We start from the raw sequence: 68,208 nt of genomic DNA, 5'->3' as shown, positions 1-68,208 counted from the left end.
GCACGATTACAAATAAAAGGAGGGAATGAGAAATCTAAACGACTTAGTAGAGCTAGAGTATACAATTGACAGAAAACACTTACATAGACCATACACTGACGAGGGACTTGTCTAGGGCGTCTTGATGGAATAGAAACAAAAAATGGTCAAAATCAATCCTAATGTCATTCATTCCCCGATAGAAATGGGTATGTTTAATTCGATCAACTAGCATTATATACCCCTCTGCACATGCTTTCAAGTACCACCGATGTAACTCACGCATTCTTGTTGGTAGGGTGTCAATCAACTTTGGCCACATCAGAGGTTCCCCCAGTACAAATGGCTTTCTTCCTGCCCCTTGGTGAATCGGGATTTTTTTCCTGACCTAGGAGCTGAGCTTTTGTGAGGTTCATTTCCTTGACAAACTCAGCAGTAGTTTCATCCTCTTTTGAAAGCACTACTAGAGGGGGTACGCTTTGTTTGGGTTGTTCGCCGAGCTGTGGGACTTGGTTGTACCTTCGATTACTCTTCTTCTCCCATGATTTTGTAATCGAGCGGTCGTAGTCCAACATCAGAGCAGGCTTTGGTTGGCACATCATGGATAGATAGAATTTCTTCGCTGCCGGATCCACTGGTTCCTTTGGCGGAGGCTTCTTTGGCTTCAACTGCTTGCGCACATCTTCTTGCACCCAAGCATCCAATTCCTCTGGAGTCATTTCGTAACCTAACTTCTCTGGCGCGGGCTTCTCTTTCTTCTTTCGTTCTTGGGTCTTCTTATATCTTGGAGGTGGCGGTGGCGGCACCCAAGCAGATTTCTTCTTCTTTGCGGGGCGAGGAGATGGCGGAGGCGGACTAACACTAGGCTCCCCGGAAGCGGCCGGTGATGGCGATGGACTAATGTTGGGGTCCTGGGCTGCGGGCGGTGACGGTGGATCCACACTGGGCCTCGGAGACCCTTGAGCAGCTGGCGGTGACCTCGGAGACGGGCTAGGATCCCTTCCTGGAATTTTTATGTACTGTTTTTCCAACAGATCCAAGTGTGGAGGGCCTGTCCTAGTTCCTCTTCTCCATCGCCTCCAGGGATCTTGGGGTCGAGGTCTTCCCATCCTTTCTCGACACGGTCAACCATGACTCTAGCATATCCTTCTGGAATCGTCATGCCATGGATTGTCCCGCCTTGAACAGGGACTTCAGCAACCCCGTGAGCGACTACTTTCAGTTTTTTCCTTAGCGGAAATAGAAGCTCACAGGGGGTCCTCACGGCGATGTCGTCCATGGGGTAATGTTCCATAACCGTTTCCTCTCGATCTGTGGCTGGGTGTTCCGTTGAAGCGACGCTGCTATGACGCTGCGAGCCGACGGGGCTAGTCTCCAGCTGAGCTGTTGATCTGGCTTCTGGTGGCTGCTGTTGGCTAGCTATAAGTGCACCTTCGATCGAAGCAACCCGTTCTTCTAGGGCACGCACCTTCTCTGCTACTTCAGCCTTTCTTCTCTGTCGGCTTCGATACATCTCTATGTCGCCACTGAAGCCATGCTTCCATAGAACTACGCCCATGCCTCGCACACGTCCTGTGTGTTCTGGTGTGCCAAGAGCGTACGTCAGCTCATCTTTCTCTCTGTCTGACTTGAAGCTGCCTTCGGACACGGCTTTTAGTGCCACATCGAGCCTGTCGGCCGCTTCCCTTATGGCATCGCTAGTGACGAACGACCCATCTTCCATATTCAATGAGCCTCCATGAGCGTAGAAGTAATGTTTTGCTCGCAACGGCCAGTTGAAAGTCGCCGGTACGATTCCTCTGGCAACGAGATCATCTTCCATCTTCTGCCATTTCGGAATCGCTGACGCATATCCTCCTTGCCCAAGATGATGGAAGTGCTTCTTTTTGCTCGCATTCTCCTTGGCTTGGGCTGTCTTCTTCTTGCTATCCTCGGACGACTTGTACTGCATGAATGCCTCCCAATAAGGACGTTGATTCTTGAAGTTTTTCTCGAAGTCCGGCGTGAGTCCCTTTTTAACATAATCTTTGTTCAATTTTTTCTTGAATGACTAAAAAGCAATAGCCATCTTCTTCATGACCCAATCCTTAAACAATTGTTCTTTGTCCTCCGGAAAGGTGAAGTGCCGTTTGACATCTGCCCATAACATTTCTTTCTCGGTCTCGGGAACGACGTCAGCATCGATATCTGTGGCTTTACTTTTCTTCCATAGCTTGAAGCTAATGGGAATGTGGTCCCTGACATAACATCCACATTGATTCACCACCGTCGTCTTCACACCCTTCGGAGACTTTGGTTCACCGTCAGGATGCAATGAAGTGATAATAGTGTGCCCCCCGGTTATATAGAAGAGGCAGTTTAGTACCGGGTCATGGCTGCGCCCGGTACTAAACTGTCTACTGCGACGTTTAGAACCGGCTGGTGGCACCAGCCGGTACTAAACTGACCCGTTTAGTACCGGGCCGTGGCACCAGCCGATACTAAACGTCCCCAACAGGCGGGAAAATTTTGGGCGGCAGTTTAGTACCGGCTACAACCATGGCCCGGTACTAAACTCCCAAAATGATTCTGTCTTTTCCACTTTTGTAATTGTTTTGTAATTATTTTGTAATTCTTCATAATATGGTTTATGTGCAATAAAATTTAATAAACGATTAAAATAGATATATGTACTATTTTCACCATGCAAAATTATATTATTATTGTTAAACATACGTTAATCCTAATAGTATTAGTCTTTGCACTAAATTCAAAGTATTGACACTAAATTTCAAATTTCAATTCGTTTAAATATGTTTTATGTGCAATAAATTCAATAAATGATTAAAAATTTAGTATCGGTCAAGGGCATCGCCCGGTACTAACCTGCCCCATCTGGCGGGAAAATTTTCACGTAGCTCTTTAGTACCTTGGCTAAGATTGCCTTCTGCGAAATTTCATTAAGAAAGGCACATAGCTTCACCACTGCTAATCTTACATTTTCTGGTAGAATACCCCTCAACGCGACTGGAAGCAATTGGGTCATCAAAACGTGGTAATCATGAGACTTTAGGTTTGTGAAATTTTTCTCTTTCATATTAATTCTTCCCTGCATATTCAAGGAGTAACCGGACGGTACCTTCATACTGTTCAAGCAATCAAACATGTTTTTCTTCTCCTATTTGCTGAGAGTGTAGCTAGCAGGACGTAAGTAGTGCTGTCCATTTTCTCTCTTCTCAGGACGTAGGTCTTCTCGTTGTTTTGTTTCTTTCAAATCACGTCTTGCTTCTAGTGTATCTTTTGACTGCACATACGTACCAAGGAATCCTAGCAGGTTCACGCAAAGATTCTTCGTCAAGTGCATCACATTGATTGCGTTGCGGACCTCTAGGACATCCCAATATGGGAGCTCCCATAGTATAGACTTTTTATTCCACTTTGGGGCATGGCCGTTTTCATCATTCGGAACTTGTTTGCTTCCACGGCCCTTTCCAAACACGACACAGAGATCTTTCACCATCGAGAAAACACGCTTCCCATTTCGGAATATAGGCTTAGCACGAGTTTCTGGTTCCCCTTTGAAATGTTTTCCTTTTCTTCTTAAGGGTTGGTTGAGGGGAAGGAATCGACGATGACCCATGTACACGACCTTTCTACAATTTTTTAGATACAAGCTGTCGGTTTCTTCTAGACAATGAGTGCATGCCTGGTATCCCTTATTCGACTGTCCGGACAGATTGCTAAGTACAGGCCAATCGTTGATGGTAACAAAAAGCAATGCTCGCAGGTCAAAATTCTCCTATTTATACTCGTCCCAAACATGTACACCTTTCTCCTTCCACAGCAGCAAAAGTTCATCAACCAACGGTCTTAGGTACACGTCAGTATCATTGCCCAGTTGTTTTGGGCCTTGGATAAGCACCGGCATCATCATGTACTTCTGCTTCATGCATAGCCAAGAAGGAAGATTGAACATACAGAGGGTCACATGCCATGTACTGTGACTGCTGCTCCACTCGCCGAATGGATTCATTCCGTCCGTACTTAAACCGAAACTTATGTTCATTGGGTCGTTATCAAAATCTAGGAAATCTCTATCCACGTTTCTCCACTGGGACCCATCCGCAGGGTGTCTCAGCATCTGATCTTGCTTACGCTCTTCTTTGTGCCACCGCATCAATTTAGCATTGGATTTATTTCTGAAAAAATTCTTCAAACGTGGTATTACTGGGAAATACCACATCACCTTAGCGGGAACTTTTTTCTTGACGGGCTCCCCGTCGACCTCACCAGGATCATTTTGCCTGATCTTGTACCATTTTGCATCAAGACAGGACAAGCATCCAGTTTCTCATATTCTTCGCCTCGATAGAGAATACAATCGTTAGGACATGCGTAAATTTTCTGTACCTCCAATCCAAGAGGGCAAACAACCTTCTTTGCTTCATATGTTGTAGAGGGCAGTTCATTTCCCTCTGGAAGCATGTTCTTTACGATTCCAAATAGCTCCTCAAATCCCTTATCGGTGACACCATTAGTTGCCTTCCACTGCAGCATTTCAAGTGTGGTACCCAACTTTTTAAGCCCCTGCTTGCAATCTGGATACAATATTTTTTTGTGATCCTCCAACATCTTCTCAAACTTCTTTGACTCCTTTAAAGTTTCACAGTCTCTTTGTGAATCCACTAGAACCTGACCTAATTCATCAGGTGGTTGGTCTTCTGCTGCATTTTCTCCAGCCTCGTCTATTTCTTCAGCATCGTCCATGGGTTCATCTTCAAAGTCTCCCGCTTCATATAGATGAGCCCAGTCTGCAATATTGTGATCATCATCTCCTTCACCATCTTGCATCACAACTCCAGGTTCACCGTGCTTGGTCCAAAGAGTATAGTTATCCATGAAACCCTTTTCATAAATGTGGGCGTGTAGAGTGCTCCTCTTAGAGTATTCCTTTTTATTTTGGCAAACGTGGCACGGACAACACATAAAACCTTTCGATGACTTGTGGCCTCCGCCGCATCGAGAAAAGACTTTAGACCATTAATCCACGCCATGGTGCACCGGTCTCCATACATCCATTGTCGGTCCATCGATCTACAATTTTGAATTAAGTAACAATATTATTTTACTTGTATTCATATCATTTAAATTGGCACATAATATAATGAAATACAAAAACCATTTTTGCGAATTTAACATTGAAATACAAAATTAATAGAAGTCCAAATTAATAGATACATTACACTACATGCTTAAATTATAGAACATGATAAATAGAAGTCCAAATTAATATATACATTACACTACATGCTAGCTATCTAATACAAACTACTCATCATGAGATCTTTGGACCAATGCCTCGTGAACTGCCTCGCGAAGTCTTGACATGGAACGGTCATATTCCGCCAGCCCCGACTCTTCATGTCTTGCATTATATAGAGCCATCAACTCACGATCATCATCAGTACCATGCAACTCGACATTAAATTCACGACAAAATTTACGGCTTTCTTTGCCAAGGGAGAATATATAAAAAGCTTTCTTAATCAAACGACGAATACGACCGCTAACAAGACCAACACGCTCTACAGGGTGGAACTCAAGCGAATGACCGGTGCGCTCCAATTGATTGCGTACCGCCGCCTGAGCCGCAGCTCGGCGCTCAAAGGCATCATGTTGCAAAGGCATTTCTAATAAGTAATATTAATAACATGTCAATTATATGTCTCATTAAGAAACAAAACTAATTTCAGTAAACTAATCAAATAAATATAAAAATCTGAACAAATTATTAGAATTAAAATAAAAACATAAATTATAAACCATACTTATTTTGACACTCTTCAGATCAATGCGAACACGTCGTTCTACGCCATAAGGGATGCGCAATCAATGTTCGCGGCTTTGTTTCAGGCTCACTTTCTCTAAAACCATCGAGAAGAAAAAATATTTGTTTCGAAATATGTCTATGTCGTTAACCATGACCCTGCGGTGATGACACTGACATTCGGGGCTAGTATTGACATCCACGACACAGTGCAGTACAATAGGACCCGATGAAGGATTTCATTATTGGGACCAAGACCGTACTCCTTCATCGCATCCTCATATATACCGCACCGCATCGTGGATATAGATGCTAGCCCCAAATAGCAGAGTTTTCACCGAAGGATCAAGGTTAACAACATATTCATGATCCGAAACATACATTTTTTAAACTTCTCGATGGTTTCAATATGAACCCCAATAAATACATCATTAGAGTGACAAAATAATGCAACTAAATGCATAGCAAATACCAAACTAATTAACCATGCCACTTGAAAAAAATTGAAAAAAATATGAACAAATTATTAGAATTAAAATGAAAACATAAATTCTAAACTATAATTATTTTGACACTCTTCAGTTCAACGCGAACACGTCGTTACACGCCATAAGGGATGCGCAATCAATGTTCGCGGCTTTATTTCAGGCTCACTTTCTCTAAAACTATCGAGAAGAAAAAATATTTGTTTCGAAACATGTCTATGTCGTCAATGTTGACCCTGCAGTGATAACACTGACATTCGGGGCTACTATTGACATCCACGACACAGTGCGGTACAATAGGACCAGATGAAGGAGTACGGCCTTGGTCCGGATAATTTCATTCTTAACTGGCTCAAAAGGTGTGGATTTCATAATTGAGACCAAGACCGTACTCCTTCATCGCGTCCTCATATATACCGCACCGTATCGTGGATATCGATGCTAGCCCCGAATAGCAGTGTTTTCACTACAGGATCAAGGATCAAGGTTAACGACATATTCATGATCCGAAACATATATTTTTTAAACTTTTCGATGGTTTCCATATGAGCCCGAATAAATACATCATTAGAGTGCCAAAATAATGCAACTAAATACATAACAAATACCAAACTAATTAACCATGCCACTTGAAAAAAAATTAAAAAAATCCCTATAAATTATCCACATTGAAACTATCCAATACACCTTCTCCAAATTCAAGTAATGGATTCTATACATCTCAAATCCATGCATAAATCAAAGAAATCGTGCTCATTCTATATATTTCTAAAAATCACAAATATTTCAAACTACAGAGCATGAAACAAATAATAAATATCATCAAACAAGAGAGGATGATGACTCCTAATTATTTTGACACCCTTCAGTTCCAGGAGAACACTCTTTTCAATATCCAGAAACCATCTAGAAGGAAAAAAACTTTATTTCAGAAAATATATATGTCGGTAACCTCGACCCTACGGTGATGACAATGACTTTCGGGGGGACACGGTGCGGTACAAGGATGTCACCAATCGGCCAATCGTAGCACCAACATTTCCGGTTAATAGGAACACATCACTAGGCACAGGCAGCGTGCTCGTTGATATGCTCTCAGTGCAACAACGGCCACGCTGACTGCGTCAAATGCTGTCTTCGTATCAATCGGAAGTGCTGGTGATGCGACCAACCGATTCGCGACGTCCATATAGCGCATAGTGTTTCCCCAAAAGGTAGTGTCATCACTATTGGATGGAGATTAACGACGTATACTTGTTTCGAAATAAAGATTTTTTTAGCTTCTAGATAGTTTCAATGTGAGCCTGAATAAATACATCACTAGAGTGTCAAAATAATCAATTCATAATAAAAAAAATATATATTATAATTCTTTCATTAGTTCATTATAAAAAAATTAACTATCCACATTATGGTCATATCTACTACAATCACATGTTTTGTCTACACTCATTCTAAAAATTTCTACTATCCACATGCTCATCTGAATCTAAAAGTAAAAAATGGGCTACAGTCATTTCTAATATATAGAAAATGATTGAAAAATATGTCTATAAAATTTTCATATTCAACCTAGCCAATAAACCTACTCCCACATTCAAGTCATCGGTTCTATATATCTCAAATCATTGTATAAATAAAAGAAATCATGCTCATCCTCTAACTATGGAGTATAAAACGAAGAATAAAGACTATCAATGAAGAGAGGATGAAATTGCAAACCTTTGGCGCACTTGGATGACTAGAACACTCACTAAAACTAGAACAAATGGCGGCAACTCTAAGGGGAAGAACAACCCCGAGCTCGAGCTTCTCTGGTGAAATAGCACTGGCTCGGGCTCGGAGAGGAAGAAAGGTGCCAATTTATAGTGGGCGCATTAGTTCCGGCTGGTAGCTCCAGCTGGTACTAACGCGCCACATTTAGTACCGGCTGGTGGCTCCAGCCGGTACTAAACTGTCACTAGCCTGTCGGTGGTGGATGTCAGAGCCTGTCGGTGGCGGACTTTAGTACCGACTGGAGCCACCAGCCGGTAATAATAGGCTCCCAGGACCACTGTTTCTTTGGCCCGGTACTAAATTTGCACGTTAGTACCGGCCAAAGTCGTGACCGGTACTAACGGCCGCGGACGAATGTGCGTTTTTCCAGTAGTTATGTCATCCCCCATTTTAGAGAGTACCTCTTCCATAGTGCTCACTTCAAATTTCCAAATTCAAACAGGGAATGAGACTATATATGAGAGAGCAATATGGGGCTTAAACTGATTACATATGGTACCATTAGCGCTAACTTTTTCCAAAGTAGCATCAAGCTTAGCAACTAGCGAAAGAGGGTTCGATGCTACCCCCTAAAGCTTACAAAAAGAAAGCACAACACGCTGATGTCGTACGACGGACCAGAGAGATATCCCTTCATTTCAAATCCTAATCACGCAGAAGCAGAATCATTTGAATCCACTCTCAGATATACTAAAAGCTCAGCTGGACCTAGTGACACCAACAAGTAAAGCGAGTCCACATCAAAAGCTCGGAGCAAAGATAAAGGCAGGCAAAACTAAAGCTCTTTTCATCACTCGCGCCTCCGGCTGTCACATAGTGCCTTTGAACACAGCATGCATGATGAGTCGTTTAGACCAGGATCAGTATGGCCTTGCAGCCACTCAAATTATTGGCATACAGGTCATTATATTATAAACTGCTGCGCCTAAGCTTTTCACTAACTACAGAAATTTTGTACAGAAATATTATGGTTTTGTGGGGGCAGTCACAATGCAAAGTTTACTCATGTTACTAATTGTATCTGAATGTTTTCAGACTCTGCATTTGGTAGGGTTCAATGGTTCATGACTGCAAAGATGATTTTTGGCGCCTCATGGTGTCGCCCAACCACATCATTGACAATCTACTATGAAGGATCCTATCTAAGTACTGGGAGCATGCATGCTCTTGCCAAACTTCTTGCGTTGGTAAGCATGGAGCCATGGCCCATGGATAGCCAAAGTCGCTGCAAATTCTAATGTAATCTGCACGGACGATGTTTATTTGCAGGAGCTGCCTAGCTAAGAGGCTAGCCACTTATTGACAGAATGGCATGGACATAGAACACAACTGATAATTAATGTTCACACTGAAGATGGCAAATTGTAACGAAAACCTATGTATTTGGGATTCAGCACATATTGTTACTAGTACATGCTTACAACGTAAGAACTTTACAGTTACAGACTTGACAAACCCAGTTAAGCTACATGAACCTCACCTTACCTTAAGCACAAGAACAAAAACCGTACGTCCTGCACAATAATCATACAAGATGATGAACACACAGCATGGCGACTACTCAAGTCTTCAACATCATGATGCAACTAGTGAACTAAACCTAGTATGTGGCAAGTGAGACGACATAGGCCAAAGAAACGAAGAAACCGGTGGCGACCGCTTGGAATCCATGCCGCCCGGCGGGGCTGCTGAATCCTCCGCCGCCGTTGGCCCAGAAGCGCGCGTAGCACTTGCCGAGGTACACCTCGCCCGCCGTGGCGTAGCCGCACCCGGCCTTGAGCTGTGCGGTCGCGGCCGAGACGCAGTCGGAGCACGCCTTGGCTGCGAGGTCCCCCACGCACTGCGACATGGCCTGCACGGCGCCCGAGCCCCCGGCGCGGTACCCTCCACCCTCCGGCGCCGCCGCGGCCACGAGCGCGCCGAGCGCCGAGTCCCGCATGGCCACCCCGCCGGAGTCCCCGGGCGTGCCGCCGCACTTCTTGAAGAGCACGGTCGTGTCCTGCTTCCCCAGGAACGAGTCGTTGCCGTAGCGCACGAAGCAGGCGCGCAGCTGTACCGCGCCGCCGGCGGACCAGGCGCAGAGCGAGGAGAGCCTGGAGATGGCGGAGCGGACGCAGCCGGTGCAGACGGAGGCCGGGAGGTCGGAGCGGCACTGGTAGAGGCCGACCAGGGAGGAGTCGGACGGCGCGGTGAAGTTGGCGTAGGGGGCGTAGGGCGCGCTGTTGGCGACCGAGGTGAGCACGGAGTCCACCGCCGATGCGTACTGGGAATCGGCGGCGTAGCGCCCCTGCGAGCACCCGGCGTACACGAACGCCGAGTAGTCGTCGGAGCAGGAACCCGTGCGCAGCAGGAGCAGCAGCGAGAGGACGGGGAGGAGCGTTGCTGCCGCGACGCGCGTGGCCATGCTTTGCTTTGTTGGCCTGCTTGGCTTGCGCTCTCGTTCAGGATTCGGATGAACTCTGCGGGTTTTAGAAAGAAGCGTGCCGAGTGCACGTTCGTGGAATGGAGGAAGAGTCGTGGGTTGGGCTTAGTGGGCTGCTCAATGGGGCTGACGGAAGGAAAAGGCCTGCGTGGGCTAGGCCAAGAAGTTACACACACTTATTATGGCCCAAGTTTGCAGTACCTGTGTTTGGTGTTGGTGTATGGTGCGTGACAGCCTGACAGGCCCCCGTACCTGTGATTTCGTTTCTCCTTGTTCAGTTCCGTCTGCTCAAATGATGAACTGGACAACTGGTACTTTCAGCAAAACAGGTTCCTCTCAAAAAACCATTTCACCAATCAATTTTGAAAATTGAACTGCCAGAAACTTTTTTCCCTTTTTGTTGTCAGTAGTGATCAGCGGCATCGATAGAAGAGAACCCGCCAGCCACGCAGATTAAACAACTACCCTGTGTAGAAGCCCAGCTTGGTGCCATCATTAGTACCTAACATTGTCTTGATACATGCGATTAGCCAGCTAATACCAACAAACGCCATCAGTTAACAGCACAGGATCACAGACGATTACGAACAGTACCGACGATCTACAGCAGATGGGAAGATCCCTCAGCAGACAGACAGGCAAGATAATGCTGCAGAATACAAACCTATCTGGCTTCCAGTTCCAGCGAACTAGACGGGTTCGATACTCTGATCGCAACAAAGACAGCGACAAGGGTCAAGGCCTCACGGGCAAGAAACGCCAAGTACTACTGTATGCAAATCCACTGTCAGCCAACTTGCATGTACAGAAACACAACCATCGTACTCGTCACAAGATACAGACAGACCACACGTAACCATCCGTCGTCCTATCAGCAGATTCTGTCCACACTTCCTTTCAATCTGCAACAGAGTGTTCACACCCGTTCACACCGCTACTACATGTTGCTTGACAGCGTATTCAGAGTCCCCAGCCCTTATCTTAACCGGACTCTTGCTTGTACCGACAGGTAACGCGAGAGAACGCAGACGGCATGCTCCTCTCCTCCCGGCTCAGCATTCCAGCTGCTTCTCCTTGTCCGGAGAACTCCAGTTGGGCGCGAGCCTGTGGAAGAGGCTCCCGTCGTAGACGCTCCTCACGACGTCCTTGTGGAGCAGGCCGTCCTTGTCCTTGCCGAGGCTGTACAGGATCCTCCACTCCGCTTCTGCGCCAGCCCTGTTGTGCAAGGACAGAGCAGGAGAACGATAAAATAGAGGGGAGGACTGAGACTGCACGAGCAATGGCAAAAGTTGTTGTTGATTTTGTGCTGGGAAATTACCATCCTTTGTAGTCCCCGGGCTGTCTGTTCGCTTGGAGCAGCTGGTCGACCTCGTCCGATGTCAGGGCGTCAGGGACGGTCTTGGCGTGCTTGGCGAATATCTCTTCGAACTTCTCTGGAACGAACCTGCAGAATTGCAGTGTAAGCAAGCCTACTTACTGATGGATCATCGTTCGACCAATTGCTCATAAACAGAACCAGAAATGGCTGTCAGCGAATCCGTGGCTTACCTTCCTTCAGTGTCATACGAGCCAGTATCACTTCCATGTTTTCCTTTCTGAATGTTCTCTATGTAGATGTCCAAATTTGATGACGTTGCATTTTCCTGCATTTGTGCTCCGCGTTTTAACGCCATTTTCATATTTTGATTGCGAAGTACAGTACTGATAATAGTATACGAAACAAAAGTAGTACATAAAAGGCAGTGTTGTAGGAGGCCAGCTAGCTAATCATTTCCATTAAGCCAGCAAACAACAGGCGTGTGCTGTGTCTGCTGCCATAATCTGCAACTGGAATTTACACAAGAATCTCGAGGCATTTGGTGTTTTAACCGGCGTCTTTGTCAGACTCCATGATTAATTTGCAGTGATACTGCTCTCGTGTCGACTGAACTTTGATGGAGTTGCTAGGCTAGCATAAAAAGGGCATGATCTACGTTTCATTCTCAGTAAAGTAAGACTTTTATGCACGTCAACAGCTAAACCTGGGGACCTTAAACCCCGGCGAAATACTATAAGGACAAAACGTAATACTATCTTTTATATTTTTCGTAGCTGAGCACACACACAGAATACAGGAGAAAGAATGGGAGGGGAGCAGGGAGTGTCTTACAGGTCTGCACTTGCTGCCGAGGGCGCCATTGATAAAGGCCGCGCTGAAGGTGGACACGCCGAATCCAAATCCGAGAGCCCGGAACGCTGCCAATGCAACGACCAGACTTTAGTGCGAGAATCACGGGAACAGCAGCTCGACTGGATCCGTATTCAGGCAAGGGTCAACGAGCATACCGCCGTACGTCTCCGATAGGGTGACGACGCCGTCGCCGTCGCGGTCGAAGAACGCCGCGTGCCTGTGCAGCGCCGTCGGGCAGTCGCCGAGCGCCGCCGCCCGGCCAACTTCGCCGTCGCCGAGGCAGGAACGCGCCACAAGTTCAGCGAACAAGTTGCAGGTAAAAAAAAGAAAACAGAACGGGCAAGGCGAAATCCGACCGCTGCGCCGGAGCCCGGAGGCAGAGTGACTCACCAAAGAGCACGGCGAGCAGGAGCAGCGCGGAAGGCACGTACGCCGTCGCCGCCGGTCGTCGCGGAGCGCCGCCCATCCCCGGCGATTCCCTCTCGACGCTGCCCCCCGCGGGCTGTGACAGCTCTCCCGTTCGCTTTCCCTTTTGGCAGTTTGTTCCGCTCGGCTTTCGCGGCGCAGCTGGTACTGTACTGGTGCGGTGGCGCCTCCCACGCCGCTTAAATACAGGAGGCCAGGCCGGAGCCGCGGGTAACTGAAGACCAGACCCGCACTCCTGGACAACAGAAGCGTGCGGCGTGCGGCGTGCGGCGGCCTCGCGCCCTCCGGCAGCGAACCAGTTCGATGACTTCGATCGATCGACGCCACTCTGTCCAACAAGTCTGTTTTTTAGGCGTTTTTTGGACAGGGGAGCATCGATTCTAATTCGTAGGAATTTCTTCGGCGAATGGACTGGAGCATACGGTGAGTGGTTGGGAAAAAGGAAGATATTTACCCTGCGCGTGGAATACTTACCAAATGGGAGCAGAAAATAATTGCCTGGAGCAAATGTAGGGGAGTAATAATAGTAATTTGATCTCGTTCGTGTCTTACTTCGATTCTGACGAGACAAAAACATGATAGAGAATATGGTGGGTACACTGGTAGTATCCGTGCGATCAACTCTTCAAGTCTCAATTCAAAAAAAGGGGAACTTTATATACATAAAAACTGTTATGCTCATTATTGACTAGCCATACTACAGTTAAGTGGCAGACAAGCATGACCGCTTGCTCGTCGACTCAGAAAAAAATAAAAAAAAGGATTATATGCTTATTATTGATTATTTTTTCCTTACGGCAACCAAATCATGTAAACCCTTGCACAGCTACAGCAGCATCTGCAACTCTGATTTGGTTGACTGGCTCCAAACCTTACATGCCGCATCTCTCTGGTAGTCTCGCCATCTCTGCCGGTGGCGGATCCATAATTAAAACCTAAGGGGCTTGGTTCCTCCTTCTCTTCATCCCTACACATTTCTTCTATTCCACTTTTCTTTTTATCCTTCTTATTTGATTTTAATGGAGTTTTTGGTTGCCCCCCTTGTAAATCCGGCCCTGCTCTTAGCTAGCGCCTCGGCCACCTCGTCCAGCTCGGAGCGTGCGTGTGCGGCGTGAGTTCGGTCGAGGCACTACGCGTCTGATTCGTCTGATTACCAGATGGGCGACGCCGCGACGCTTTTGTTTAATCAGAGGAAGTGGGTTAAAATTTTGGGGAAATTTCTCCCGCGATAGGACGGCCATGCAAGCGCCTAGAATGCTAGATGTGGCTGCCAACGGCGGCGACGGCACAGTGGATGGCGAAAGTAGACATCGATCCGTCCTGCCTGCGTCAGGATGTAGATGAACCCAGAAATTTCGATCCAACTCGAGTTTTTTTTCAGAGCCTTTTGTATACAAATTTTTAAATGCCAGGCATATATGGTTTGGCTGTGGAAATTTGGAAACTCCCAATCAAAATCACAGGATGCTCATCCGATGGTTAGGGATTGAAGTGGACCCGTGGAAACTAGAGTTATGGAAACTTGGAAACTCCCAATCAAGACCACAGCTTGCCTGGTCCAAATTTCCACTCCAATCCCTAACCATCGGACGAGCATTGTGTGAGTTTCCGAATTTTTTCCAACTGATACGCTGTCTTGTTTTGGACGGGGAGGACCCTATTCAACGGAGGCAGCCCGCGGCGTCGTTTTTTTAGGCAGGCCGATTCAACGGGGCGTAGCTGGCTGGGCAGGCTGATTGCGGCCCACAAGCCAGGAACCGACTCGAGATTAAACAGAAAAAATACATGCCGCGCCACTACGTTGAACCGACTGTCGGACTGATAGAAAAAGAAATAAAAAACTGTTGCGATGCCTGGTGTTGGAGAAATGTTACTTCTTACTGACTGGTTTTTCTTACACAGGAACCAAATTAACCATGCTTAACTCTCGCTGAAACGAAACGAAATGGAAACTGAATCAGCCCTTCTTCCCCGCCAGCTGGTAGAAGAGGGACCCGTCGTAGACGGCCCTCACGGTGTCCTTCTGCAGGAGCCCGTCCTTGTCCTTGGCGAGCTCGTACAGCATCCCCCACTCCGCCTTGGCGGCAACCCTGCGCCGTCGCGAAATTGGTGCCACGACAGGACAAGAACAGCGCCAGTGAGGACGGGGAACACGAAGCGGAACCTGCCGGCCTGTGCATACCCTTTTTCTAAAAAAAAGCAAGATTTAGGTTAGAAACTTACCATCCGTTGATGTCATTGCTCTCTCGGTTGGCCTTGACCATCGCGTCCAGCTCGTCCTTCGTCATGGCGTTGGGCGTGGTCTTGGCGTGCTCGGCGAACATCTCGTCCAACTTGGCAGGAACGAACCTGCAATCAGGGCCATTTTAGAAGTGTTAGAACAAGAACATCTAGTAGTACATCACACGTTGCAGATTGCAATGACCAGCAATCAAAGATAAACCGTTCGGATTGCAGACCTTCCTTGAGCGTCGTAGGCGCCCGTGTCGCTCCCGTGTTTCCCTTTCTGGATGTTCTGGATGTAGATGTCCATGCGCGACGACGACGAATTTGCGTTTTCCTGCACGCGTTCGAAACAGACTCAAAATCCTGAAGAATACCAACGCAGCGTCTGTAATGTTGGCGTGCTGCAGTGATGAAGCAGATGCAGTTATTAGAACGTACAGGTCTGGTCTTGGGGCCAATGGCGGCGTTGATCAGCGCGGCGCTGGCCTTGGCCGTGACGGCTCCGAGCCCGACGTCCTGCAGACCTGCATACGCGCCACCATCCACATCCATACAGAGACGACGCGCGTCAGCACACGCCAAGCACGCGGCCTGGCTCGCCGGAATTAGGAGGCCGCCGCGTCGCGCCGCGACGAACGGCGTGTGGCAGACAGCACGAAACGAGCGAACGGAACGTGGTGAGAGACTAGCTAGAACCTCACCTTGGTACGTCTCGTCGAAGGTGACGATGCCATCGTGGTCGCGGTCGAAGAACGCCACGTGCTTCTGCAGCTCCGTCATGCCGCCGGGCGCCGGGGCCGGGGCGGCGCCGCCGGCCGCCGCCGCGTAGCACGCACCGAAGGTCACCGCCAGGAGGAGGAGCAGGAGCGGCGCGGCCGCTCCCGGCGGCGGCTGTCGTCGAGCAGCCATGCGTCCGCTCCGGCTCGGCCTCGCCTGAGTCGCCTCGCGCGCTGACCGCTGGTTCCTCCCGTCCCCGTCTCCTGACGCCGCGTTCTCCTCGGAGGTGTGTGTGTCTGTGCACGTGCACCCGATTTGTCAGGGGCTCAGGGCGCGCGCCGCATTTATAGGACGGGCTTGGGCGCCGCAGTAACAGCATTCGTGATATCCTCTGGTTATTTTTTTCCGAATGGGATATCCTCTCATTACTCGGAGGAGTATTTTTCTACGAGTATATCTCAGAGAGGAAAAAATCTTTCCGTGTAAGGCATGCAGCCTAGGGAAAACTATGATTTGGCCTAAAATTTGGGTGCCGCTGCGTGCTGCTGCTGCCGCCTCTTGGTCAGTGTTGGACGTGGAGGAGAAGATCAGCCACTCCGCGCGCTCCGGGACAGGGAGAAGCATTGCCGAGGTACAGCAAGAGGTGCTAGGAGCGGACCTCATCACGGGCCACCCGATCCGATAAAACCGATGCAACCCGTTTGAAAAAGTCCGATCCAACCCGATCAATTGACGGGTCGGGTACGAACTGTAATATTTGATTCGAAATTTAAAAAAAAATCCGATCCAACCTCAAAAATACACATAAAAATGCGGGCTAACCCAATCCGATCCAACCATGTCATGGGCTAGTTGTGGGTCAACGTTTTTCAACCTGAAACGCTAAATGACCCGATCCGAATCTAACCCGACCTGACGGATGATCAGGTCTAACCAGAAGTTGGCTTTTGTTCCGACCACACCGGCCACATAGTCGTTGCTGAGATGGCTGTGTTTTGTTCATGTGCCGCCGCTTCCACGATTTTTTTTTCTTTTCTAATGTTAAGGCTAGGAGTGCTGCTAGATCATATAAGAAGAAGAAAACGAGTTCTTACAATAGTTGTGATTACATAAATAATTGAAAAACTCAAACTTTTAAGAAAGGGATACATAAAAGATTAACTGGCCGATCGGCCCTCGCACGCCTGTTGCCGAACCTCCATTTCTTCCTTGATGAGGCCTAAAATCCGAATCGCCGGCTGCGAAATGCCCTGAAAAATGCGCATGTTCCTCTCATTCCATATGTTCCAAACAGTATAAATTAGTAGAGCTGCCACCCGAGCTCTGTTCTCAGCACTTGAGGTTTGTAAAGACGTGTTCCACCAATCTTCAACCTCCATCCCTGCCGTGGGTGTACTGATTAGCCTATGAGTCCAATGGTGCACCAGAGCCCAAACCTCCTCAGCAAAGCAGCAATGAAGACATAGGTGCTTAGTTTCCACGGTTTGGTGACGGTTTCTTGCGTCCCGGCAAATGCAAGAAGGGGGCTGCCGGCCCTGCCTGCCGCGCACACATTTCGTGTGCACGCGGCCACTATTCGCGTGCGGGCTGAGAACTGGCAGGCGGGCACACAGAGACAGACACACGACGACTCCTCTCGCTCGCTCAGTTTGCTTCGTCGTATTTCAGCGCGTACACGGGCCCAAGCCTGCTCGGCTTGTATTTATGAAAGCTTAGAACGTGCTTGTGGGCGGCCCGAGCCGGCCCACGATAAACACGCACGCAGGTCAAGCCCTATTTCCAAGCCCAAAGCATGAAAGCAAGCAGGCACTAGGCAGGCCCAGCAACTCCAGGCCTCCAGCAGCCCGTCGCTGTCGCACGTGCCTTGCGCCACCAACCGCGCCGCCGCCGCCGCCGTCGCCGAGGACGCCGTCCTACTCCTGCCCTTGTCCTGTAGCTTCGCGTTGATTCTCCGGGACTTGAACATGTCAAGTGGCCTGTAGACTAGGACCTGGACCGCCCGAACTGGCCCTACCCCGGCTAGCCGGAGGAACCATCCGCACGCCGAGGCCCGGCTGCCTTGGCTTGAACAGGCCCGTTCCGTTCCGCTGGACCCGACGACGACGACGACGACGGTTTCTTTCTGGCGCTCCGCTGCGGATTGAACCAGCCCGTTCAAGTGTTTGGGCACATTGCTTGCTGACTTGGTGACTGCGACCTCGCGAACGTTTCGTACTACTAACTCGCAGCTCCGCGCCTCCGCCAGCGCAGGAACACCGATCTGATAGCCCAGCTGATGGAGTAGACATCTGCGCATCATCTTATGATGAACAACCAGGACGAACAATGCTAAGCAGATGCTGAAACTGAAAGCGAGGTTGCCGGGATGCAGACGGAAGATAAACCTCGGAGGATCACCTCTGCTAAACAATTTGACATGTGGCAGAGGCCACCCTCACGGCATTGCACTAAGTGCGTGTTTAGATCTAAAATCTCAAAATCCAAAATTTTTGTAAATCATCTATATGGTGTATTAAATATAGTTGAAAAATAAATCGCATTACGCAAATGGACTGTAAATCGCGAGACGAATTTAATGAGCCTAATTAGGTCGTGAGTAGACACTAAATTTCTACAGTAAATCTACAGTAAATATGCTTTAATGATGAATTAATTAGACTCATTAGATTCGTCTCGTAGTTTACAGACTAGATCTATAATTAGTTTTGTGATTAATCTATATTTAATACTTTAAATGTGAAAGATTCCTTTCCAAAAATCTAAAAATCCAAAATAAACTAAACACAGCGGTCTGTTGCCTCCCTCTACTACCAAACCGGAAAAAAAGAAAAATCTTTTCACCATTGGCGGTGGCGCGACGCTTCTGTCCCGTTCCTGTCGCTTGGCGTATCCATCAGTAGCGCTTCCCGTGCAGGAAAATTCACCGCGGCTCGCCGCAAAATTCACCGCCGCGCGAGAACAAACGCTTACCCCCCGGCTACCCAACAAGAGCTCGCGTCCAGGAGAGCAGCAAGCCGAGGCGCGCGGGCGCCGTCCCGTCCCCGCCCTGGCGCCCTCGGCTCCTCGCCGTCTCACTCGCGTGGCGTCCTGACGGGGCCGAAAATTCCGCGGCGGACGGCCGGTTTTTTTTATCCGACCCTCTCCTCCCGGAGATGACTTGTCACTGGTTTCACGGCTCTCACGTCTTCACCCCGGCTGCTGCCTTTGACGAAGGGGGCGCCCCGGGCGTACGTGGCCCTCAACCGGTGGCTTCCAGACTAATCATCGCCGATAAATCTGCCCCACAAGGCCGCGACCGCTTCGTCAGCGATGCCGACCTGTCGCCATAGTTTTTACCGTCCCGGACAAATCTGCTCACATCTGCATCGCCCCGGGTCAAGTCAGTCTCAAAAAAAAAACGGAGGGGGTATAGCGGGTTAGCGGCAACATCGGCGGCCGTGGATGGCAGTGCAGGGGTCGCCGTCGGCACGTCGCGGCGAGGGGTTTGTTTACTCATTGCGCGTCCGTCCCGTTCTTAACGGCGGGGAAAAACCGCGAGCGCGACGTCCTGGCGCGCAGCGGCGTGATGGGCACTGCCGCGCCGAGTCGGGGGGCCTGGGGGACCCGGAGCCGTCGCTGCTCCGGGACCGGATCGGCAGGTCAGTTCCTGGAACGGTTCGTTCTCGGCTTGGCTTCTCGCCCTGGATGATGGATCCTACCTGGCTATCATCACCCAACGAATCGCAGGGAGTGTTCTTCTGATAATCTGATTCAGAGCCAGAGGTGACCAATCCAGGTGGAGTCGCTCCCGGGTGTAGGCAGGCACCAGCCAGGCAGCGAAGCTGCTAGTTGTAGAGCACGTGCATTCGGAGGACTAACTAGGAGCTTCAGGTGTCGCCGTCTCTGAGCAACTTAATTGAGTAGTACTAGTGTACCGGCGGGTAATTAAGGGTGGAAATTCTTCTCTTGAACAGCTGTTTCATTCAATTCTGGCACCAAGATACGAAGTTACTAGCACTAATTTACATTTTGTTCTGTTACCGACTCCAAATAATCGTGGATCGTTCCGCGCTGCTGTTCGCCTGTTCGGCTATGATGCGTCGTGTTCGGTGTTGTTTACATTTCGTGTCCAATGATTCGCCCGCTACGTTTTTTAAAAAAAATCTGCCGCGACGACGGCTCCGCGTCCCCGGAGGAGTCAAGAAAGCGCCGCCAGCATCCACCCGCGCGGCGCGCCGCCGTGTCTCTCCGGTGAGGGCGACCAAATCCGGGCGCCGGAGCGCCGGCCGGCCTGCCGCTGCACCGGGAGAGCCTTGACGACGTGTGCGCGCGCTAGCGTGGGTTCGTGCTGCCGGTCCTTTCTTGCGGGAGCACGCCGGCCGCCCGCGTGGTCTTCTCTCCTGATCAGAGAGCGGACTGCAGCACGGCCGTGGCGTGCCGGGCGACGAGCTTCTCGAGCGCCTCCCGCATCCACAGGTGCGGGCACCCGTCCATCACCTGGTTCACCGTCGCCTGTTCCATGCAATCGAGGGGTCAGATGACATGTCCTTGCATTGGTTCTGGGGGGTGGGATTTGCATTGGGCAGCGCGTGCCGCGAGCGAAGGAATTGGGATGGTGGTCTCAACTACTCACCCAGGTGCGCTTGCGGGAGGCCATCTCGGGCCACTGGTGGAGCTCGTCGGCGACGCGGAGCGGGAACATGAAGCCCTCGTAGGTCTGGTCGACGTAGCGGCGGCTCTTGTAGTGCCAGAAGCCGAGCACCGGCTCGGTGTCGCCGAGGACGCCGGCCTCCTCCAGGGCCTCGCGCCGGGCGGCCTCGTCCATGGACTCGTCCTCCTCCCACCCGCCCTTGGGGAACATCATGCCGTGCCCCTTCTGCGACGTGATCACCAGCACCTCCAGCTCGCCGTCGCACCGCACGCGGTACGGGATGCACCCCACCACGATGCGCCCGCCGGTGCGCTGGCTGTAGCGCTGCAGCTCGCGCCCCTGCCTCGCCACCAACACGGCCATGGATGCTGCTCGGTTGCGTTCGTCCCCGGCTAGCTGAGCAGGCGCGCCGTCGGGTCGGAGGCTTGGAGCTCGAGAGCAGGATGGGAAGGATGGGTGGATGCTGCTTCAGCTTCTGGCTTGCGGCCATGGAGCTGGGGATCGCGGGATTTTATAGCGCGCCAAGTCAATGGAAGGCTGTAGGTGTTGGTGTGTAGGAGCCGATCGAGTGAACAACCGGGTAACATGCCTGGGCATGGAGTATGGACGAGAGGGAGACTGGGCACCCGCAGTGGGAGGTAGTAAGAGGGTAGTAAGCTTTGTTCCTAGTAACATATATTGTGAAGAGTGAATGAAGAATGGGGAGTAGTATCAATCAGAAACAACGCTACTACCGGGTAAGCAGAATAAAGAATCCATATTGGCCTCTGTCATGCAGCACTGCAGCAGCATGTGAGCTATGGTGAGAGAGGGCGTGCCACGCTCATCAATTTGGGCTGGACTTTTTTATTTTTATAGGCTCCACCTTATTAATTAGTTTGAAACAACACATGACCCATCCCTATTACCCATACAGGTAAGATACATTGCGGTGGACACGTCGGCCGGATCTTCTGTGGCAGACGTAGCTGCTCTCGCCTCAACCTCAGGTTGGTCAGGGGAGGTTCACTCCGATCAAGAGATTCGGAGATGCCTCCTACTCCTAAGTCTGAATCAGATGGTTTCAGTTTTCGTACAAGGCTTAGTTAGTTTGCTGGATTTTTTTGACTTTTGTGGAAAGTAACTATGCTGACAAGCATTCTAGATTTCTCTAGAAACAGTGGTTTCTTTTACTGGACTAAGTGCTGTGTTGTTATCAGTAGCGATTCAAATAGAAAAATGCAAAAACTCACCTTAGGCATGCCATTAATCCTGCAGTGATGATGTGTGTACATAAGGGGGATAATAGTCAAAGTATTTACTTGCAAGAAATTAGATTATGTATCATCATCTTCCAACTTCAGATTTAGATGATGTCTTCTTCACACCCCATCGATCTATCATGTTTTTTTTCCTATTTCAATATTGCAGCATTCACATCGGCTAGCTATAGACGACGCAATGTTTTCATCTTTTATATACGAACATGAGAATTTGAACCCTTGTGGATGAAACCACCCAACTGCTACACACCAAAGGTACAATAGTTTTCACCCAAAAATAATCATGTGGAGCATACAGTACATCAAAGATTTGACATTACCAAAACTACTTGGTGTATGTTACTCCTAAAAGGGGTGGGACCCTTTCGCTTTGTCTTCTAGATGAGAGATTATTGTTGAATTGCCGTGTGAACTGGTTGGTCTAAATTAAACGTGTCATTTTCTATCTAGAACCAATGGGTTGGAATTTTTCTGAATAGCCAATGCGTATATACACTAAAAATTCTGCAAAGTTTGTCCCAGTTCACATGCAGCAATAATCATTGTTACAGTCCGTTAAGACAACACAACAAACTCTAGGCAGGTTAAGGCAGTTCGTAATGGAAGCCAATAAAAAGGCCTATCAGGGTCACTACTCGCTAGAAACAACAGGGAATCTGATTGTAAAGCCTCTTTTTCCCATTCTGTTTCGTCCTGTAACAACCTCCGGTTTTAGCCTATAGCATGCCAAAAAGAAAACTGAAAAACAAAAGAAGACACATAACCACCATCCAAAGGAAGCATCACCACCATTGCTCTCAAAAAAAAAAAGAAGAAGAAGAAGGAAGAAGCATCACCATCAGCAGCTAATTAATAATTAAACAGGTCGACATCGCTGGCCCATAGACCGTGTCCACCCAAACCCAAGTCAGACAGAGCGCGGAAGGTGCCCATGCCCCCTGAGGCCTGAGGGCGAGGAAGATGATAGCCAGCAAAACCGCGTATCAGCAGGCGAAGTACGCCCGCGAACCAACCCGTCGTCCTTCGCCGCTGCTTCTCTCGCGCGCGGCTCTCCGTCGTCGGCCGCGCCGGCGCGTACGCGCTCCCCCCCGCTGCTGCCCTCCTCACCTGCGTACGATCGGCATGGCGCTTCCTTGCCCTAGTTGACAAACAACCTGATGGAAGTCCATCGGCCTGGCGCATGGCGGCCAAGTCCATCTTTTCCGTCCATGCATCATGCATGCATGGGCGCTCGCATCATCTCATTCCTTTGTCTATTCGGCGTCGCCGGTGACGTCGCTGCTGCTCCGTGTCGCCGGGGGCAACGCCTTCTTTATGCGTGGTGCAAGTAAACCATTTGTGCACCGCAACAGTGATCATGCTTGCCAAGCAAGTAGCATCATTAGTTATGTGATTACGTCTGCCGTGAGTGTCCATACACTGCATATGTTCGTGTTGTGCTGTGGCCGCCGGTTCTCCCTACCTTAGTTACTTGGACATGTAGAGAACCAGTACAGCACTTGCGCAGCCGGCTGATGGTGGTGCGGGTTCACACGTACGGGCTGCGGCCGTCGCAGCCGCTCTCAGTTGGTCCAACACAGAGATCTCGATCGTTAGCAATGGCGCAATGCCAGAACCATGGAATCTACAGTAGCCGACTACTCTTTGGCAATCGATTGCGTATTTTGTTGGCCACGCACGTGACGAAAAATATATACCACCCGTGTGTAAAAACCCCAGCCGCCGTGTGACGTCTCCCGGGCCGGAGATGTCATGTGAAAGGCCGTCACCGATGGGGCGCACGTGCGAGAGTGGGTGGTCAGGTCTAACTATACCGCTTGACGGAATGGCCAGCCTTACTACTTAACACACCGTCATTTTTTGGCGTTGTCACCGACGTGAAATTCAGTAGAAATCGTGCGTGGTGCGCGTACGCAGCCAACGAAACTGGCTATGGTTGGAGCCAGGTTCTAAAAGCAATCGTCGGAGTTTCCCGGTCGTCAGTCGACAGGTGTGGTTGGTGGCAGTCCGGCCTCGTTCTCGTCCAGTCGTCCTCGATCGGCTGGTTTCCAACAGATTTTCTGGCCGTAAATGGCTCGGAAGCTGCAATAATAATCGAGCCAAATCTTCACCAAAGCACACGATTACCTGAAATCTTTGCTGATTTCACTGGTTGCAGCACTAGCCTTTTTCTGCCTTTACATACTCGGGCGAGAGCAGACGCGCGACAGCGAGCGAGAGGACCAGCCCGGCCGTGTCGTATCGGTGCTGGGGACCAATAAGCCGTTCAGGCCAGGGAAATGCCGCGCGCGGCTGTGGCCCAGCGGCGCGACCGACGGGGACGGCCCTCCCGCGACCTGCAGCTCGATCCACCCACCGCCACAGGAACCGAACTAAACACCGCCGTCGCGCGCGGCGGCGACCAATCGACGGTCTGCCGGCGCGCTCCGACAGGCCATTCATGAACGCCAAACCTAACGTTGCTCGCGTCCGGCCAGCCATGCGGAGCTGGGCCAGGAGGCGTCGTGCGCGGTCTCCGCCACCGCGGGCACACGCATTGATGGAGGCGACCGGGATGGATGGATGGCCGGTGCCTGCTGCTGGGCGCTGATAGACAAAGCCCCAGGGGCCACCGGCGGCGTTCGTTCAGGTGCAGCTGCTCAGCTGTTGGGGGTGTGTATCCCCGCTTTGTTTCCTTCCGGCCGTCCCTGGCCATGCCTCGCCCGTGCGCTTGTTTCTTCTTCCAGTCTCATGATCAAAAGATGAGATCGCACGCCATGATCGAGAGCTTGGGAGGCATGGATATCACTTCGTGCGGTTGCTGTTTGCGTGCAAGGAGTGGTTGGGGGTGATGCGACGAGACGATCGAGTAGACGACGACGGACCAGGACAGAGAGGCCCTGCCGACTGCCGTCCCGCCCCGTCCCCACGGTGGTTGGTTGGCACGTCCGCGCCGGGCGTGTAAACGCGACGACATGTATACATGCACGCACACGACCAGTGATTGTTGCTTTATCTTATCGGAATATATCGGATATGCATACTAGGATCTTATGCACTCAAAATTCTAAAATTTTACAAGATTCTTCATCACATCGAATCTTTAAATGCATGCATGAAGTATTAAATGTATTTAAATAAAATAACTAATTATGCAATTTGATTATAATTTGCGAGACGAATCTTTTGAGCCTGGTTAACCCATGGCGGGATAATAATTATCAAATACAAACAAAAATGCTACGGTACTTTACATACAAAACTTTTCACATCTAAACAAGACCAGTATGTGAGTTCAGATCTCGACGTCCATACTGATTTGCAGGCCTGCAGACATAACTGCATTTTGCTATAAAGCTGACAACCCAGTTCCTGGCCAGTGTTCAGACATGCATCGAGCCACCAGCAGAGAGTCTGAAACTGAAAGTCCTGCTCGGAATTGCCTCGCAAGTACAGCAGCACAGCACAGCACGCACGCTCGGTGTTCTTTATCTCGAGCTCGATCCATAGGCATTAGGCAGGGGGGGGGGGGGGTACTAGGGTTGTTGGTTTCAGGCTTTCAGCTTCCTTTTCTCTCTCACTGTATTATTATCTTCTGTTTGTTTGGTTTCGCACCGAACCTTCCATTGCCGTGAAAGTTCTCTCTCGACGACGGTCAGTCTTAGTTAGTCCTATTCCTCCGTGCTGATTGTTCTCGACGCATGCATGCGTAATCCTACTGACCAACGAAACGTACTAGTGGCTGACTGGCTGGGTTGTTCAGTGCTGTTTGAACGACGAAGGGCATGCACGGACATTTCTAACAGCAGCTGCGTGACTGGTAGTGGTTGGTGCTCGGGTTTTGCTTATGATTGGATCAGTTTGCCAGTTCCAAACTACGGCAACAGTGCCAATTAGAATCAGTCTGGCTGGCTTACTTGGCTCGGGCCGTTTCAATGATTGCTCCGACCCCTTACCGATCAAATTATTACTAGACCAGTACTCATTCCGTTCTCGTTTGATAGCTCTATTTCCAAACTTGAATTATTCTCTTTTGATAGTTCTATTTGAGTTGACATGGAATAGTAGAGACGATTGTTGGTAATTTCTCTAGAAAAAAAATTGGTGTATGTATAGATCACGTCGATATCAAGAGTCGGTAATAAATGAGATGATAAGTAGAGATGTTTTTCTTGATCATTGTACCAAGATGAAATAGAACTATAAAAGAGAATTAATGAAAGGAGTATTACAACTCGTCATTAAAAGCATTTTTTTAGAGATGCAAATTGATGATCCTTCGGTTTCACCTTCAACCCTCTTTAGTTTAAAATTTTGTACTAATTTTTCAAAATAAGATCTGATTTTGGAGAAAACTAAAGAGGGTTGGAGGTGCACATGAGGGTCACTAATTGACACCTCTATTTTTTTATTTGGAGAATCTTGATTAGTCTGAAGGGTGAGATTTGTAAAAAAATGAAGCCATATTCTAATTTTCTTGAGAATCTCAGCACGCAGGTCGTTAGGGAGGTATTACAACCACCCAAAATTAAATGCCTATGCGGTATGCGCGACCTATTTGTTTTAAGATAATCGTCCATGATTTGCGACGGATTCGCGCGAACTAACGATCCCTAATGATGAACGCAGCAACAGTAGCCCTGCATATACAAGTGAGATTCGGTCAGACACCCTCCATCGACTGACTACTCCTGAATTCTTAAACATCAACAACAGACGCCCGAGGGAACCTTAACTGCTCCTCATACCTTCATGTTCCAGGCATATGCAATGGTCGAGCCTGTCAACATCCGGTGTATAAACTAAGGAAATCTCTGCATGCTAACAGTAGTATACATGATGTTTGTCTGAAATTTCTGAATGATCACGTAGCAACTCCTACTGGCCCCGTGTAATGTTCTTCACAGTGCACGTGGGTTAGGAATCCGGATTGACGGACTCACGTAACTTGGTGTTCTTCATGCATGGAGCTCGCAGAAACTATTTCAAGAACTTGGCATGGTAGCTGGTGATTTTCCATGAAACTGCTAGGCTAATAAGCTTATGATGAGTCATGTCCTCCGCGATAATGTGCAACTTGGAGTCCAGGTCAACGTGATATGACGAAGGCGGTCGATCGATCGGGCTAGCATATTCTCGTTATGTTGACAATTTTTTTTCTTCTTTTTGGTGATCGCGTCGACATGGACATGTGCAATCGGTATTGTATCATTCAGCCAGTAACATGCGATGTGGTCGATTGTCTTCTGAGTCCCCAGACTCCCAGATAGCTAGTCAGATATCACAATCTGATCTGATAGACTGATAGTTTAACGACGCATGCGAGTTACTCGGAAGGTGATGGGCTGATGGCTTTGTTCCTTTACCAGTATACATGGCCCTCAGAAGCACATTGAGCTGCCCTGCACAATACAATATAGTATATGCATACGTGGAGTTCGGTCTTCAGATCAGATGGAAACTGTGTAGATCTTGACTGTTCTGTTTTTTTTAAATAAGAAAGTGTTCTGATTATTCACACCGATCTGAATGTTTCGCACGCATTTCTGCTGGTGCCCCTCTGAATGTCTCACTGGCATACATGCAGTGGCAGGTGTGTAACGTGTGCTTCAGCGGTTCAGCCTACTAATAAACTGGAGATACTCAGAGTGAAGAATCTCTCGGATTTATCTAAGCGGAGTTATGTGTACTTTCTGCCGCATTTCTGGACCCAGCCGGTCGGTTCGCTCCAGTCCCGGCGCTCTTTCCATTCTGAAATAACCACCCAGTAATATAATGCTAACGCTGAACTAGCACATCCTGACTAAAAGAGCCATGTGTCTAGAAGGATGTCTTTAGTGTTCACCAAGAAGGCAAGAACTGGCCACAACGATGCATATGAATTGGGTGACAGACAATATCGTGAGTCACATGTATCGTTTGACAAGCGGCACCACGGTCTGCGCGAGCATCTGCTACCAAGGCACTAGCACTAGCACTTAACTGTTAGGATTCTAAACTTCTCATTTAATTAATTGCTAGGGTTCTTAATTTTTTATTGCTAGGTACATATATATTATAAATAAATTGCTACATTTTTTTAATTGCTAGGAGTTTCATATTTGTTTAATTGCTAGAGCTATAATTTATAAATTTCTAATTTAGTGTATTTTATTTCTAATTCACATCATCGTAATAATAGTTTTATGTTTTTATCATTTTAGTTTGTAATATTAACATTCTTCTTCTTCATGAATTACAATTTCTATGTTCATTTTAATTACCATCTCAAATAAAACTAGTTGGCATAAAAGACCCACGGCTCGCCCTAGGGCCCTTGAAAACCATGAGCCGGCCCTGTTGACAACTCCCAAACTTCTTGTTTGCCTAAGCATGAGGGCAGCGTATGTAGCGTGCTCCAATTCCGGTAGCCCAACACAAGACAGCTGTGGATAGTAGCATCCTAGATGTAGATGATCATCGTGATTATTGGGGCAAGAAACGGGGTATCGGATATGGGACGAGTCGCTGTCATCACCAGAGAGTGTCTGAAACGGCATGAGGACAGTGACTCGCTGATGCGGCTGAGCCCATCTCCTCCTTAGCGTTCAGCAACCACACATCTGACAGTAAAATTAAACCAAATCGACACGCCGCCTCAGCTGAAAACCGATCGAGTTGCAGCGATCGAGCAGGACCCGTCACCCGATCGAGATCGCTGTCGTCGCCGGCCAAAGCTCGATCGAGAAGGATGGATGGGCACCGATCGACATGGTGCTCTTTTGGGTGCTAATGCTATTAATTATTGGTTCTCGACGATTATTTCTGAGACGTCGTTACCACGAAAAGAAAAGGAAGAAAATGACGGCGAGCCGTTCCTCATACGAGCTAGGCTCGACGCCGTCCACCAGACGACGATCCCGTGGTTCCCGGCGAGCTCACGTGGCCGCGCCGGGTTCCAGGGTCGTCCGCTACTCCCACGATCTCCTCCCCTCCCCAGCTCGCCGCATGTGACGGCCCCGTGGAGTCCATGTCACCTCCACGCGCGACGCGACGCGGCGGGCCACTCGCAAGGAGCCGTGAGCGAGTAACTACCGGTAGCTAGCTACTACCCCGGCCATAGATCGAATCATCGAATCCTCGCTGGAAAAATGAAAATGTCCGGTTAGCCTCGGGACAAGCAGGAACCGGCCAGCACCGTGGGCGCGGATCCGGACGGAGAGAGCAGAGAGGGACAAATCCTGCGGTCGCTACCAGCGCAGCGGCGCCGTTGGAACGGAACTGTTCCTGATCCGCGCCCTGCTGATTCTTCGATCGGCCCCGCGCCTTTTCAACTCCTGCGAGGCGAAATCGGAGCCGGACTCGTTCATGGGGAGGGAAGAGTGGCGGCGGCTTGTCCTGTGATGTGGTGCTGGGTGGGCGTTTTGGGAGGAGCGCATACATGCGGATAAAGGCGTGGTGGACTTTGCGTCGCGGATAAAGGCGTGGTGTGTATGGAGGCGACTGAGATGATGATTGGCTTGGAGACCGACGATACGCGAGGGATGATGACGACTCGACTCGACTCGAGCGTAGGGATCGGTGTGTGGGCTGCATCTGCACTTGCTGGCCTGTCGTCGAAATATATAAGAGCAGGCCCGGCCCAGGAATTATAAACTTGGGCTTACAGACACTAACGTCGTTTTCGTTTTCATTCGGCGTCTATATTTTTTGAGTACCGATTTTTGTACGCATCTAAAAAAAATGATTTGCTTTGTACGTGTGGGGACGAGGGAGAGGCATCGCGCGCAGCACAGAAGGAGATTTCGAGTCACTGCAGCTGGCTTCTCTAGCGGAAATGTGTTCATCTTCCACCTTGCGATAGCTGCCATCGGAGTTTGGGGGAGGGATGGGCTACCGGTTTCCTGTAGCCGTCGGCCGGGCCGTGGCGAGACAACCGTGTGTCAGGATCCGGGCAGGGGTGTGGCAGCCGATGGTGGTGGTGGCGGTGGCTCCCGCCGCCGTGGGTCTGCTGCACCACCTCGTCGTCGCTGGTGTGACTCTAGCATATATAGCACCCCGGCATCGGCTGACTACCTAACATTGCTTTGCACGAGGACATACCAAAATTCATTAGTATGCGTGGACCTATTAAAAAAATATAAACAAAGTTCCCCTACGTTGTTTCCCCGCGCCGCGCCAAAACACGAGAGCGCCACGCACGACCTCATCATTCAACACGTTTCGCTTCGCAACAACCGGGGGCTCGCCTTTGCCCCGGAGCGCCACCACCACCGACGCCCGAGTCGTCGGCCGACGATCCCGATCCCGGCGCGGCCGTAGGTTTTTCTCGCTCTCGCGCCCTATACGGACTGGAGTATTCCCCACGTTTCCCTCGTGCGCCACGCCGCTTGACTCGCGTCGTCACGCCATTTTCTCTGTGCTCCTCCGATCCGAGGGCTTCACCTCACCTCACACATCCCCCCGACCCATCCGATCCTCGCCGCGCGCATGGCAAACGTTTCCCTCGCCGAGCCGCGCCAAACGCGGCAAGCACGCACGCGCCCCGCGCCCACGGCACAACGCGCGAGAGGCCCCGGGCGCGGATCCGGTAAACGGCCGGGGTCCGGGGAGGGGTACACGTGTGCGCTCCTCCCGGCCTCCGCTCGGAGGAACCGGCCGGTCCCCCTATTTATACGGCCGCGGCCGGGCCTCCAGTCTCCTCGCCCATGCACCGCCGCGGAGCGTCCGTCCATTCGAATGGTGGAGATCTCCTCCTCTTCCTAGGCTGTTACTACTCGTCTCGTTCGTCTGGATAAGAGCGAGGCGATCCTAATCCTAATCCAGTAATCCTACCGGGAAGGCTGCGACCGGCGGGCGCCGCGAGGATGATGATGGACAAGGCGCAGGAAGGGCAGCAGCAGTCGGCGGCGGCGCGGGTGGTGCACAGCCAGGTGCGGCGGATCAAGCAGGAGGAGGACGAGAGGGTCAAGGTGCACGAGACGTACCAGCACCACGCCGCCGAGATGCGCCTCGTCCTCCGCCGGGACCTCGGCAGGCAGCGCTCGCGCTCGCCGCTCGGCCGCGCCGCGCGCCCAGGCGCCATCTCCATCGGCGGCGACTCCTGATCGATCCTCATCCCGGCCCGCCGGCGTCCAACCTCGGGGAGAGAAGGCGGCGGCCGATCGTCGTTTCCACCCGTGCGTTCCGTCGTCGTCGTCAGGTGCTAGGATCCACCGATCGATTGGGTCGATCGCCGTTAGGATTTTCGTTTGATGATGATCGCCGTCTGCTTGGCATGGTCAGAGTACGTGGTCGTTGAGTTGGAAAATTTTCTGTTGTTTTTAGGGTCATGATGATGTTCCTGTCTGGATGGATCATGTAAATACGGTTTTTCCCCCCTACCTTTTTGTCGACTTAGGATGATGTATGAATTTCTCTCGTCGCTGCAGCTTTTCGGGAGAAAGATATGAGAAGATTTCTCTTTCTAGGGCGACTATTACAGTTTTCTTGGAAATATTCCCTATAGTTATCTCTGGCCTGTCTTGTGAAAACATTTATTTCTGTGAAGAACCTTCAGTTAATCATCAGAAGATAATGAAATTCAGCATTGCTCTGCTTCATTTCCCCTAATTGTTCAAAGTGTTTAGGTAGAGATCAGTTGCAACTTAGCGCAACAATATTTTGTTTCGAATGTACTTAAAGGCTACCCAAGCTGGTAGTAAACGCTGTTACACAGAGGCACACCGTTTGAACCGAGCAGATGTAAAGGCACTGGAAGTAGCAAACCATGGAGACGGCAGAGTCAAAATTGGGGATTCATCATTATCCACAACAATCAGTACATAAACGTAAGCTCGACGAACTTTTCAATGCAGATATGGTGCAGAATTGAAATTGGGGCTTCTATTATCTGCAGTAACCAGTTCAGAACGGTATTTGATTGTCTGAAGAAGAAAGCAAAGAATTACGTGGTGGATTTCTGTGGCGACAACATCTTGATACTCCGGGAGATATTTTGCATCACGTCAACAATCATAAACTTCTTCTGCAACCTAAACTGGACGGCCAGTTCAGTGGTAAGAGGCAGTTCCCCTTTTAGAATGGCTTCGTCTTCCATTATCTTTGTGTGGAAGTGTTGGAGAGCAATCGCACAGAGTGCAAGAACTGTTCGAAGTGCTGAGGCTTCAACTGTTGGGCCTAAAGGAGCTTGTGCGTTAAGGGACATCAAAGTTTTCAGGTCATGCTTGTGCACAGCCTCTGGATCAGCTGCAAGAAGCACCCGTAGAGCAGCTAACAAGCGTCCATCAACTATGTCTGGGCCTCCTAAGCTTACCTGAAAGGAAACCCATGTATTGGCGGTAAAAGCGTCAGATCAATTAAACTTAAGCTTTGCATTTGATATGTATATATGGACTCAACAATGTATCACAACATATAAAAGCAGGTTAAGAATGTGGGAAAACCTTCAAAATGGCGCCCTCTCCAAGCAGGTTTAGCTGTGACAAGATATCTTCTTGCCACTTGGCTGGTGCTGAAAAGGTGGGAGAAGAGATCCCTGCTGCCATGCTAGCAGCATCAAGAAGTGTTCCATCATAGCTCAGTTCCACTTGATCATACGGGTTTGGTGTTATCACAAATCCATAATCAAGAAGAAAGAAATCATTGGGGTGGCAACCATAATTCAGTGTTATTGCTGCATTTTGCTCAATCTTAGTCTCAGCAACAACCTGTGCATAGATGAAGCACAGCGTGACATAATGATAAGTAGTGGATTTATTTGCTTCTTCCATAAGCAAGGAAATTAAAGACGCTAAATGACATGTAACCAGGAAATCAGTTGATTAAGTGCACTTCAGCGTGCCAAATCTGTGCAAACCAGTAATCAACGAACATTAATCACATATAGCCTATAGGCCCAGGAGTGGAAATGTTTCTTATTAATTTTTGCAGACATGAAAGTTACAAATGTCACAGAGATGTTAATAGTGAGTGTATCAGATGATGAGTAGAGATCAACGTAGAAATTGGCGAACAACAGATATTCTGATAGTGATAAAATATAAAGTAATATTGTCACAGTTTGCGAAGTGGATATGTGGAGGGCGAAAATGATAGCTAGATCCAACAAAATTTTCAGGAGCATGTATATGGAAAATTCAGATGTGGAAGAACATCTCAGGATACTTGCCTTAACTGACATGTCTGAGCTGTTTACACTTCCTTCCTGGACAATCCTAGCATTTGGGTTGAAACTATGGTTGCACATATCAATCAGAGGCAACAGCATTGGGATTTCCCCATGCAAACGAAATGCACGAGAAGACGCAGCCGACATAGCCCATCCAAGGGAAGATGAATTTACATCTTGTCCATAAAAAGGATGATCACCCAAGGGCACAGTATCAAGCTTCTGTCGCACCTCTTTCTCGAACTCAAGAAGAAAACGGCATCTTTTATTGACCTGGAATAGGAACAGTCAGAAAAGAAAGGGGGAAGTGATAAGCCTCCACTAGATATGACCATATGTTTTTAACAACCTGGTGGAGGAGAGGGGCATACTGCAAGTTTTTAATGTCATCCCCAGGAAAGAAGATTGGAACAGTAAATGTCTCTGGCAAATTGGCAATATATGGCCACCAAAATGAATCAGGTTTGGCCCTTTCTTGAAGCAACCTCAAGCCCAGCTTCATAGCCCAAAGTTCATCTGTAAAATATTCACATGATTAAATTTTAATCCAAGTTCACTTTACAAGATAGAAATCCCCTTATAACTAACAGAGTGGTTCTACTAAACTGGCACATTCTAAGCATGTATAAACTCAATCACATGATAATTCATTCAGAAAGTTACACAGGTAAGGTTATCGACAGATCCAATAACAAGAAAACATGGATAAAAGCTTGTTCAAATCAATATACCATCTAAGGAAAAGATAACTAAAATGAAGAGCTATAAACCAAGAAATGCCTGTAATTCCATATTGAGCAACAGGGGTATGTTATTTAAGCTGATTCAGTTGAAAGAGTACACACTGCAGATTTACATAATACTATACAATACTCATATATACTAAATAGGGGTCTTTAGTATCAACAGCTTTGATCCAATCCGCAGTTGCAAAGCCCATTAATCAGCCACTAATTGATGCTTAAAATTAAAAGCAAGCATATTAAGGAACAGATTATTTCTAGCTCCGTCATTGTCAGTCGCCCACAGCAACGGCGTACACACAAGCTTTCAGTTTGTGATTTGACATCTGGTACCTCTCAATACAGAACAACAATTCAGAACAGACTCTAGAACATATATGTCCAGTTTGACCTTCTGAAGGGACTATAACAGCATAACAGAATCCTACTATATAGAAACCAGGAAGAATGGCATTCGCTGGTCGATGCTCCCAAGTGACTAAGTGAGAAAGCCAATCGTGATCACCAAATTAAAACTGAGGTCTCTTTTCAGTCACTTTTAATCAGTATTGAGGCTCAAAGCAGTAGGCCCACTAATGTACCTACCGTTTGAGCATTTACAGGCTCACATTTGCAAGCATACAATGGCGCACAAGTAACCGAATCAGAGAGGCCATTACCCGGTACTTGTTGGGCAAGCTGCACGAGCAGGTCGTCCGCAGCGCCGGTGGGGCGGCGGAGTCGTAGTGGGAGGCGGCCCGGGAGCGTGATAAGGACGTCCCCAGGGGGGATGTCGCCGTCGGCAGCGGCGGCAGAGACCCCGAGTCCGTGTTCCGGGTGGTCCGTGACGCGGAGGGCAGGGTGGACGAACCCGCCCTCGCGCTGCACCCACCGGACCAGGTCCGGCGGCTGCGGCGCGAGGCGCGGGGCGGCCGCGGCCGAGCAGGAGAAGCTGCGGCGGCCGCGGCCGCGGCTGTCGCGTGTGAGTGAGGACGAAAAGAGGGTGGCGGTGGCGGTGGCGGTGAAGAGGGTCTTCCTCGCAGTCGCCGGCGTGGCCCCCGCGGCGGCGGCCGCCGCCATGGGAGGTGAGCAGGATGGATGCGGTGCGTCGGAACGAATGCAGATAAGAGAGGCTTGGGTCGGGCCGGTCTGTTGCGAGCTGCGACATGATCTGGGCTGTCGTCTCCAATTGCTGCTTTTTTTTCCCCTTTGTGGATGGGCCGTGTTATGGAGTAGTAGCCCGTGGATCTCAAAAAAAAAAAAGAGCCCGTGGATCAATTTTGCATGCATACCTGACGAAGAAGAAGTGAGAGATGGTCCTTTTTTAAAAAAGATGGAAAAATGGGTGCAAAGGTGTGCAACGATCAAATGACGGGCAGCTTAATTCAGATTTAAAAGAGTTTGTGATGACCCTGTGAGAATTAGTGAAATGTGTTAACCATTTGATGTTCGTTGATTAAATTTCATATTAGTTGTTATCAATTTAAAGGTGCTCATAATTTAGTAATCAAGAGTTTTATGAACTTTAATCCTCCCATCACCTTATTTTGAAATATTAATATATTCATATTTCATATTTATAACATCATTAATTCTTTCCAGAACCAATTGAACTTTTTACATGTGAAAATTTGATTAGGTACACACCTATTGCTCATATGTACATTTTTAATTCAAATTAAATCATACTCTAAAAATAATATCTTCCCGTATCTTTTCTACTGGATTATGCTCTCTACATAAATGATCCTTTTCAATGGCATATCTCTTTTCTCATTGCCTTCAGATTTTCATATTCGGAGGACACGTCCCAAGAACATAAATAAGATGCTTGGTTTATGTGAGGATATCATGTAAAATATCTTTATATTTATCAAATCACTTGCTTTCATCCAAAAGAGTGGTCCACACATACGTTCTTAAAATATCTTTTTGAATTCTCATCATTAATTTGTGATGTGGAAATGATTGTCTTCCATATCTTTCCCTTTGGATTATGCACCTTAAAAAATAATTCTTATCATGGCATATCTCTTTGCATACTTCCTATACAGTTCAATATATAGATAAAATATGTAATCAGCATGAAAACAAATCATGCCATTTATGCAAATTTTGATCACATCATTAATTTCCTCCTAAGTTGATCTGGATCACACCTATTTTATTTTCTAAGATATCTTTTTGAATCATATCCACAATAATATCTAGTATCTAAAAGATTGCCCTTTTGATATCTTTTGTTATATTGTGTTCTCAAATAATAAATGATCCTAACCATAACATATCTTATTGCATGTTTTCAGTAGACTTATATATAGAGATCATAAGAGTGAGAACACATATGTAAAGAAATATCAACATTTGTGTTAGCACATTCGATGATGTCAATACTTCATTTGTTTTCTATGGTGCTTCTCTTTGTTGCATTTCTCCCTCAGAAGTACGAAGGATGCAAAAATTGTTATACAACTAAGGAGGTAAGTCTAAACTACGCTGCAATTCCAACAAATGGTTTATCTACTGTTGATTCATAATACTTTGGCAAAGTATGTGATTTTTCATCAGATTGTACTAAGTATATTCTTCTATGGGAGACAGTGCAAAGGGAATGGGAAACTGTATGTTGTAGGGTGACCTATGAGTATATAATGAACATAACCTTGGTGTAAAAGATAAAATTTTGTACATGTTGCAAATCCATGACTTTGTGTATACACTTATGATAACTACAATGTAAAGTAAAAAAAAGTCAAATAAAAATACTACACATGTTTGTATTTCCATGAAGAGGATCTTATTTGTGTTCTTTTATATTTGGATTGCAAATTTTGTCTTATTCTATTGAAAGGAAACCACAGTGTAGTGAAACACCATATGTAAGATATTAAGTAATTTATTTACTGTATGCCATAAATTTGCATTTTAAAAATATCTTACAATGCTTACCGCAAATTTACTAAACTAACTAACCTTTTTGACATTTATTGTTTGCATTGAAGATAAATGATGGAGTCTCTCAAGCCCGCAAGTTGTTACTTGTCGCACCTTCACTAAAGAAAAATGACACATCACTAAGTGACAAAATAACATTTTTAGATGTTCATATGACTTTGGCTTCGATGGAGGTGAGAAGTTCTATTCCGAAGTTGTTGGGACAAGCCTATGCATTAAATGGTGGTCCGGATGATGTAGCCTATGTGAGTTTCACTACTTGATCTAATTATACTTTCTATGATATTGATTTTTTATAACTTTGCATAGCTACTTGTTGCAAACATATTTTATAAAAAATATTGCATATATCATTGACATAGAATTGCTCATTTATTGTGACATTATAAATAAAGTACTTGATATATTTTACCTAGAAGTGTAATTCATAAAATTTAATAGTAGTCTATATCCATCAGTTCGCGGCATATTAGCATAAAGTCTGCATGTGGAAGGATGGATATAGATATATGTTAATTCATATAATATATATATATGTATGTATATTTGTCGGAAATTTGTAATTAAGAATACATATAATTTCTAATAGTTCAAATATGCAAATACCAACCATTTAAATAAACTTTCTCACATTCCCATTTGATATTCTCCATTATTAAATTATATTAAAGTATATATTTTTTCATTTTTCTTCATTTTTTTAGGGAATTTTCATTTTTCTTCATTGCTGAAGAAGAACTAAAGTTGTGTGAACCAAGTGGATTTTATGGAATACATTACAATGAAACAGTTAAATACTAGAGGAGTTGTATGCTAAAGCATTTTTAATGTATATAATCCTTGTAGTACATAGAAGCCTGACTTCATAGTTCTTATGTTTCATTGCAGTTCGCGGCGCACGCATCAATTCCTGGAAAGCCTTATAATGAATACTTTGGAATTGTTGCAACCATAGATGTGTATGGTCATAATATTCGTCATGGCCAAATGAGCGCATCTTCAGTTATGGTTGCCAACCTTGGTGATGGGTCAAAAGAAACATACAATTCTATTCGTGTCGGTTGGATGGTATATAAACATCCCCATTTGCATAGTAACATTTTCTCACCTGCAAAAGGCTTTTATATGCCACTATAAGTTATGAGATATTTGAAAGGCCTGCTTCCATGCACATAAGCAATGTTCACAAACCTTGGCCCCTGTACAATTGACATAAACTCCATTACACCTCTCTAGTCAAATTTTCTCGGTACCCACTTTACCCTAATCTTCGTCCTCTATCCTCATCCCATATACCATCACTCTCCAATATACAATATGCAGAAGTTATAACCACCGTACATATGGCTGATTTGCTGTCGCCCCATAGATCTAGCAACCAGGACAGTTATGGCTGCATGTGTGCATACTATTCTTACATGAAGTGTCCATTTTGCAGTGAGCTTTCAAGGGCAGATATTCTAAATTTTCAGTGGCACAAAGAGAGTTCATTAAATATCTATAACTTTCTTTGCTCTGATAATATATAGTCATTTTGTGCTTTTGTGTTGTAGGTATCTCCTGAACTATATGGTGATTCATATGCTCACTTCTATACTCATTGGAATGTATGTTTCCTAATATTTGGTAGCATCTGAATTGCAGTTTTCCCTTTCATAATATCTTCAAATTATAATTATAAATAGGGAGATGGATATGGGAGAAAGGGGTGCTACAACATGGAATGCCCTGGTTTCCAATTGGAACAGGGATCAAAAGTAGCTCCGGGTGCTATCATAACTAAGGCTCCAACTACGGGTGGGTCCCATCACACAATTACAGTCAAATTGTTCAAGGTATGAACCAGCATGCTGTCTATTCATCTCCATGCTTAGTACTCCCTCTGAGGACAAGCACATTAGTTTATTTTGAATTAATTAGTAAAACATTATATATTAATGATGAAAGTGTTAGCAATTATCTTTAGGATTAATTTATATGTAAAACAAATTCCTTTTATATGTTTTAATTAATTATTGCCTCTAGTAAGCATTAGTTATTGCCTCACTAAAGTTTGTTGCAAGGAAAAATATAGCAAATACAAAAAATGTGCCTGGTTTGTTTTTAACTATGTGTAGGCTTTGTTAGGCATTATCGAAGATGAGATAGAAGGGGCAAACCGCTTCAGCATTTTTAATTAGGAGGAACACAGGTCTCGACTCTCGAATCCAAGTCGGCTACTTGAGAGTGAGCTCCAGTAGCCTATGGTTCGCAAGAGCACCTGCGCTTTCTTAGAATTATCACTGCGCCTTATTAAACCATGTCTCAGGAAGAGAACCATACATGCTAGTAAAATTATATTGCCAATTCCTTGCTTTTGTTTTTCTAATAGCTCGAATAGATTTTTTTATCCTTCTCTGATCCATCATTTAAGCTGCATAGTTTGCTCCTTCTCGTGTGCACTTAAATTTTATTTCTTTTAACGACAGGAGAGGTCAAGTAAAAATTGGTGGGTGTACTACGGCATGGACAATGACACCCCGACAGCAGTTGGCTACTATCCTGGAAACCTGTTTGCAGGATTAGCAGAAAAGGCTAGTGGCATTGCTTTTGGTGGTGAATCACGTGCCAGAAGAAGCCTTCCAACTCCTCCAATGGGCAGTGGATTCTTACCATCACCAAGTGCAGCATCCATGGCCAACCTTCAGTTTGTTGACCAGGATGGTCAGAGCATTCCTATATCATCAGATTTACCAGTTATTGCGGATAAACCGAAATGTTATTATGTATCACCAATTGTGGGTGCCAAGTTTTTCTTTGGTGGTCCAGCTGGTTGCTTCTAGCAAGGTTCCTAATCCCTAAGATTAGGTTGGGATAAATGTAATAAACTCTAGCTCTGTATTGCCTCTTGCAGTCATCTGTTTTCCTCTAAGCTTCAGCTTTGATGGAACAATATTGCTCAATAGAAAAATAAATTGTGTTGTGCATAAGCTATCTGATATCATGTACTTTACCATCGTACTTTCCATCCTTTCTTTGAGTACAGTACTGAATCAGATTTGAGAAACTTTATTACCATTTCATAAAGGTTTGTTCTCCTTGACTGAAAACATTCAACCGTGCCAATTGTTTCTCGCGGCACTCCACACCAACAATACTGAAACACCATTGCATTTGTGACAGCCGGTGGCTATGGTTTCATCTTCATCAATCACACCGATAACACGTCAACACCACGGGATGTTCAAGCACAAGCAGTTTCCAACAAAGCGTACAGCTTCTTTAAAAAAAAAAGAAAAAAACGTGCAGCAGGAAGTGGCTATGGCCCATGGTGGATGGTGGTAACTGCCAAGCATCCCGTGGCCAGTGAGAACCTCAACATGCTCTGCGCTCGCGACAATCAGCACCTTCTCTGCTCCATAGATGTCGTCGACGTGATGCAGTACTTCGTCAGTCACTGGACAGAGCGCTCACCATGTCGCGAAGAACGCCTCCGACGGCGACGGGCGTGTGCGTGTCCATGCAGTCCGGCATTTTTTTTCAGACAGGCATTTTGTCAGAACTGCTCCCTGAACCCCTCCACCATGGTTCTGATCAATTCTAATGCGAGCAGCGACCTCCCCTGCCATCTCCATGCCACATGCATGCTCCACGGGTGAACTTGCAGAACCGGTGCATGAGATTGCATGGGGAGTTGTGCTATTGAAGTTGAAGGTTCCAGTTCAAAGCTACGGCTTGTTGGGTTGATCTCCACCAGTTGGTCCAACGGCCAAGGGCCTTTGACTTGCGCTCTGATCGGAGCGCCCAACCCAATGAAAGGTTGGTGGACCCCGTCGCGCAGTGCTATAAATAGTAGATGAGGGCCAGTGGCTAGTGTTATAAGGTTCACCACTGACGCTACAACCCATCTCAAACCCTATACCGATTAGAGAGAGGCACTGCAGCGACGGGAAGCGCCACTACGCCACCACCATCTCCCCCATGCCGTTGCCACTCTCGATGCCGGCGCGTCCTCTGCAACCTCAATGACGGCGCTATGGAGGTAGCAGAGGCAACTATGACAAGGTATCCATCTTAATCAAGGTTGTTACCCACTCGATCTACTCCTAGACATTCCATTTGATTCTAACAGTGGTATCAGTTAGCCGATCTAGTGAGTGGATTGAGATTGGGGATGGATCCAAACTTGGATCGAAAGAATCAAAGAAAAGGAAATCAATCTCGAATCGAACAAGATAGGATTCAAAGAAAAAAATAGAAGGGATTCGGTTCGACGAACCCTAACCCTAATCGCAAGAACAGAACTAATCCGATCTCGAATCGAAGGGAGAACAAGCAACACAGAACCCTAACCCTAAGTGAGAGCAAGATCCGGGTAAGGGGAAGGGGGTCACCTCATCTATGTGACCGGGAAGCACCGGCGCCAAACGGCCCTACCACCATATCGCGCTCCATTTGTGTGATAATAATGGAGCAACGGAATAATCAAATTAGCAAACTAATCTGTCTTTCATGCCTTTGTGTGCAGAAATGAAAACAACACCTATGCTTGAAACCAACAAACCACAAGCTCCAATGATTCAATAACAAGATACTTGCAGCAACTAGCTCACTAAAACATCAATCCCCATCATCTCAAATCAACATACCAAAGAACACATATGCCTCTCATGTCACCTCATCCATACAAGCAACCACTTGGGGTATGGATCAATAGCAAGCAAGATGGTGACTTAACCAACACAAATAGCAAGGAAAAATACCGAATCAAGAGTGGACAACCATATATTACGTGAAAACCCCTTGCGGGGAAAAACCAGGGGCGACAGCGAGGCAAATCATTATGAGATAAAGCAATACAAAAGGTGGGAGCCAACAAGGATGGGAGGCTCCAAATCCCCCACTGATTTCACTTTCTATTGGATGGATTTGGTGGATCTAAACCTCTCCTCTTCTCTCCCTAACTTCTCCTTTAAAGGCAATTTTGCAGAATAGCTCTCAGAGCTCTAGAATATTGCAAACAACCCAATATTAGTATACAACATATGTAGGTCTTGTTTTCCATAACCAATGAGCTAATGGGCTTCCAAATTGGTGAACTTAGGAGCTGCATATGACAATTTGATTCTAACACGGCTTTCACAATAACAGAGTAAGCCATACACTTTGAGAGCCGCAAGCTACTCTGATGGTCTGTTACGGGGACGCGGTGTGCAGACACCAAAACCAAAAGAACGCCAAGTTAAAATTCTTCATTTTCAAAACTTCGTACACCCATGCAATCATTTCAGCAGGAAGTAAAACTTTATGTCAAGCCGGTGATAAACTTTTATTCGTAGTAGGGCGGAATTATTCCTAGCCCCAATCCCAGTTCATACGTCAAGTTACAGTTCAAGCAGCACTGGCGGCGGCCGCGTGGCGCCGGTACAGCACAACCAAGGTCCCGAGCAGCACCGCCACCCCCACGAATGATCCGACAACAATCGCAGCGATCTTTAGCGGCTTCCAGTCCGTCGCTGGTGCCATTTCTGGCGGCGGCGGGGGCGGGGGCACGGGGAGCTTGAAATCATCGGAGTCGGCTGCGGCGGCGGGGACCGTGGCGAAGACGACGACGGGAAACGGGAACCGTGTCCGTGTGCGCATCCTCAAAGACGCAACCACGCTGGCGATCATCGGGGCTCCGATGTGCACGGAGGTGTGGGCGACGCCGTTCTTTACCGCGGCGACGATCGTGGCGAATGCTTCAGCGCGTCGTCGTTGATCTCCCCGTCGCGGAGCGGCGGCGGCGTCGGGAACCCCCAAGCCGGCGGTCGCCGAGACCACGCGCGTTCCCGGCCCGACCTCGTCCATCGGGGATGGGAGAACGAAGGTGTCGTCGCTGATGCTTGATCCGACGACGATAGACGCGCCGTCGTTGAGATGGTGCCTGACGACACAAGTGTTGTTGCCGACCGGAGGGAAGTTCGTTGGCTCGTGGTCGAGGGTGGCGAAGTGGAGCCGCTGGAAGAGGCGGTTGCCAGGGACGGTGTAGGCGTTCCCCAGCTGAGCCTTGTGCTCAGGCTGGTCGACGACCGTCGGGGCCACAGCACAGAGGGAGAGACGCGCTAGCGCGAGAAGCATTGCGAGCTGCCGGAAGCGAGCCATGGCTGGTCTATCTGCTAGACCGTGGTGGCGTGCTGAACCGCGGTGTGGGGGTATTTATAGAGTTTGAGCCCACTTCTTCTTGTTTTTTTTTCTTTGAATTGAATGAACATTTGAGCGCACTTGAAATCACCGGGGAAATTGTCACCGTCATATTCTGCAGGTACTGAAAATTGGAGCGTTTGGGAAGTACAAATGACAATGTACTGACAAAAACAGATTTGCACACCACTGCCCCAGGCTGACTTTGTGAAGCTACTTCCCATTATGTCCAGGCAGATTAAATCGTGGGTCACATGTGTCTAGCCGTCATTGGTCCGACCCATTCTGTTCTGAACAAAATAACATGAAGAGACACAAGCCACAATCCAATGCTAGAATTACTTTTTAGCATTAGGTTTAGCACGCAACAAGTTGAAAGGTTGAGGACATACGGCTTCTGCCATTTTCGCACTGCATCTCCTTATTCAGAATGAAAACAAACTCCACTGACGAGAATTTTGGGTATATTTGGCACTACTTCTGGGCTGTATGTTAACCTGCACAAATGCTCCCTGACGCCAAATTATGGGGGCGAGGAAACTCTGTCAGAGATTAGGGAGATCCTTCTTTGTGAGGTGCTGCCATTCCCTGTCAGATATCATGGGCTTCCCCTATCCACCAAGGCGATTCCCAAATCGATCATTCGTTCGACCAGTGGTTGAGAAGGTCGCGGCACGTCTGCAACCTTGCATCGGACAGTTGATGTCCAAGAGTGGGAGGCTTATCATTGTCAAATCGGTTCGGTAGCCTCTGCAATGCCAATTTATATTCTCATAGCTAGTAACCTACCAAGCTGCACCATCTCGGAGATTGACGCACCAGGTAACCGAGCTGGAGAAGTGCCATTAAGATTAGCCTTATGAGTAGGAGGAGAGGAGTCAGTTCGCGGCAAATGTATGGCGGCTTGGCCGACTGCGTGCGTTCCGAGTTCTGACAATTAACGGAGGCGCTCGATCCGGCATTGCGTTGCAGACCTGGCTTTGGTTACAAAACAGATTGACGGGTGTGCCGTTCAGGATCTAGCACCATTGGTCTGGCATGCTGTGCCCAAGCGGTTCAAATCTACTCGGACAGTGGCTCAAGCTCTGTCAGAAATGTGTTGGGCAAGAGATATCACTGGACCTCTGTCAATCCAAGCGATGGAGCAGTGCAATGTCTTTTGGGATCGACTTGCAGATTTTCCTTTGGCCCCTGACAGCAATGACGAGCTATCTTGGAAGTGGACTGCGAGCTGTAGTTATACTGCCAGCTCTGCAGATCTTGCATTGCAAAATGGAGGCATGGAGCAACTCAGCTCAACGGTGCAGATTGCATCTGGAAGACTTGAGCACCCCTTCGGGTCAAGTTTTTCCTTTGGCTTGCTGTTAAGCATCCACATTGGACTGCTGATCGACATCTTCGACATGGGCTGGCTGCTGATTCTATTTGCCACCTCTGCGACCAGGAGATTGAGTCGTCACGCCAGTCTCAGTGGAGTTTCATGAGAGTTTCATAGCATTTAATTTTGCTGATGTGGCAGGATATTTATGAGGAAAGAGAAGGGAGAGTTTCATGGGATGTGAGGGGAGTTTTATCCCCATAAAACTCATCCGGCTCGCTTACCTAGTTTTTGGTCTAGGTAACCGTGTGATGAAGCTATGCATTGAGACTTGCCTCAGACCACATCATTTTCATATGCTCATACTCCTTGCAGGGCTGGTGGGTGTTCCTTGTTCCTCTACACTTTTAGGACATTACACCACAAGCTATGGAGTCGCTGCAAGACTGGTGGGCATGGCTTCGATCCTTCCTTCCTCCGACCAAGAGAAAGGGAGACACCTTGTTCTCATGATTGCGTTGCGTGGGAGCTGTGGAAGGAGAGGAACGCAAAACGCTGCTACTCCTGTGCCACAACTGGTTCATACCATCAGGCATTTCGGAGAGCAGTGGGTCTTAGCCGGGTGCGAAGAAGTTTGGTTGTTTATAGCGAGTAATAGCTCTAGCTCTTCCCTGCCTTGTGCCTTCTTTTCCCATTCTGTTTGTTCTTGCCTTGTGATGAGGACATCAACACCAACGATACATCCACACCGACATTACCACAGCTTGGTCCTATTACGCGCACTCGTGCCCGTCAACTCCATCATCAGGTAAGTTCATTTTTAAGCTCTTGTCCATTATATTTAGACAATGGAAACGTGCACACTCTTATTTTGCTTAGGAATGATGAAGAGAATAAGAATGGGAGGGGATTCGCGTGGACTGGTTTCGGACAGCAAGACAACACCGACACGTGGCAGCGGTCACGGCTTCATGTAGACTCCGTTTGGGGCGTTCAAGTACTTCACGGAAAGCTTATCAAGTCTACTTTCAAGCGGATCTGGACACATGATGATATCTACCCGGAGTTGGGTCCAGTCGTAGTTTCTTTACAAAAGGTCTTGCTGTCCTCAGTGCTGCGTCACCTGTTTTGGTCCTGTTGCGCTGTGTATCTAGTTGAGCTCAGCAAGGGCACATTCTAGGGTTAGAGGGCATCCCCCGGCACCTGTTGTCGCCCTCTCCTAGCCACCACCCTGAGGAACTCGGGTTTTGTTTTCATCGAACTAGCCTTCGCTACTCCCTTGAAGCGCGCGTGTTGATCCAGCCGCCCGTCTTCTTGTAATCGAGACCCCCAACTTCATTAAATCGGATTCAGTTCTTCCCTTTTCATCACACCACCATTTCAGTTCCCAATTTACTTGTTCTTGCTCGTTCTCGATTTCTTGTATAACAGGTGCCCTTGTGGCTGGGAGTCGTGTACCACAAGTTTGCGGTTACCATTGGAGGAGGTGTATCGGTTGATAAGTTGTTGCGTCCTTGGATTGCTGAAGTCGGGCCGTGAACGTCTTCTCCATCCCCCAAATCGATTTATCCATTTCATCCTCACCAAAAGATCGGGAAATCCCCCACGGGTTCTCATCAGTTGGTAATCAAAGCAAGGTTTATTGGTGAGAGACTTCCAATCCTTTGTTGTTTTGCTCTTCCTACAACCCCCCCCCCCCCAAAAAAAACAAAAAATATTTGTAGAAGAGTTTACCTGCAATTCTATAAATCCTTTGCCTTTATTAGTACTACTTAGTTAGGGCTTGCTAGTCTTTAGTTGCGTCGGTTGATACGAGTTCCTGGTCTTGGTTTTAACTAGCAATATGCCCGTGCGTTGCAACGGAAAAAGCATAGGTGAGTATTGAAATTCATAAAGAACTATATATGCCATACAATCATGATTCATGCAAAATTAGTCACCAAAGATGCAATAAACTACAAAAATATATTTTATAGTATATTTAATGGTACAAATTTGTAATTTAGGATAGTTTGACTCATGATAGACTGAAAAATATGATTATTTTTTTGCATGGATTAACTATATATGAAATGAAACAAAGAAGCGAACAACATTATATTGCACTCCATTCATAAACTGGATTTTGTACGAAACTCTAAAGTGGGACCGACTACATAACGAAACAGAACATCAAACTAATGGTATGCCATATAAGATATTATTACATAACAACATAATATATAAAAAATATACCTATTTAATCTTTGTTGCGCAATATTTACTTGAACATCTTTATTCTTGTAGTGTTACTCCCTTGAAATGAAATCTCCAATAATAAACTTATAATCAATCTTCTTGAAGAAAAAAAATTCAAACTAAATTATCAAAGATTCAAAAAATATACATACACCTAACTGAAACGTAATTATTGTAGTGAAAAGTCTGGAAGTATATTAAAGTATCTTGAGCCCGTGTCTCCCAATAGCCTGCGGTCTGCGGATGTGATTGGAAGATTGGCTAATTGCTTTGCTTGTAGTTGTAGCCGTGCACTCCAAATTAAGTCACGGTCCTGCCAATCATCGATGCGAGCACGGAGTCGCCTGAGTACGCGAACGCTGGCTGAACGCTGCGAACATATCAGCAGCTCGTCCTCCCGTCCTCCGCCTGCGGTAGTTGCAGTGCGGCCGCCGGCCAGCAGCCCTCTCCTCGCATCGCATGTCGCGTACTCACGTCGAAAAGAGCAAGCCAGTCGCCCTTCGGGACAGGAGTCGGTGTCCTGCTGGCCTTCGAACTCTGAGCGATAGACCAAGACGCAGTCGGGTGCGGCTCGTTTCTGGTGCGGATTAATCGCCTTCGTGTGTGGTACGGACTGCGTGGGCCATGCCCAGAGCAGAAGACCCACTTGTCATCGAATTATGACGTACCAAAAGTCAAACTATCGCAGAAACGGTCCGCTCTTTAGAAATAGGTAAAGATTCCTTTGAAGTTTCGAGTTTTTGTCACAGCCGCGCATCACTTATACCATCTTTGTTCGCCGAGTTGTAGTTCAATCAATATTGTGGAAGTCCGAATTGTGTTTGATTCGGAGCCTCGCCGCTGTTACGTTGTGATAAAGATTTTGGGGTGATCCAGAAAGGCAGCAGCAATTCATATTTGTACTCCACATGCTGCATTCTTGAGTTCGGCCTTGAGAGAGAGGGAGGTTGTTTGCAAGGAAGGAATCATCCTCTCGGAAACATAAGAAGGTTCGGCCAGTATATGTTCCTTCAGAAACTCGATGCGATCGGTTCTTTCCACAAGTGGGACGCGGCACGCGGCACATCCGAGATCAAATCGAACGATCTGGCATGGCCTATATAGAAACGGGACCAAAACCCGAGCAGAGGCCAACACAGCCCAAAACCCTGAGAGCCTGACGAAACCAGAACAAGGAAACCATCTCACGCGGCTGCCGGTATGGGTCTCGTCGTCTCCGCCACCGCCTCCTGCAGCGACCTCCTCGGCCGACGCCGCTCCACATCTCCGCCTCCGCCTCCGCCGATCCCGGCCCGTGCGGCTAGTAGCACCCAACAACCCAACGACGGCACCACGCCGGAGCCGGAGCTCGTCCGCGTGTTCCGCCACTTCGACGCGGACGGCGACGGCCGCATCTCGGCGGACGAGATGCGCGACTCCTGCGGCTGCACGGCCGCCGAGGCCGAGGAGATGGTCGCGGCCGCGGACCGCGACGGGGACGGCTTCATCAGCCTCCAGGAGCTCGCGGCGCTGTTCGAGGACGGGGACCAGTCCGACGCGCTGCGCGCCGCGTTCGCCGAGTACGACGAGGACGGCGACGGCGTGATCACGGCCGAGGAGCTGCGCCGCGCGCTGCGGAGGCTGGGCCTCTGCGGGGAGGAGATGACGGCCGAGCGGTGCGCGGAGATCGTGGCGGCGGTGGACCGCAACGGCGACGGGGTCATCTCTTTCGACGAGTTCAAGGCCATGATGGCCACGGAGCCGGCGGCGTGAGCCAGACGCGCCGCCGGCCCCAGCGTACGTCTTCGTCACGTTGATGCACGTATGCAACTACTGCCGAATGCCCTAATTAGCCGCTAGCTTGTCAACGACAAGAGGGAGAGGGAGCAGTTTTTGTCTTTTAGGGTTTCACGTTTTAATGGTTGGTTTTAATCTAGTTCGCGATCAGTTCGTGAAGCCTTTTAAATTTTGAATTTTGATGTGACGAAGGTTAACTGAAAATCTGGAGCCATGATTCAGGAAAGAGATTTGAGTATATATAATTTGATTTCACGTGATTTTCTTCCTCAAGGAATCCAATAGCAATATTGCTTGCCTGGATCAAGATAGCTATGCTTAATGATTTCAGTGCGTGATTAGTATTAGTCTCGTTAATAGCTTGATCTAAGTCTGTCAAGCAATCTCACACACATGCTCGTTGTTACCCTCAAAATTATCATTTCAGCTAGGAACGAAGCTAGGATTTTTTTTTCCTGCCAATATAAAGAGCGAACGTAGAGCAACTCCAATAGTTTCCTATTTCTCTTCCCCATCCTTATTTTTTTGAAAAAAAAAGAAAAAAACTCTCCAATAGTTCTCTATTTTAATTTCTCGTTTCCTAACAATTGGCATATTCCCCATCTTTGTGCTGACAAATAGGCACCACATTGTGACTCCCAATTCTTTTTCCAAGTGAAGTATAGGAAACTCTTGGAGATGGTCTATTTTTTCCCTCTCCATACTATTTTAGGAGTTGGTAAAAACTATAATTTTGGGAATAAAAAATGGGAAAATCTTGGAGATGTAAACACTTTATGTAGATTTTGATCTACGTTTCAAGAAAAACCTAGTGCTAATTAGTGCAATTACACATGCAGGAGGGATATGGTACGTGGCATGCCTCTGCTGCCTCTGTCCCTGCTAATGCATCTGGATTTGCTTAAAACCATTGGAACTCTATTAATAAAAACTCTTTTAGATGAAAGAATCCAATGCTATAGCACTGTAGATCAGTTGATGCGATGCAATGCTGTTAGGAAAAAAAAATCCGTTGCCTCGCCAAACAAGAGAGGCAGAGACAGACCAAAAAGACGCTAAGGCCTTGGCCTTGTTTGGATCGTGATAGAATCCTAGCACGTGATACTATAGTAACAATCCTCTAATTACGTGGTCAAATGTCTCATTAAATTCTTCAGGATCACTAGCACGAGGGTTCTGAAGTTAATTTTGTAAACTGGCTTTGTTTGACACCGTAATTAACGGTCCTAGGCCTAGCGTGGCCTAGCATGCCAAACAAGACCAGTCCAAAGGGGACGATGTCGTCGGCTTAGAGTGATGTGGCGGAGAGAGATATCATAAAATGAATTACACCAGCGAGTATTCTGCCGCTAGCTTATGACACGCTTTCCCAAGCGTTGTGCGAGACAATGCACAAATCGAGAATGATTGTAACTCAGATTTCTCTTTTATATTGTTTCTTATGCGCATGTCACTTGACGATATCGTCAGTGCTTTGGAGGAGGCCTAAGCACAGTACTATACTACTATCATTAGCATAGTGCCGTCTGCTGAGCTTAAGGCTTTTCCATTCTCTCTCTCCTCCCATTCTCTCTCCTCTCCTCGCCGCATCTGGACCTCGGCGCCCCCGGCGACCTCGCGGCGCAGCAGGGCCCCTGCCCCCCGGCGGCGCCGCCCTGCCCCCCGGCCGGGGCTCTCGCCGCGGGGCGCCCCTCCCCTAGCAAGCAGGCGGGTGGCGCGGCCGGCCGAGCGGGCCCTCCCCTATGAGCGGTGCCGGGGGGCAGGGGCCCTTGCAGCAGGGAGCTCGCGGCACTGGCCATGGCCCTGCCCCCTCCTTCTCCATCCCTCTCCTATGGCGCCATGGCGGCCTCGGCGCGCCGGCGTGGCCACGGCGCGGCGAGCGGCCCGGGCAGGCGGCGGCCGAGACGGGGGGCGGCCTGCGCGAGACGGCGAGCGCGACGGCGGGCCCCTGGCGAACCCGGCCGGCGGCGGAGTAGGCCCCTGCCGCGCGGCGTCCCTCCCCTCCTGGCCTCCTCCTGTAACATCCCTAAAATCCACAAAATAAATCATGCGCTATTTTATTTTCAAAATTATTTTTCATCGTTGAGCTCAAGACCCTCCTAAAGCCCTAAACCCTAAATTCCGGGAATTTTTCCTATCCCGAACAACTGATGTCCCATCTCCTTTTTCCTCTCCGCGCGACGCGCTGCGTGCCGCCTGACAACGCGCGCGTGGCCGACCAACCCGCGGTCACCGCCGCGGATTTCGCTGGCACGCGCACGATCTCTCTTCTCTCTCCCTCTTTCCCTTTTATTTTACTTTTCCATTTTCCTTTTTCTTTTCCATTTCCTATTTTCTTTTCTTTTCTTTTCTCCTCTCTCATTCCCTCTCCCTCTCCCGCTTCTGCTCTCTACCGCTCCTCGCGGCCACGCCCGCTCGGCCCCTGACCCGCACCCCGCCACGCCAAGCACCGGCCGCCTCCCTCCTCCACGCGTGTGCTCTGCCCTGGCCGACCCCACGCGCTCGCCTGCTGCCGCTTGCACGCGCCCTGCCCACGTGCTCGCCGCCGCCGTGCGAGCCGCTGCTGCAAGCGCCCGGCGCACCGAACCGCAATGCCGCGGGCCCCGCCGTGCCCTCGAGCGCACCCCTGCCTCGCTGAGCCGCCGTGCCGCTCGCCGCCTCGACGCGCACGCGCACGCGTGGCCGCACCACTCGCCGGCCGCCCTGGTCCCGCTCGTCCCCGCCCACGTGCGCATGCCGCGCGCCGCCCGTCGCCAGCAACAGCGCCGCCCTGTGCTCGCCACCGCCGCCACCCGCTGCTACCTCTCACGTCCCATCACCCCTGCGCCGCCTCGCCGCCCGTGTGCCGCTCTGCGACGAGCGATCGCGGCCGAACGCCATTAAGGCTCGCCGCGCCGCTCGTCGGCCGCCCCCACCTACTCCTCCCCTCTCCCGCCTCGCCACCGCCTCATTTCGCCTATAAAAGGGACCACCCGCGTCGCCCTTCGCCACCACGAACCTCACCACCGCCAATAACTCCCTCACCAGCTCCCCAGCGCCGCCACCCAGAGCCATAGCCGCCGCCCCTCGCCAGCCACCGCGGAGCCGCCTCCTTGCACCGTCTCTGCTCGAGGTAAGGAGGGGAATAGGACCTCCTCACCTCCCTCTCCCTTTCTCCCCTAACCCCGACCGCCGTCGAGCCCCGCAGTGCCGCCACCGCGAGCACCAGAGCCGGCCGCCGCCTGCCACCATGGCCGCGCCTCCACAGGCCACCTCCGCCCAAATTAAGTGGGGGTATCGACCCACCGCGACTCCCTCTCCATTTTCCCCCACCCCTTGACCGCCATCGAGCCTAGGGCCGCCGGCCAGGCCGTCGCCGGTGAGCCGCCTCCCCCTCCCCTGTTTTGGTCGCGAGGGAGAAGAAGGAGAGGGGCAATTTGCCCATAACCCCCTGGCCCTTCTCCTAATTGCTTTAGAGCCCTCCCACCTTTTAACATTTTTGCAAATTAAACCCTTCCTTTAATATATTTCGAAATAATCCATCCTCTCATATAAACACATTTATAAATAAACCCCTGACCTTTTCCAAATTGACCCAGAAAAATTTTAAAATGCAAACCAAGCCCCTGCCTTCTCAAATATAATTACAAACAAGTCCTTGGATCCTTATTTAACCCCTAAACCTTCCTGTAACCTATCAGTTCATGCGCCAAACAACCTCGGATCGACTAAAACTTCATCACGCCTCTCATAACATAGTTTTGACCGTGCCATTAGGAAACCACCCAAAAATATTACTCCGAACCCCATATCTTAACTGTTTCCGATTCGAGCACAACGTTAAAACTTTTATTTCTTTTTCCTGATTGTGTGCTTGCTTGTATGCGTCGTAGACCACGGTGAGAACGAAGGAGAGCCCGTTGACGAGTAGTACTGCGAGCAAGTGAACGAGGACCAGTTCTACGACCCCGAGCTCGAAGGACAGCACTTTGACCAGGACCTCCCGGAAGGCTTTGAAGACGGCAAGTTCAATCCCATCCTTTGATGCATGCTTTTGTCCCAGTTTTATAAACATAACCTATTAGCCTGTTTTACAAAATTGCATATGTTTTGCCTGCTGAAAACACGGTTGGATAGCCACCCCTTGATTTGTTATAACCATTCCTTGACCACCTAGATTAATGTCTGAATGTGTTTTGTTTGGACGTTAATCGCTGCTAGAACGCTTAGGATCTTATATACAATACAACTTGTTTTTATAAAGAAAAAGTGTGTGTGGGAAGGGATAAAAGTGAAATTTTCGAAAATTAAGTTTAGACGGGATGGATGGCATTTCTATGTGATTTGCCGATTGGTGTGCTCGTGCCTGTGTGGCAGAGCAAGGAAGGGAGATATCCATCTTGTCACCACTAAGGACCGAGTTGGTGTGTCATCTCACCTAACTCCACTATCGTGCAAACCACTCGACCGTTAAATGGGCAACGGCTTAGCATAAACCCCACTAGTTAGTCTGATAGCCATCAGGAGAGCTGAGAGCAACGGGTTATCAAGGAGAAGGGATTAGCTCTGTGTGACTTATGCCCCGGTTAAACCTCTGTGATAGGTCAATGACCCCTTGGTGCATCCCGTGATGGCTAGTCTGGTCTAGCTAAGGTGGGTAATGGCTTTGTTGGGATCTGCACCGACACAAAGGTGATCGAGTTGCGGTACCCCGCTTGTGGGTAAAGTTGCACACCTCTGCAGAGTTAAGAATCTATTCGAATAGTCGTGCCCACGGTACTGGGCGAGTTACGGTGTGGTCACATAACTAGTGTTTATTTTGGGATGGGATGGCGTGAGTTGTTTTGGAAATGTGTCCGGCAGTTGTGCTGTGTGCTACGGCGGATGAGGAGTCCGGTAGCAGCTTAAAACTTGGATCCTGTGTGGATCAACTCCTCGTGTTACTCGGTACAAGAAAACTGGTTTTGGAAAATGCTTTCTTTCAAATGAACCCCTACATAAAATATTGCTTTCCGCAAATCAAACCCTAGCTTTATCCTTGATTTACCCTGTGCATTATATTCTGTTTATACCCCCTCCGTGGGTGTGGTTGGACTTGCTGAGTATGTTTGTACTCACCCCGTTCTTAATTTTTACAGAGGAAGACCCAGACTTCGTTCCAGAGGACGTTGAGTAGGGTACCGTCCTGCACCCAGCCTTGCCTGTGAATTTCGGTCACCCGCAGGAGATTTCGCATGGCGCAAGACTCTGATGACCCTCTTTTTATAATTAATATTGTTGTGTGGGTGTGGGTTGTAATCCTCGCGATAGTGGCGCTTCTCTGCTCACTACCGCATAGAGTTGTACGGTAATAAACCATCTGATGTAATAAATGTGTCATCAGCCTCCTGGGACTGATGTTTGTATCACATTTAAGTCTTCTCTTATGAGGGGACGCTTCACCTCCCTCCTTCCCCATCTCTCCACGGCGCCTCCCTCCCTTCCTCGCGGAGCCATGGCGACCACCTCGCCGCGCCAGCTCGCGACCAAGCTGCAGCGGCCCGCGGCGTGCGGCGGCGCGGGCGGGGGACGACCGGCGCGGATCCAGGCGGCGCTGGTGTCCCTGCTCCCCTGCTCCTCCGTGCGCGCGAGCTTGAGTAGGGGCGGCGGTGGAGGCCTGCGGCGGGGCGGCCTACACGCGGCCCAGCGTGGCCCCGCCCCCGGCGGCGCTGACCGAGCGCGGGGGCGGCGGGCATGCGCCACGACGGGGTGGCCCCTGCTCGAGCTCCGCCCCCCGCGGTGGGGGAGCACGCGCGGCCCGGCAGCGGGCTGCCACAGCGAGCCGGAGCGGCCGCGGCGAGCCGGACTCGGCGGGGCGGAGCGGAGCGGCGGCGGGATTCAGGCGGTCATGGACGGATGCGCGCCTCGAGCAAGGGCAAGGGCAGCGACCTCGAGCGCGGCTCCGATGGCGGCTTTCGGGCGGAGGCGGCCGCGGCAGGGGTGCTGCGGCGGAAGGCGCCGGCAAAGGAGAGCTGCCCGGCCCGAGAGGAGGCGGGGGAGCAACGCTCCGAGGCGGGCCCCACGCCACGTCGCCGTGTTGCGGACGGACGCTACCACTCCAGATTTGCCGCGCCTTCGCCCCGTCCTCGTGGATGCCGCGCCGTTTAGATAACACCGCTGCAGCAAAAAAATATGTGGGTGTGTTAGTTCGCGAAAAGTTTGCGAAAAAGTTGTTGTAGCACGTTTCGGCTTTATTTGGCAACTATTGTCCAACCATGGAGTAATTAGTCTCAAAAGATTTGTCTCGTCATTTACATCCAAACTGTGCAATTAGTTATATTTTTTAACTACATTTAATACTCCATACATGTATCGTAAGATTCGATGTGATGTGCGTCAGTGAAAAATCTTGAGAACTTTTCGCGGAACTAAACACAGGCTGTATATGCTTGCGCTACTGGCTTACAGAGCGGGGTAGAGAGCCCCACTGCGGAGAGCCTAACCTTAGTCCTGGGAGATAGTCTTGTTTGGTATGTTAGGCCACGCTAGGAATAGTAATATTTGACCGCTAATTACGGTGTCAAACAAAATCAGTTTACAAAAACAACTTCAGAACCCCCGCGCTAGGCCACGCTAGGAATAGTAATATTTGACCGCTAATTACGGTGTCAAACAAAGCCAGTTTACAAAATCAACTTCAGAACCCCCGCGCTAGTGACCCTGAAGAATCTAATAAGGCCTTTTACCGCACGATTAGAGGATGATTACTATATCATCACTGTAACAAATCATCGATTAATTACCGTCATTAGATTCGTCGCGAAAAATTATACCCATTCCTAAAAAAGTTTTCCAAATAAACTTTATTTAGCACACCAAGCGCGCTAGAATTTTGGCGTGATGCAAACAAGGCCATGCAGCCTCGCCACAGTTGCTGTTGCTCTCTGCCAACAAACAGTGTCGTCAAAGCACATCTTGGAAGTCGATTATTATAATACTACCCCACGTATTGGTCAAAGGTTCTGGGCTCAAAACCAGGGATTGATTTCCCCGGGCTCAGCACGGCCGCACCTCGCACAGAGGCCTAGCTTGACCGTTGCTGCAGCCTGCAGGCTTGCAGCCTTCTCCGGTTCTGGCTCTGGCACCCCGTGGCTCGGCGCCCGCGTCCAGTCTTCTCGCCTGTCCTGTCCCTGTCCGGACTGAGAGATTCTAGCTAGGATCGTCCCGGAGGAGAAGTTCTCGCGAGGATCTTTCAAAGGGGGGGCTCTTTCTCCCGCCGTCTGCCTCAGTGCGCCTCACCGTGCTCCCGCACTTGAGCGCAGTGTGTCACCTCACTGTATCCTCGCCGGAAGGGAAGAAGAAGAAGATGGACGGCGACGGTGACATGATCCCATCTTCGCCCTCCGCGGAGACATCGCCCTCCTCGTCCGATGTCGCCACCGAGGTTCGTTCTTTCTTCTTTCTCACAAAAATCACCGCGCACATTATGTGCGTAAGCATAATCTCTGCAATCCTGATTCTGGTTTGTGTTGCCAGTCCACTGGGTCGTTCTTTCGTGACCGGAGCACGACGCTGGGGACGCTGATGGGCGTGTCCCTCGCCGACGAGGAGCCGGGGCAGGTGCAGGACAACCAGCCGGGGCGGGATGCAGGGGAGGAGATGGAGACTCCGCGCGCTCCGGCGCACGAGGAGGAAGGGTGGAGGTGGCGCCGCAGGTGGAGGCGCCGGCGCTGGCGCAGCGCCGGCGGCGGCTGGTGGAGGCTGTGCAGGGACGACGCCCGCGCGCCCACGTCGCTGGGCCACTTCCTGGACATGGAGAGGCAGCTCACCGGCGCCGGGCTGCTGTACGGCGACGGCGCGGGGGAGAGGGACGCGACCGCGGTCTCGCCCGTGTCCGAGAACGACGGCAGGGTGCGGCCGTCGGCGGCGGAGGAAAGCGGGGGGTGGAAGCTGCGGAGGCCGGCGCAGGGGACCTCGTTGTCATCGCTGGCGAGGCTGCCGGTGCTGCTCACCGCCATCTGCAGCGGTGGAGCCGCATGATCGGGGTGGAGAGTGGTTCATGGGATGGGTGAAATCCGCAATTTTGTCACTTGTTCAGTTATTTGTCACTTTCCGTTTGTAATCAAGCCAAACTGATCGGCGTCGAACACCTCGTGTTATCTTGGGAGGGCATCTGTTTTTTTTTTTTGAAAAGCCATCTGATGAATTTGTTCGATAGCTGAAGAAACTCGCCTAATGCAATCATCCAATTTGTTATGCTGTTCTGCTCTAGCATCAGCCAACATTGTTTTTTTCTCACACCACTCCAGCAGTAGCCATCAAACAACCAGCAGTGTTTTTCTCTCACACCACTCCAACAGCAGCCTCCAGCACAGCGAATAGGGTGGTTTTCATCTCGCTGCTGTGTGCTGTCGTAAGCGCAGGTCTTCTGTCAACTATCTTTTTTTTTTTTTGAAACAGAGTGCGGCCGTGGCCATGCACAGCAGGGAAGATTCGCCACCGCGAAGCCACCCGTGAACTTGTGAGTTATTGACAGTACAGCTACATTTGCACATGTGATCTACGGCACCCTTGCTCTCTCTTAGCCTGTTTCAGTCGGTCACAAATGCTCAGACAAACCTCATGCCAAAACATCGTGCACAAAAGTGGCAAGCAGTAGCACACTTAATATTACTAGTATAACCTAGTACTACTAATACAATCTTGCAGGCTACCAATTCCTCTTCCCTGATCTTTTTTAGCAGGAAAGGAGTTGGCTCTAGATATCTAGTTACAACGAAGTGGCGTACACGTACGGATACACACTCATACACCGTGTCAATACGCTGGCCGGATCACCAGGCAGACCACAATCGGGCCCGAGCAAGACAAACCAAAGCCCACCTAAAATACCAAGGCCCATACGTCGTCGTCCCCATCCACACAGCCCGATGTTTTCAGTCGCCGCCGGACTCAGCCGGGTTGGGGTGGGCCGAGAAGTAGGCGAGGAGGCCCATGAGCGGCGCGTTGATGTACGTGGTGGGCTCCGACTGCTCGAACACGGCGCGCGCGTCCGGGAACGCGTCGGAGGCGTCGCTGGGCCCGCCCACGACGGCGCCGACGAGCAGGTTCGGGTTGGGCGCCGGGCTGGCGTAGTAGGCGGCGCCGGCCTTGCACCCGATCCGCGCCGGGTGCGCCGCCACCGACGGGAGCGAGCTGGCGCGGTGGTGGATCCGCCGCGGGAACCGGGCGCCGTACCCGACCATGTAGGACATCCGCAGCGGGTTGTCGCCCAGGATGTAGCCCACCTGCCGCTTGGCCACGCGCCGGAGCTGCGCCGGCGACGCCGACGACGAGCCGCACGAGACCCGCCCGCCGGCGTGGCTCAGGTAGTTGGAGTAGGCCAGCAGCAGGAACGACAGCTGCGTCACGTGCTGCATGTTGCTGCTCCCCACCTTGAACAGCAGCCCGCCTGCAGAGAAGCTCGTTAGAATTTCCAGTCGATCGATGCAGTGCAGCTTCAATCCGAATCAGAGAAGGATTGGTGGTGGTGTCCATGAATCCGAACCTGGAGAGTACTGGATCTGGGGGTGATTGGAGATGCCAGGGAGGAGGGTGCACATGAAGTTATCGGCGTTGACACGGAACGACTGGAAGTACTCGTCCTTCCCCATCAGAACCTCCTGAAGAACAATAAAAAGAGGATTACTAGTTTAACACTGGTTATTTGCCTGATGATTTATTACCCACTGCTACAACTGCTACAAGCACGAGGGTATTTTGGGCATTCATCTCGCTACAGTGCACCGTGAGACATGAAAAGGCTTCTTCGCTGCAACCCTGCTAGCTAGTCTACCGCTCGCTTTTCACTAGCTGCTGCGCTCGCCTGCTCCGGCATCATGCGGAGCACAAGAGAGGAGAAGACACCCCCGAGATTGCAGCAGACAAGCGTGTTGCTAACCCCAGCCCCAACAGTGATAACAGGCTGATGAGTAGCAGTTTACTGCATGATCAGGTCTTGTTTACACTAATCTGCCCATAATGACATCCTAGATTCAGTTGCCGCCAGGGTCTCAGGGACATGCGAGGATGTTAACAGTATAATCATCACGCGGATCCGACTGAATCCAAAGGCATAAGCTAGAAAGCAGCAATGCAGTACATTGGATCAGTTGGCTAGCTTTTTTACACCCTTTTTCAGAGGCAAAGATATTCATGCTAAAAGAGTAAGGAATATGGAATAACTTGTGGTGCAGGCAACACCTGCATCCGTCCTACTTGTTCTAATTCTACTTGTCAGTATGAATAACCTCCATTAGCCAGACATTCTAGTACTACCGCTGTTAGACTATGTCATCAGGATATCGCACCGAAGGTTGCCAGATAAGTCAAGCGTCAATGGCATGCAGAGGCTGACATGCCCCGAGCCCACCGAAAAGCTGATGACATCCTCGGCGGGAGCAGAGCACCATGTGCTCTCCTGGCTGCTGCCCGATGCGCAACATAGATGTTGCATCGAGATAGTAGAAACGGCCAAAACAAGACACACACCCCCGTCATAACGCCACGCTGACCAGTGCTGATGACGGCCTAATAATAGCAAAGGATTTGGGTGTTCCCAGTGCCTCGGACGTCAGCGAACAGCCAATCCCATGGCCATGGAGTTGGAGGTCCCATAGCACACTGCACACACAAGGGTGAAGCTTGAAGAGGTAGGTTTACCTTCGAGATGAGGACGTTGATGCCGGCGTGCTTGTTGTCCCAGCCGAACTCGTTGATGGCGTCGCTGGCGCCGAGCACCACCTCGTTGCGCTTGATGTACTCGCGGTACTCGCGGCGGCGCGACGCCTTGTGCAGCCACGCCGCGCCCCACAGGAGCTCGTCCTGGTACCCGGAGTAGTCGCAGTAGCAGGGGCACACCGCCGCGTGGAGGCTGCTGCTGTAGGGGCCCCGGTGCTTGTCCGCGAACGCAAACACCTGCCCGTGTCACATAGAGGGGTAAAAAAAAACGCAACCTTTTTCACACTGGCACACGGCCGAGCTGTCACGGGCTCGACAAGAAGGCGGGGCGGCGGCGCGCTTACGGCGACGGCGCGGTCGAGGAGGCGCTTGGAGTAGGCGGGGTCGGAGTCGCGGAAGACGATGGAGGCGGCGGCGAGCGCGGCGGCGGTCTCGGCGGCGACGTCGGAGCCCGGGTGGGACGGGTCCACCTTGTAGACGGTGCGCGGGGTGTCCATGTCCTCGGGCCGCTCCCAGCACGCGTGGTCGCGGAAGGCGTCGCCCACCTGCACGTACACCGTGTTGGGCCTCGCCGTCGCCTTCATCAGGTAGTCCGTCGCCCACCGCACCGCCTTCCGCGCCTCCTCCTTGTGCGGGCCGAAGCTGCGCCCGAAGTCGATGAGCCCCCACGACATGAGCGTCGCCGTGAACGCCATCGGGAACCCGAACTTGACGTTGTCGCCGGCGTCGTAGTACCCTCCCGTCAGGTCCACCTGCGCCGTCATCCGCCGCGGCGCGCGCGCGCGCGACACAGAAAAAGAATCAACAAGTCACGACTCACGACCAGTGGCGACGCAAGAAGCCAAATGCAGCTAGTAATTTATATTAAGACGAGCGCGCGTACCCCGGCGGCGGCGCCGTCGTGGAGCCCGGAGTCGCGGCGCCAGCGGACGCGCTGGTCCGGCGGGAGCCTCCCGGAGCGCTGGCCCTCGAAGAAGAGGATGCACTTGTGCAGGGCGTCGCCGTAGTCGTGCTGCGCCGCCGCCACCGCCGCCGAAGAGAGCAGCATTGCCGCCAAGACCACCTCGGCCGCCGCCATCTCCTTCACACTCCGCGGCGCCGCCGGCATTGCAGCTGGAAGAACCCCCTTACTCCAATGCACCACACCCCACTCAGCACTCACAAGTTAATGCACACACAGTTGGACGCTTCGGCGAGTGACGGAGGTGTGCGCGGCGGCGTACTAGCAGCACTGGCCGAGCTGGGCAGGGGCGGTCTCGCTTTAATAATGGCCGGGGGGAGGCGGCTGGCCGAACGGGAGGGAGGAGGGGTAAATACGGCACGCGGGGGGGCCGCGGAGGCGGCCGATGGAGAATGATGGGAGGGGAAAGCGGCCGAGGAACGAAGGGTGCTGGGGCCTGGGGGCCAGCCAGTGCGAAGGCGCCGCGTGGGCGTGGCGAACGTTGCGGCGCCGGAGGCCAGCTCGGCTTTGGCTGGGACCCGAGAGGGCAGGCTCCGGGGGCGGGACCAGCGCAGGTGACTCAGCAGCCGTTGGCTGGTTGGTTCATTTTAGCTGTTTGGTCCTGTGCAAAAACGGTCTCATGTCCATGACGCTTAGGCTGCCTGCAACAGGCGCAAGCCATTTCGGCCAGCCATCCGGGGCTTTGCCTGCCCCCGGCAAATTGCCTGTCCACCTATATCACGAGTGAATCCAACAACAAAGCTACTTTCCCTTCTCCTCTTGTAGTAAATGGTGGTGGGTCCGGGTTGGTAGGCTGTGGGGCCATGCTAGCAGAGATGGAACAGCGTGATGGCTGCCGGCCAGAGCACTAGCGATTTTGGCTGATTCTCTCTCCTACCGCAATTTTGACTGGCCCATTTAGCTGTCCCGTTGGAAGTAGATTTCTGCTGCTACAGTACCCGCGCGGCAGCTATTTTAGCTTTGCCTGGGCCTTTGGCTGCTCCGTTGGAGTCAGCCTTAGCGTGCCAACGGTTTCCTTCTTTTCAACGCGATAGAAAAATGCTCGTGGCCCTGCTGGAAGGATTTCGCGATCTACTGGTACATGTACTTTCTGTGAAACGGTGTTCGATAAGCTCCTCAATCCATCACGCGATGGTCACTTGGTCAGGGCCTCAGGGGTACCTGTTATCCAGGACAGTGTTGCAACAAACACATGGGCACTGCGCATGCACGTATTGACGTAACTAACAAAAAAAAAGTACCTACTCCGGGCGATAAATGCACCGCAATGTCCTTTTGGGGCGTACGAGTGGTCAGGATTAGTGGAGTGTAGAAAAAGAGGTCTACGCAGTTAGAATAGAAGTACCAGCTCGCATTTCGTCCGTACGGAATCAGGGCGGTTTTCTCCGGTTCTTCGTCAGGCGTGGCGCTCCCGTGCGACGCCGACGCACACTGGCCGCAGTCCAGAGTCCAGTAGACGCTGCCACTGCGCCACATGGGTCGCCGTAAAAACTCTAGTGCAGGCAGTCGTGGTCCCCGCCCGGCCGTCCCCGGGCTCGGCTTGCTCAGCGCCGGTCACTCCTGCCACTGCCTCGTTCGCTTGCACATTTTGACGGTGCTCCGTGCTCGCTGTTCCTGACCTGCTCCCTGTAACCCTTGGTCTCTCTCTGGTCCTCATCGGATACTCTCTACGGGCGTACTACGAGCCCCCTGTTCTAGCGCCGAGATCTCCGCAAAGTATACTTAGGGTGTGTTTAGTTTATTTTGGATTTTGGATTTTTAAATTTTGGAAGTAGAATCTTTTAATATTTGAAGTATTAAATGTAGACTAATCACAAAACTAATTATAGATCTCATATATAAATTACGAGACGAATCTAATAAGTCTAATTAAGTCATCATTAACACATGTTTACTGTAGATTTACTGTAGTAATTTAGTATCTAATCACGTCCTAATTAGACTCGTTAAATTTGCCTCGCGATTTACAGTCCATTTATGTAATGAGATTTATTTTTCAATTATATTTAATATACTATGCAGACAATTTACAAAGAGAAAAGCTAAACATTGCTCGAGTGTTTCTGTGAGCTCCATCACCCCATTTCTGCAGCGTCCGATTTTTACTTGCGTCCACGATGTGCGTTGGATCTGATTAGGCGGTGCTCTGTCTGGTCTGTTGATGTGCATGTGATGGGCCCTATCTGTCAGTCTCTATTGTTTGTTTTATGGGAGCCGTGGCTTTTCTTCTCTCTTCAGACCATTCCATTTGGGGTTTTTACATTTTTACCATTATTACCAATGGCACTCATCAGATTATCATTTTTATAATGACACCTACAACTATACCAATAGTAAGAAGCTTAACTTACAATTTTACCACTTTTGCACATGTGGCAAGCCACGCTTGCATAACATGCTGGCGCCCAGTCGCTCGGCGGTGCAAAATGTCCTCCTTGCCCCTATCTCTCTTCTCCCTCTCCGACAGCTGGGCCCCGCAGATCCTCACACTGCCAGGTGGACCCCACCTGTCAGCTTCATCTCCTACCTAGCGCCAGCCCGGTCGCCCAACTTCTCACCTCCGTCCAATTTCGACTCCTCAGTGCCCGTCTTCAAACTAAACGTCCCCGCTAGAGCTCTGGCCACAAGACGGCACAGGGCGCATCTGCCTCGCCAGTGGCGGCGGCGCCGCGGCCGGTCCGCGCCCCATCCGATCCGAGGCGTAGCTCGTCGTGCTCGGCGTCATTGGCGAGCTCCACGCTCGCGGATTCCTCGCCATGCTGGAGATCCCAGAGGCCCAGCTCACGGGCGCTCGCGTCCGCACTGTTCGATGCCGTGCTTGCGACCTTCATCACCGAGGCGTGGCACCCCGAGGCGGTCTCGTTCCTCTCGATCCCACCGCCGCAGCTCGGGAATGGCTTCAAGGTGGAGCTTCTTTGCCTGTTCCTCGCTGTGCGCGCTCGCGGCGGGTTCGCCGACGTCGCGTCCTTGGCGGCCATTGCCGAGGATGTCGATCGGGCTTGGCCCAACCAACAGCATGGCCGTCAAGCTGCTATACCGTAAGTACCTTGAGCTCCTGGATCGGACCTTCGATAAGCCACTAGAGGACCGCAAGGTGGGCGAGGGCAGCAGCAATACTGGCCGGCGCTTGGGCTTCTGCCAAGGACAGGTTCCTGTCGCGACTAAGGAACCGGTGCCGAGCCTGTGGCCTAGGAGGGAGGTGAGAAGCTAGGCGTCCGGGCTGGCGCTAGGTAGGAGATGAAGCTGACAGGTGGGATCTACCTGGCAGTGAGAGGATCTGCAGGGCCTGGCTGTCGGAGAGGGAGAGAGAGAGGAGAGATCAGGGATAGGGATGACATTTCGCACCCCCGAGCTGACTGGGCGCCAGCGTGTCATGCAAGCGTGGCTTGACACATGTGCAAAAGTGGTAAAATTGTAAATTAAACTTCTCACTACTGGTATAGTTGTAGGTGTCATTGTAAAGATGACAATCTGACGAGTGCCATTGGTAATAATGGTAAAAATGTAAAAACCCCCATTCCATTTTGCTTTCCCCTTTCGGCTCGTCTGTTCCATTCCACCTCTCTTGCTGCTTCCTTTCCAGCACCTCAGAAAAAACTCGACCGGGGGATGAAACGGACCCCACCCGTATTTTATTAAGAGGAGCGACTGCTCAACTCTTCCCGGCCGAGAAACCCCCGAACCCCCTTTTCAGCAGCTCAGGTAAGACGATTCTTAAATTCCCCCCGTATTTGTGATGATTCCTTTGTAGATTTGAAGTTGTTGCTCATCGTTTGCTTGATTTCTATCCTTTTTTTCTCTTTCATTTGGTTCTGTAGTTAATTCTGTCCCATTTTGTTCATCCTCTCTGTCTCGTATCGTCGTTTAGCTCGTAGGAGCTTAGGTCCATCCCCAGACACCCCCCCACTAATTGTTGCTTTTGGCTTATCGATTTTAAGATGTTGACCTTGGTTTGTTTGATTTCTACCGTTTTTCCCTTTGATTTGGTGCCGTTTCTGTTCGTGGTCTCCCTCCTCTTCGCTGATTCGCCATCTCGAGTTCAGTTTATGCGATTTGTTAGATTCCCCTCGTATTTTTGGAATTTCACTTGTCGATCTGAAGTTGCTTGCTTGGTTTCTAAGGTTTTTTTCTTCGATTTTGTTTTGTAGTTATTTCTGTTCTAATTAGTTCATCACCACTGTTCTTTTCTCTGCTCAGCTTCAAAAGCGCTCAGGATTTTTGATTTGGAGATCCCCCTATTATTGTTGATTTTCTCTTATTTATTTCATCCTATTGCTTTTCTTATTTCCACCATTTTCCCTTTTGATTTGGTCTTCTAGTAATTGGTATTTCCAGAAGATTATAATGTTTGTTCTATGTTATTGGAATCAATTGCGTCCATTTCTGTGTACCTTAATTCAAATCATTAGCTTTTTATCTAATCATTTTTGCTTCGTGCAGTGTCCCCTGACCCTATTAATTTGTTAGGTTAGAGCAATGTTTGGTCTGTCCTGCATCTCCCCCTGATCGCTGACCCTGTTAATTTGTTTGATTAGAGCAACGTTTGGTATGCCCTGCATCTCCCCCTAACCCCTGACCCTGTTAATTTGTTAGGTTAGAGCAACATCTGGTCTGCCCTGCATCTCCCCCTGACCCTGTTAATTATGTAGTCACCTCTTTTTTCTGAACAGCTCTTCATGGTAACTTTAGGTTAATTTCGTAGTTGTGCAGTGACCCCTTACTCTTTTGTGTACTTTATTTCAGATTTCAGGGTCAGTGATATTTTCTAGTGCTATGAATTACATGAATTATGTTCATAATTTTTATCAATTTCTTTAATTCTTATTAAATTTACAGTAATAGTATAAAACTTTGACAGTTTTAGTATATTGTAGTGACAACTTAATCAATATCATCATTTTCATATGTTCGCCCTGTAATTTTTTGGCTATATGAATTTGTTCCTGTTATTTGCATTATGTCTATTTTGCATATGACTGGGTTCCTCAGGCTCCATTTATTGTTTGCATCTTACTAACTATAGATAAAATCTGTGTATTTTAAATTTGCTTGTGCTATCTATACCTTTGCATTTTTTCTTAATTGCTTTGTTCTCCATTTTTCTTAATTTGTGTTTTTAGTACTTTATACTTCAAGTGTTTAGTTGTTATATTCAGATGGAAGGTAAAAAAAATGGATTAGGCTTAGAAATGGTTTCTTTGTCATTATGATTGCTACTTCAGTTTAGTTGTTCACCCTATAATTTTATACGGAAGGACGTTCTAGTTGCTCGGGACATTTTCACTTATCTTGGTATTGAAGAAGGTCATCAGTCTTGTCTGGTACTCTGGTTCTTGGGTGGTCACCTTCTAAAGATCTGAGCAATCTTTTCATGCTGTCTATTCGTGCTTTGGAACAGTTGGTTGGATCTCCTAAAATTCCATATTACCTTATTGCTATTGACTCAGCTTGCCGTTATGCATTTATCCTATGCCCTAATGATGTTGCTGCTGAGTCTTTGAGGGCTAGGTTTGTTAGTGTTGGTATGGTTAAAAGTAATCAGAAGTTGACTTTCCATGATAATGTCAACCGGCACCCAAGAGTATGCATGTGGATTTGAGATCATGGTGGCTTTATCTTCTATTTGCAAAGGCTGTTTGGTTGGTACGGATTTCAGATCAGAGTGGCTCCTATTTTCTCCTATTTTGGATAGTAGTTTGGTTGGTCTGGTGTTTTCAGGTTGATCTGTAATGATATCTTTTGATGTAGTATATCCTATGAAAATGCTCCATCTTTTAAACTTATTTTTTCATGTTTTTTTAAGTTTTCTATCTATGAAGTATATGTAAATGCTCCGGTGTCTATCTATCTATGTTATCAAGGTTCAATACTTAGTGTGTGTTTCATTTGATATGTCAATTTTGGATCTATATCTGGCGCATTAAAATTTGTGAGATGCAATGTGTTTATCTTATCTGCAAATTACATTACATGATCCTTATAATTACATTACTGATTGCACTGTAATTTTTATATATTTAAGGTGTAAATCTGTTATATTGTAAAAATTTTACCATATGCATCTGCAGAGTTTTGCAGCAGTAAAAATATGTGTCTTTACTGACTGTAGCATAAATCTGTGTATTTGAATTTTATAATTTTGTTGATTATATTATTTTCTAGCCTGTTAGTTATCTCTATTTGCCTCTTTCAATCTGATGGTATCTTATCCAAATCTGGCGGTTGGAAATTCGAGTGCTGCATGGTCTCCCAGCACTCGTTTTTTCTATTCCATTTAATCGTGTGTTTAGTATGCTAGTATCACCCGAGTGTTGAGGCCTCCACTATTACTCGGGTTCTATATAGATAGATTCTCTACAAAAATTTTTTGGATTTTTGGATTTTGAATCTAAACACAGCCTTAATGAGCCAATGCGCCAATGAGCCAATGAGTAGCGTCGTCTTAGGCTTTAACCGCGTGCCAAAAGATCCTACAATCGCGTCTTGAGAAGGAGATCGACCCCGTTCAGTGCAATCCAAGATACCATCACAGCACGGCGATCCTGCTGCGCCTTCCTGCCATCCGTGCCCGGAGATCCGCCGGTTTTCGTTAAACGCGACCGTTGGATGGGACCCCCGGCCCCGGCCGGGCAGGCCGAGACTCCCGGCGGCCCGGCGGGGATGGGATTGGACGACGGGACGGAGAACCGTTAAAGCGTGTGCGGCCATCGGCTACCGCCTACCGCAACCACAAGATGAGAGATGAGAAACCTTGGCGTCCCAAAAGAAAGGGCTCGCAAAGGCTAATCAAGCTGCCGTGCTTTGCGTGAGGAGGAATCAAGGGATCCAGAGCAGGTTAACGATCGAGAACGCCAATGTGCCACGACCCTGGAATCCTTGGATTCCCGGCAGGCGTGCCTGATCCACGGTCGCCATACAGCGAGCGGTCGAGCGCAGCCTGCGTCGCTGCGTCCTGCCCTGCGCTGCGTGCTCGACTGCACTCGGGAACTCGAAGGCTGCGACGGGCCGGCGGCTCAACCGCCTCCGCTTTGCGGGCGAGCGTCCGGCGCCACTTGGCCGGCATGCACGCACGTCCAAGCCCAACGGCACGGCAGTCGCGGTGTGGCTCTGGCTGTAGCCCGGGGGAAAGGGTCGTCGCGCTGCGGGCGTGCGGGCCTCGCCGCTTTTCAGGTGACCGCGGGTACAGTGAGCCCGCGAAAGGCGAGCAGGCAACGGCGGTTTCCCCTGACCGAGCAACTGCTGCTGCCCCTAGTGTTCTGTCGGAGACCAGACCACCACCACTCGATGGAGCACGATTGCTGTTTGCGAACGTTCGAGAGCTCCCGTGACTTGGTTTATTGCCACGCCCACACGCCGGATACGACCATCGGTCGGAACCAGGCCATTAATCCGTTCCTGGGAAACCGCCGCCAACGGTAATCAGTAGGAGAAGGAGGACGCCGGCTCCCGGACCCGGAGGAGGAGACACCATGGAAATCTCGGACAGCCGGCAATCCTGGCCCTCGCTCGCCCGTCTCGGTTTGGATGGTAGAAACGTCGAGTACGCTTCCAGTTGGTGTGTTGACGATAGGTCAAGGTCAATGCAGCTGTGGTTTGGTCTTGCGGTCTCGCCCGTCTCTGTTCTGATGGTCTGATGCTGGGCTGCTGCATTCTTCTGGCAATTACAGTGTTCGTTCCCTTTTACGCTGCAGTTGGATTTAGAGGAACCCGCCTGTCTGCTCTACAACTCGGCAACTCCGGCAGAGACAAACACCTTTCTCTATGGTTATTATCTGGTGAAAAGGATAGTAAACCGGGACAATTTAGCTAAGAGCCAATCAGCTTTAGACCAGAAAGCTTAGTTCGTAGTTGCAGAAGTTTTACAAGTGCGTAAAATTTCTGCAATTATGGCCTTGTTTCAGAGAGCAAAATAGTCCCAATACGTGTGCTCGTCTGACCGATGGATTGGCTTCGCCTCAGCAGCGTAAACCATTTCACCCATTCATATGGAATGCAATCGTGCGCCGGGCGCGTGAGCGGCGAAGGCCAGATCTACTAAAAAAGGCCCAATCTGCTCAAAATTCACATGTTAGGCCGGCCCATGTGGCCCGTTATCTCATCTAATCTGTTAGGCCGGCCCATGTGTCCCAAAATGTTTTTTTAGCTCGCTGCGATGCAACCATGCCGAGTCCTGATCGAATTGTACGCAATTCCGTTCGGATCTCTTCTTCCCCTGGCTCTCGGTCTCATTATATTAGTGAGCCTCTCCCTACTTTCAATGGTAGGTCAAAAATCGAGTTCGTCCATCCTAATAAGTACATTATTTGGACAGCAGTTCCTCGCTTTGTCAAGGCTGACAGAGAAGCTTGGAGGCATGTCCAAACGCCGGGGGC

General features: G+C 49.3%; 9 protein-coding genes across 9 annotated transcripts; 3 read left to right on the top strand and 6 right to left on the bottom strand.

Moving 5' to 3' along the window:
- Window positions 1–9,402: 9,402 nt before the first annotated feature.
- On the bottom strand, window positions 9,403–10,525 carry LOC120657154 (plasmodesmata-located protein 6-like). The gene has a single exon (XM_039935416.1). The coding sequence runs from the start codon at window positions 10,448–10,450 to the stop codon at window positions 9,647–9,649; it is 804 nt and encodes a 267-aa protein (XP_039791350.1). The 5' UTR covers window positions 10,451–10,525; the 3' UTR covers window positions 9,403–9,646.
- Window positions 10,526–11,208: 683 nt separating this feature from the next.
- On the bottom strand, window positions 11,209–13,319 carry LOC120657155 (probable peroxygenase 5). The gene is made up of 6 exons (XM_039935417.1): window positions 13,029–13,319; window positions 12,794–12,901; window positions 12,618–12,703; window positions 12,017–12,111; window positions 11,787–11,912; window positions 11,209–11,683 (listed from the first exon to the last, which is right to left on the bottom strand). The coding sequence occupies exons 1-6, from the start codon at window positions 13,102–13,104 to the stop codon at window positions 11,521–11,523; spliced, it is 654 nt and encodes a 217-aa protein (XP_039791351.1). The 5' UTR covers window positions 13,105–13,319; the 3' UTR covers window positions 11,209–11,520.
- A 1,624-nt stretch (window positions 13,320–14,943) lies between these two features.
- Window positions 14,944–16,321, bottom strand: LOC120657156 (probable peroxygenase 5). Its single transcript, XM_039935418.1, has 5 exons — window positions 15,992–16,321; window positions 15,729–15,814; window positions 15,524–15,624; window positions 15,288–15,413; window positions 14,944–15,154 (listed from the first exon to the last, which is right to left on the bottom strand). The coding sequence occupies exons 1-5, from the start codon at window positions 16,197–16,199 to the stop codon at window positions 15,022–15,024; spliced, it is 654 nt and encodes a 217-aa protein (XP_039791352.1). The 5' UTR covers window positions 16,200–16,321; the 3' UTR covers window positions 14,944–15,021.
- Window positions 16,322–19,944: 3,623 nt separating this feature from the next.
- LOC120657153 (nudix hydrolase 18, mitochondrial-like) lies at window positions 19,945–21,233 on the bottom strand. The gene is made up of 2 exons (XM_039935415.1): window positions 20,620–21,233; window positions 19,945–20,498 (listed from the first exon to the last, which is right to left on the bottom strand). The coding sequence occupies exons 1-2, from the start codon at window positions 20,998–21,000 to the stop codon at window positions 20,391–20,393; spliced, it is 489 nt and encodes a 162-aa protein (XP_039791349.1). The 5' UTR covers window positions 21,001–21,233; the 3' UTR covers window positions 19,945–20,390.
- Window positions 21,234–31,631: 10,398 nt separating this feature from the next.
- LOC120657152 (actin-histidine N-methyltransferase-like) lies at window positions 31,632–34,904 on the bottom strand. Its single transcript, XM_039935414.1, has 5 exons — window positions 34,430–34,904; window positions 33,377–33,543; window positions 33,028–33,300; window positions 32,303–32,566; window positions 31,632–32,172 (listed from the first exon to the last, which is right to left on the bottom strand). The coding sequence occupies exons 1-5, from the start codon at window positions 34,827–34,829 to the stop codon at window positions 31,804–31,806; spliced, it is 1,473 nt and encodes a 490-aa protein (XP_039791348.1). The 5' UTR covers window positions 34,830–34,904; the 3' UTR covers window positions 31,632–31,803.
- Window positions 34,905–36,099: 1,195 nt separating this feature from the next.
- On the top strand, window positions 36,100–39,670 carry LOC120654271. Its single transcript, XM_039931783.1, has 6 exons — window positions 36,100–36,229; window positions 36,752–36,949; window positions 37,593–37,772; window positions 38,258–38,311; window positions 38,390–38,539; window positions 39,173–39,670. The coding sequence occupies exons 1-6, from the start codon at window positions 36,131–36,133 to the stop codon at window positions 39,524–39,526; spliced, it is 1,035 nt and encodes a 344-aa protein (XP_039787717.1). The 5' UTR covers window positions 36,100–36,130; the 3' UTR covers window positions 39,527–39,670.
- A 7,952-nt stretch (window positions 39,671–47,622) lies between these two features.
- On the top strand, window positions 47,623–48,189 carry LOC120654245 (probable calcium-binding protein CML20). The gene has a single exon (XM_039931763.1). It carries the CDS (start codon window positions 47,623–47,625, stop codon window positions 48,172–48,174), a length of 552 nt encoding a protein of 183 aa, XP_039787697.1. The 3' UTR covers window positions 48,175–48,189.
- A 7,128-nt stretch (window positions 48,190–55,317) lies between these two features.
- LOC120654244 (uncharacterized protein At3g17950-like) lies at window positions 55,318–56,381 on the top strand. Its single transcript, XM_039931762.1, has 2 exons — window positions 55,318–55,600; window positions 55,693–56,381. The coding sequence occupies exons 1-2, from the start codon at window positions 55,523–55,525 to the stop codon at window positions 56,194–56,196; spliced, it is 582 nt and encodes a 193-aa protein (XP_039787696.1). The 5' UTR covers window positions 55,318–55,522; the 3' UTR covers window positions 56,197–56,381.
- A 398-nt stretch (window positions 56,382–56,779) lies between these two features.
- On the bottom strand, window positions 56,780–60,198 carry LOC120657150 (endoglucanase 6). The gene is made up of 5 exons (XM_039935412.1): window positions 59,759–60,198; window positions 59,220–59,627; window positions 58,858–59,112; window positions 57,704–57,818; window positions 56,780–57,607 (listed from the first exon to the last, which is right to left on the bottom strand). Exons 1-5 carry the CDS (start codon window positions 59,981–59,983, stop codon window positions 57,093–57,095), a joined length of 1,518 nt encoding a protein of 505 aa, XP_039791346.1. The 5' UTR covers window positions 59,984–60,198; the 3' UTR covers window positions 56,780–57,092.
- Window positions 60,199–68,208: the final 8,010 nt, after the last annotated feature.

This window comes from Panicum virgatum, chromosome 1N, assembly GCF_016808335.1.
Source record: "Panicum virgatum strain AP13 chromosome 1N, P.virgatum_v5, whole genome shotgun sequence".
Taxonomy (NCBI): Eukaryota; Viridiplantae; Streptophyta; class Magnoliopsida; order Poales; family Poaceae; genus Panicum; species Panicum virgatum.
The sequence above is the reverse complement of the archived record's forward strand: the minus strand, read 5'-3'. Positions and strand labels throughout refer to the sequence as shown.

Bases quoted from the DNA above. Each gene is read 5' to 3' on its own strand.
- LOC120657155 (XM_039935417.1), bottom strand. From the start codon at position 13,104: ATGGGCGGCGCTCCGCGACGACCGGCGGCGACGGCGTACGTGCCTTCC. The intron at 12,112-12,617 runs GTAAGACACTCC...GCACAAATGCAG, and splicing joins TCGGCAGCAAGTGCAGACCT to GAAAATGCAACGTCATCAAA. The intron at 11,913-12,016 runs GTAAGCCACGGA...GCAATTCTGCAG, and splicing joins TCGTATGACACTGAAGGAAG to GTTCGTTCCAGAGAAGTTCG.
- LOC120654245 (XM_039931763.1), top strand. From the start codon at position 47,623: ATGGGTCTCGTCGTCTCCGCCACCGCCTCCTGCAGCGACCTCCTCGGC.
- LOC120657153 (XM_039935415.1), bottom strand. From the start codon at position 21,000: ATGGCCGTGTTGGTGGCGAGGCAGGGGCGCGAGCTGCAGCGCTACAGC. The intron at 20,499-20,619 runs GTGAGTAGTTGA...TGCATGGAACAG, and splicing joins CCTCCCGCAAGCGCACCTGG to GCGACGGTGAACCAGGTGAT.
- LOC120654271 (XM_039931783.1), top strand. From the start codon at position 36,131: ATGATGTCAATACTTCATTTGTTTTCTATGGTGCTTCTCTTTGTTGCA. The intron at 36,230-36,751 runs GTAAGTCTAAAC...TTTGCATTGAAG, and splicing joins ATTGTTATACAACTAAGGAG to ATAAATGATGGAGTCTCTCA. The intron at 38,540-39,172 runs GTATGAACCAGC...TTTTAACGACAG, and splicing joins TTACAGTCAAATTGTTCAAG to GAGAGGTCAAGTAAAAATTG.
- LOC120654244 (XM_039931762.1), top strand. From the start codon at position 55,523: ATGGACGGCGACGGTGACATGATCCCATCTTCGCCCTCCGCGGAGACA. The intron at 55,601-55,692 runs GTTCGTTCTTTC...TTGTGTTGCCAG, and splicing joins CGTCCGATGTCGCCACCGAG to TCCACTGGGTCGTTCTTTCG.
- LOC120657152 (XM_039935414.1), bottom strand. From the start codon at position 34,829: ATGGCGGCGGCCGCCGCCGCGGGGGCCACGCCGGCGACTGCGAGGAAG. The intron at 32,567-33,027 runs GCAAGTATCCTG...ATCTATGCACAG, and splicing joins GCTCAGACATGTCAGTTAAG to GTTGTTGCTGAGACTAAGAT. The intron at 32,173-32,302 runs GTTTTCCCACAT...GTTTCCTTTCAG, and splicing joins GAGAGGGCGCCATTTTGAAG to GTAAGCTTAGGAGGCCCAGA.
- LOC120657150 (XM_039935412.1), bottom strand. From the start codon at position 59,983: ATGCCGGCGGCGCCGCGGAGTGTGAAGGAGATGGCGGCGGCCGAGGTG. The intron at 59,113-59,219 runs GTAAGCGCGCCG...TGACACGGGCAG, and splicing joins TCCTCGACCGCGCCGTCGCC to GTGTTTGCGTTCGCGGACAA. The intron at 57,819-58,857 runs GTAAACCTACCT...ATTGTTCTTCAG, and splicing joins TCAACGTCCTCATCTCGAAG to GAGGTTCTGATGGGGAAGGA.
- LOC120657154 (XM_039935416.1), bottom strand. From the start codon at position 10,450: ATGGCCACGCGCGTCGCGGCAGCAACGCTCCTCCCCGTCCTCTCGCTG.
- LOC120657156 (XM_039935418.1), bottom strand. From the start codon at position 16,199: ATGGCTGCTCGACGACAGCCGCCGCCGGGAGCGGCCGCGCCGCTCCTG. The intron at 15,815-15,991 runs GTGAGGTTCTAG...GCGCGTATGCAG, and splicing joins CTTCGACGAGACGTACCAAG to GTCTGCAGGACGTCGGGCTC. The intron at 15,155-15,287 runs GTAAGTTTCTAA...GCGACGGCGCAG, and splicing joins AGCAATGACATCAACGGATG to GGTTGCCGCCAAGGCGGAGT.